This window comes from Zingiber officinale, chromosome 10B (assembly GCF_018446385.1).
Source record: "Zingiber officinale cultivar Zhangliang chromosome 10B, Zo_v1.1, whole genome shotgun sequence".
In the NCBI taxonomy this organism is placed as follows: Eukaryota; Viridiplantae; Streptophyta; class Magnoliopsida; order Zingiberales; family Zingiberaceae; genus Zingiber; species Zingiber officinale.
The window spans coordinates 78,797,103-78,869,191 of NC_056005.1; the positions used below are offsets into that span (position 1 = coordinate 78,797,103).

The following is a 72,089-nucleotide window of genomic DNA, read 5'->3' on the forward strand; positions in this document are numbered from 1 at the left end:
GGGTTAGGGTTTTTATTGTACATCTTGTAAGCTTTTACTTATCTTGTATTTCCCTTTCTTCTTCTTGTATTGAGAGTGTTGTAGGGCTTCTCTGCCTTTGGTAGTTACCATAAAGGAGTGTTATTCATAGAGAAGGGTGCGTGAGTAGGTGTGGATCCTTGGACTAGTCACCTCTTGTGAGGTGGATACCGAGTAAACCATCCTTGTTAGCGTTGTGTGAGTTCGTTTCTTATTCATTTCCGCTGCACATCGTAGAAGAAACAAGCAACGCCGACCACGAGCACGCGATGAGCTATTCACCCCCCCCCCCCTCTAGCTACATTTCGGTCCCAACAAATTCATCGCAGAATCTAATAGTATTTTATTGGTACATTATGATAGTTTTGCGATGAAAATAATTTCGTTGGAAACTTTATCTCAAATATGCGATGAATTTAAAATTTGTCGTTGATTCTGCGACAAATTTTCATATTCGTCGTAGAATCTACGATAAATTTTAAAATTCGTCACAGAATCTAGTAGTATTTTTTTAGTACATTATTATAGTTTTGCGATGAAAATAATTTTGTCACAAATTTTATTGCAAATCTGCGATAAATTTTCAGATTCATCATAGATTCTACAATGAATCTGAATATTCATTGCATAATCTAGCATTATTTTTTCAATGCATTATAATAGATTTGCAATGAAAATGTTTTCATCACAAAATTTGTTGTAAAACATAATAAAACTATCCAGAATTATATAATTTTTGTATTTAACCTGGTTAATACAAAAATATCTATCGAATTACACATCATATCTAATAATAAAACTATACAAAAACAAATCACAATTTATACATCAAATACAAACATCACAAAATATCCATAAAATCCAAACATTTCATACATCAAAATGCATCATCTAATATCCTTACAATCCAAACATATCATACGTCAAAATACAAACATCACAAAAGATCTAATATCCATACAATCCAAGCATCATAAGAAGTTCCAAACTATTCATACATCAACAAACTTCCAAACATCACTAAATCTTTTCCATCTTCTTTCAATATCCTTATTTTCCTACATCAAAATAAAACTACAAACAATATCAATTATTACAAGAAAGAAATTACTATATATGAACACAAAAAAATAATTTTTACTTACTCTAACATTACTATATATGAACACAAAAAACAATTTTATTTTAGATATAAAATGAATCATCTATACCTTAAACTCGCTCCACCATAACCCTTTCGTTGATAATGGAGTGTTTGAATAAGACATTGAATCCCCCATCCAATGATTATTCATGATTCGATTAATTTCGTGAATAATACGTACCAAATTTTTGAACCTATGGTGAATGATGAATATTAAATACAATAGTAACAAGAAAGTCTAAAAATATAAGATAAGGGTAACCATATTTTTAAGATCCCGAAACTAACAATTATAATTAACCATGTCTTGTAACTACCACAATCCAATCTAGTCCAATGGTTAAAATATAATTATTTAATATATTAAACACATGAAGAGTATCATTGCTAATTAAAGATTGTTCAAATTTTTTTCATAAATGAGAGAATGAATAATGATCATACACTAATCTAAAAGTCTAGTTGATAAAAAAAGGTACCACATCAAACCACTCTTAGAGTTTTTCATTATTCAAATGCTTAGTTGAAAATAGCACATCAAAATATTTTTAGAGCTTATCATAAAATGAGAGGATGATTAAAGATAAAATAAAATAATCTCATGATATAGTCGAAAATAAAGTAACTCAATTATACTATTAGAGCATGGAATAGAATGAAGTACCTAATTGATGCATATCAAAACTCAATTATTAAAATTAAATAAACTTGATAAAAGTTGACAATTGAAGTGATCAAACCAAGTTTTAATCCTACTTTACAATAATACTTATAAAATATAGGATAAAAAATAAAAATATTAATTTTATACTTACGAATCTCCGCAGGGGACTACAAATTCTCGAACATATTGGACCTCAGAAAATGAGTATCTAGTATGAACTCAATTTGCCAAATGATGCAGTGAAGGTACTGGCGAAGGCGAAGGCGAATGTGATGTTCCTACATGTACTGGCGAAGGCGAATGTGATGGTCCTATCTATACTATCGTAGGGGAATGTGATGGTCCTACCTATATTGACGAAGGTGAATGTGATGATCCTACAGCCTGATCAAGGATGGGCATAGGTACACTATTAGGTGTTGTCTGGCCATCACTACAAGTAAATCTACAATCAACAACAGTTAAAAGACAATGGTTTTGATGGAAAACTGTTGTTTTAGAGCCTTTAACAATGATTTTAACAAAAATCGTTGTCTTTTTTCGCTTTTTTTTTTAACAAAGACAACAGTTTTTGAAAAACCATTGTCCTTTATAGTTGTTTAGAGGGGATACGATAATCGATTTTTAAAATTGTTGTGTTTAACTATTGTTACAAGGGCTATGATAATAGTTTTTCCGACCATTATCTTTTTCGCTTTTTTAGGTTTCAAGACAATAGATATTTTGGTTAAAATATTAATTTTCTTAAACCTAAATATTTCACAAAGTCCCGATCGCCAAAAAACTCTCCCTTCCTTCATCAAAGACCCTCCTTCTTCGTCAAAGACTCGTCTCCATCACCCCCGACGCTTCTCCGACAACTCAACGGTGAGGCGTTCGACTCTCGCAACTTGATGGTGAGGCGTTCGAACCTTCACTACGACTCCTCTCACGTTCTTCGACTTCTTGGCCCCAGCGCTGACGAAACTCCTCTCACGGTCAGACTGATCTACCTTCGTCTTCCTTCACTTCACCCTGATTGTGCTCCTCACTGTGGCGTGCTTCGCTCCTCTAACTCTAAGCCCCTCCGCATCTCTTCTCCCTTGTCATCGCTACTCACCATCTCCATCAAGAAAGCAATTACTCGCCTCCAGCGAATTCCGCTACTAGAAGATGTATGTGTTAGGACCTTCGGATAGCGGCTAGAGAGGGGGGTGTGAATAGCCGGCCTCAAATTATCGTTTCTTCCTACAAATTAGGTTAGCGCAGCGGAAATACAATGTAGAAACGAAAGTAGAGAAGATCAAACCTCAAACACGATGATGTAACGAGATTCGGAGATGATACTCCTACTCCTCGGCGTGTCCGTAAGGTGGACGAAGCCTATCAATCCGTCGGTGGATGAGACCCCGGATAACCGGCTAATGTGAACTCCTTCTGGGTGGAGAAACCTCGCCACAATCTCTCTTGCAACAGCAAGAATGGAGTACAACCAATAGAGAAAGAAAACAAGAACAATATTAATGTAAAAACACTTTGCTTGCCTTCTCGTCGACTGGAGTTCGATGAAGCAGCAACTTCACGATGTCAACAGCAGCTGATCACCCAGTCGATGGAAGCTCACACGAAGCTTCGAGAATAGGGAGCTCAGCAAGCTCAAATCGCAGTAGTGAGGAAGAAGCAGCAGCACTGTAGCAGCTCGAAGTGATTTATATCTGCACCTGCGAAGAAGACAAAGAAGACACAGAGAGAAATCTAGCCGTTGTGTCTCAACGGCTAGACCTGGACCGATCAGGCTATGGCCTGATCGGTCCAGGACATCCCTGATCGGTCTATGGACCGATCAGGCCCTAGTCTGATCGGTCCCCAGACCGATCCCACCTCTTCTGTGAAGGGTTGCCGATCCCTGATCGGTCTGTGGACCGATCAGGCCCTAGGCTGATCGGTCCCCAGACCGGTCAGCCACATCTCTCTGTGAGGCTTTAAAGCATGATCGGTCTGTGGACCGATCAAGCAACGATCAGTAGCTTACTGATCGTTTTCTGATCGGTCTGTGGACCGATCAGATAACCTACAGCGAACCACTGTTTGGTTACTGATCAGTCACAAGACCGATCAGATAAACCTGAGTATCACTGGATCGGTCTACTGACCGATCCAATGCCCATGTGGATTTAGAGCTTCTCATCCCTAAATCCTAAGGCCTTCCTGGTCTTGAGAACGAGCTACCGAGCCCTCTCTGACCTAGTCTGGAGAACGAGCTACCGAGCCCTCTCCGACTTCCACGTCCGGTCCAGAGAACGAGCTACCGAGCCCTCTCCGACTTCGTCCGGTCCAGAGAACGAGCTACCGAGCCCTCTCTGACCTAGTCCGGAGAACGAGCTACCGAGCCCTCTCCGACTTCGTCCGGTCCAGAGAACGAGCTACCGAGCCCTCTCTGACCTAGTCTGGAGAACGAGCTACCGAGCCGTCTCCGACTTCCACATCCAGTCCAGAGAACGATCTCCCGAGACCTCTCTGACCTAGTCCGGAGAACGAGCTGCCGAGCCCTCTCCGACTTCCCATGCCAAGCTTCCATACTTGGACTTCTCCCGTGCCAAGTCTCCATACTTGGACTTTTCCCGTGCCAAGCTCCCTTCTTGGACTTTTCCGTGCCAAGTCTCCATACTTGGACTTTTCCCGTGCCAAGTCTCCATACTTGGACTTTTCACCAGATGTCTGGTCAACCTTGACCTATCTGGATTTCCCTTGCCTGGCTTCACTCACCAGGACTTTCCAACTGCCTGGCTTCACTCACCAGGACTTTCCAACTGCCACTCCCAGGACTTTCCCTTGCCTGCTTCACTCACCAGGACTTTCCGAATCAGGTTGACTCACCTCGGGTCAACCAGGTCAACCTTGACCAAAGATTACACCCACAATCTCCCAAGTTTGTATTCTGTCAAACATCAGAATACAACTTTTCTACTCTCGTCAAACATCAGAATAGAGCTTTTCTATTCTCGTCAAACATCAAAATACAACTTGAGTCAGGTCAACTCGAGTCAGGTCAACCAGGTCAACCTTGACCTAAGGTTGCACCAACAATCTCCCCCTTTTTGATGTGTGACAAAACCATAAACAATTTAGGTTAACCTGATAACCTAACTTAGGTTTCCCAATATTCTTCCTTGAACATTCTCCCCAAACTCTAATGTTCTTCCTTGAACATTCTTTGGATATTCTCCCATTCTCCCCCTTTTTGACACACATCAAAAAGAGTGAATCAAGGTCAAGAGTTTATTCCTAATGAAAGTCTCATACCTTTCATTGAAACCCTTAATTTCCACCTTGATACTAAAGTCAACAATCAACTTAGTGATACTCCCATATCACTCAAGTCTTTAGAGTAAAAACTCCCCCTAAAAGTCAACTCTCCCTTGACTAATAAGTAAATCTCCCCCTAAAGGTCAACTCCCCCTTGACCATTACACCAACAATGTCTTGGAGAGTTTCAAACCTTTAGAAATCCAAAACACAAACTGTGTTTTAACATTCAGCTGAAATTTCAGGCAACACGGTCGAAAATCAGCATTTTGGCACGCCCGATCGGTCACCAGACCGATCAGGAGCTCCCTGGATCGATCCAGTGACCGATCCAGCATCCCCTGGACCGATCAGGGAACCTCCTGATCGGTCACACATCTGATTTCTGAATTTCTTCCTCCCGATATTCAGAAACCCCTACAAAATTACAGAAAATTCTAAAAAATTATAAAATTTTGAGGATACATTCCTCGTAACATATACTATCATGGAAAAATAGTTTTCTATGAAAATAACTTCCATTTTCAAATCTTGATACAAAGTTCGAAAAGTTTTGAAATAGCTCAAAGTTTCAAAAACTTTGTATCAACTTGCTCAATGATGAATGCTATCACTAGAAAAGCTTCATCAAGGTTTTTCAAATTAATTTTGAAATGTTTTTAAACCATTTAATTTAGGACCACAATCTTAGGGCTAAGTGTACATGACTTGTACACAAGCTTTCCCTATGATCCTCCATTTAGAATTAGGCTCATCTAGGTACAAGAACTATGCACCTTGATCCTAACTCATGATCCTAATATCTCACACACATCTAAGGTGTATCAAACACATCTAAGTCAATTTTGATGTGAGATATGGTTTAGGTCATCTTAATCTAAGTTCTCATGCATTTTCTAAACAACAATTTGATCTCTATATCAAATTGAGTTTTTATCCTTAAATCAATTTAATTGATCATTAATGCAAGAGATGATGACATGGCATACAATAATATCATAAGTGAAAACATGTGTCAATGTCATGATGTCATGTCATAAAGTATGAAACTTAAATAAAGCATGACATATAACTAACCTAAGCATTATCATGACATTTCAAATGATAGTAAAATAAATATGATGTCATGACATGACATATGGCAAACAATATATGGCAAATAACATATAAAGGTATAGAAAATACCTAATTCTAGCTTTAGTTGTCATTTTTGATAATTTTGATCATTTTGCCATAAATTCTATATTCCTAAGTGTAATAGACCTAAAAACATATACTCAAGAATTTTAGATCACTATGTGCCAATTAGATTGACCCTAGAAAACTCCTCAAATGTGGTTGGCACATCCTAATCACCTTAAGAATAATTTTTAATTTCATTTTCAAGGCTTGATTACACCTTGAAAATTTCTAAAGTGCCACCTTTTGTCATGAATAGATTAACTACCTATTCAATTAAGGTTGGCACACTCTAATCCATCTAGCGTGATGGAATCATGCTCTTAGGAACCCAATACCTATTTGAGCTCATTGGGTTCACTAAATATTCACTAGGGATGACTTCCCTAGCAACCCTCCTAATGACCCTCTTAGGCTTTAAAGCCTTGGCCATTTGGGACTCATCAAGATCAACTCTAGGGGTGACTCCCCTTGTGACCTTGGTGATGGTCTTCCTAGCCCTAGGTCTTGTTCCATAATCGAATGGAACATTATGATAAGTGGGCTTGACCACTTGAGTCTTAGGTTTGTGACCCAACCCTCTTATGTTCTTGGGCTTTGATTTTTTACCCTTAGACCCTTGAGTTGACTTCTCTATATTCTTAAGGGCCTTTTCTAAATTGTCAAGTCTTGACCTCAAGACTTGATTTTCCTTTTCTAATACCTCAAGTTTTAATTTGTCATTTATCTTTGAGGTATTCCTAGGCATATGTCTAGTTGTTTTGGGATTTCTACCTAGGTTCTCCTTAGCCTTAGATGAGTTAATTCTAGGGTTAGCATTTCTAGAATTGTCCTTACCTAGGCTAACATGTTTGGCACCTAAGCACATGTATTGATTTCTATTGTTATCATGCCTATCTTTATTGACAATTGCAACAAAACTACTATTAACATGTGTCTTATTCAAATTGCAAGAATGTGCCTTAAAGGTTACCTTAGGGTTTGCCTTAGCTCCCCCTATCGATGTGCTCGGTCTCTTGTCCTTGTGAGGTTGCCTCCCCCTCGGACACTGGCTCCTATAGTGTCTCCTTTGCTTGCATTGGAAACACACCACGTGCTCCTTGCCCTTGCGTATCGGGACTCCGGCTTCCTTGACCTTTGGCGCCGGTGGAGTCTTCCTAATCCTCTTTGGACATTTACTCTTGTAATGCCCAAATTCCCTACACTCAAAGCACATTATATGTAATTTACTTGAAAGTAAATTGCTTGAGTTACCTAGGGTTGAGGATGGTTGTATGCTTTCTTCTTCATCCCTTCCGGAAGTAGAGGCTTCTTCTTTTTGCTCCAATCTTGAAGAAGAACTCTCCTCCTTCTCTTCCTTAGATGTTGAGTAGCCCTCAACTTCTAATTCCTTTCCTCCATGATGTGAGCTACTTGGCTCACTTGACTCCTCTTCATGACTTGAAGTGGAGCTCTCCTCATGGAACTTAGCCAAGTTGTTCCACAACTCCTTCGCATCGTTGTATCCACCTATCTTACACAAGATATCATTAGGTAATGAAAATTCAAGGATTTTCGTTACCTCGTCGTTGATTGTGGATTGGTGGATTTGTTCTTTCGTCCACTTCTTTTTCTTGAGAGGTTCTCCCTTTCTATCCACCGGAGGAATAAAACCTACTTGTACATAATTCCAATTTGCTAGGTTAGTCATAAGAAAATACTTCATTCTTACCTTCCAATACGCGAAGTCGTAGCACTCGTAGAAGGGTGGAATCGTGATGTCTTCTCCGAGTCGATCCATTCTCTAGCTTGTGCTCCCCCGGGTGTTAATCCGACGAAGAGCAACCTTGCTCTGATACCACTTGTTAGGACCTTCGGATAGCGACTAGAGAGGGGGGGTGTGAATAGCCGACCTCAAATTATCGTTTCTTCCTACAAATTAGGTTAGCACAGCGGAAATACAATGTAGAAACGAAAGTAGAGAAGATCAAACCTCAAACACGATGATGTAACGAGATTCGGAGATGATACTCCTACTCCTCGGCGTGTCCGTAAGGTGGACGAAGCCTATCAATCCGTCGGTGGATGAGACCCCGGATAACCGGCTAATGTGAACTCCTTCTGGGTGGAGAAACCTCGCCACAATCTCTCTTGCAATAGCAAGAATGGAGTACAACCAATAGAGAAAGAAAACAAGAACAATATTAATGTAAAAACACTTTGCTTGCCTTCTCGTCGACTGGAGTTCGATGAAGCAGCAACTTCACGATGTCAACAGCAGCTGATCACCTAGTCGATGGAAGCTCACACGAAGCTTCGAGAATAGGGAGCTCAGCAAGCTCAAATCGCAGTAGTGAGGAAGAAGCAGCAGCACTGTAGCAGCTCGAAGTGATTTATATCTGCACCTGCGAAGAAGACAAAGAAGACACAGAGAGAAATCTAGCCGTTGTGTCTCAACGGCTAGACCTGGACCGATCAGGCTATGGCCTGATCGTTCCAGGACATCCCTGATCGGTCTATGGACCGATCAGGCCCTAGTCTGATCGGTCCCCAGACCGATCCCACCTCTTCTGTGAAGGGTTGCCGATCCCTGATCGGTCTGTGGACCGATCAGGCCCTAGGCTGATCGGTCCCCAGACCGGTCAGCCACATCTCTCTGTGAGGCTTTAAAGCCTGATCGGTCTATGGACCGATCAGGCAACGATCAGTAGCTTACTGATCGTTTTCTGATCGTTTTTTGATCGGTCTATGGACCGATCAGATAACCTACAGCGAACCACTGTTTGGTTACTGATCGGTCACCAGACCGATCAGATAAACCTGAGTATCACTGGATCGGTCTACTGACCGATCCAATGCCCATGTGGATTTAGAGCTTCTCATCCCTAAATCCTAAGGCCTTCATGGTCTTGAGAACGAGCTACCGAGCCCTCTCTGACCTAGTCTGGAGAACGAGCTACCGAGCCCTCTCCGACTTCCACGTCCGGTCCAGAGAACGAGCTACCGAGCCCTCTCTGACCTAGTCTGGAGAACGAGCTACCGAGCCCTCTTCGACTTCCACATCCAGTCCAGAGAACGAGCTCCCGAGCCCTCTCCGACTTCCCATGCCAAGCTTCCATACTTGGACTTCTCCCGTGCCAAGTCTCCATACTTGGACTTTTCCCGTGCCAAGCTCCCTGCTTGGACTTGTCCGTGCCAAGTCTCCATACTTGGACTTTTCCCGTGCCAAGTCTCCATACTTGGACTTTTCACCAGATGTCTGGTCAACCTTGACCTATCTGGATTTCCCTTGCCTGGCTTCACTCACCAAGACTTTCCAACTGCCTGGCTTCACTCACCAGGACTTTCCAACTGCCACTCCCAGGACTTTCCCTTGCCTGGCTTCACTCACCAGGACTTTCCGAATCAGGTCGACTCACCTCGGGTCAACCAGGTCAACCTTGACCAAAGATTACACCCACAATCTCCCAAGTTTGTATTCTGTCAAACATCATAATACAACTTTTCTACTCTCGTCAAACATCAGAATAGAGCTTTTCTATTCTCATCAAACATCAAAATACAACTCGAGTCAGGTCAACTCGAGTCAAGTCAATCAGGTCAACCTTGACTTAAGGTTGCACCAACAGTATGTTCTAGGTACCTCTGCATAAATTGATCTTTCGCAAGATTAATAATAATTCTAACTCAATATAACCTAATTAGCCTTTTGTATAATTTCTAAATCAACAAATTTCAATAAAATTGTTGTGTTCAACTCTAATCATGCATCCATCTGAAGAGTATATGGAATGTTCAGAAATATGAATGTCTTTCATTTAAGCAGCTACTCTTGTAAGAATATAAATGTTTTTTTAACGTTGATAAGCATGTAAATCTTAATGAAGCAACATATATTTTAGGAATTAATCCTTTCAATATTTTAAGTGCAAAAAAAGTTGTAGCTTATTTAATTTGCTCCATGTTTTTCTAACTTCTGCTTGATTACTTTTGCATTGATTCTGCTATTGCCAACACTCTAGTGGCTTAGAAAAGTCTACTCTCGAGAAATCCTAAAATCATTTATGGTCATTTAATTTCTTTTTAATGGCTCGATGATTTGAACAAGCTAAGTTTATGGATGGAGATAAGTTTTCTCAAGATGAATTGGAAAACATGAAGCTGATGATACAAACTAATATATACAAGTATCTAAGTATTTTACTGGAAGGTAGAGAACACTTTGAAGAGGAGGCTTTGGCTAGGATTGGAAAGACAGTATCTGATGAAGAACATTCTACTAAAGGTACCTTGGATTTTTATGTTTCAGATTTTCTTTGGTAAATTATGTCTTCAAAATGCTTACATTTTTAACTCATTATACATTCCTTCAAACACTGTGTACTCCACAAGTTCGCATTGATGCTTAAGATTATGTTGAACTTTCTCCTTGTTACTCTTTGATTTGTTGAGGTATGATGTGTATTTTTATTATTAATAATTGTTATTTATGGATACAAATATTTGATTTACATTGCATTTCTTTTGATACTTTTGAATCACAACTAGTTGACTGTAATAATCATCTAGTTCCTTGTTCTAGGACATTTTCCAATTGAGCTTGCTGGATTATGGATGCCTCAGATTCTTGCCATCTCTAGTTGCTGCATCAGTTTTCTTTGTTTCTAGATACACCATTGATGCAAAAAGTCATCCTTGGGTGAGAGAACTACTTGAGATAGATCTATGTCATAACTATATTGTGTCAAGAGCTAAACTCTCTTTAATTTGCAAAGCAAGAAATTTACTAAGTGCACTGACTATAATAGAGTTGACCTAAAGGATTGCATCTAACCTCAAAGGTGTGACTGGCAAGTACTTCGACGATTGAAATGAGGAGGATACTTGTCACGTCCCGAGGGTATACTTGTCCGCCAAATCAGACGGTACCCCTTAGTGACAATCCATGAAATAATCGATATCAAATCAATTCAAGCCAACATAAAATATCAATATAAAATAATAACACCAAGTCACAAATGACAATGCGTGTATGTATGCATGTACATGTGAAACACCCAAAAATCTAGAATAGAAAGAACTATTACTATAAGCAATAGAAATAATAAAACGAAGCAACTCAATATAAATTCAACTCGAGTGGGACTGGCAGCCAGAACCTCTAAGCGACACACGTCCTCTATCTACTCACCTAGATGATCAAAGAAAACAACGGGTAGTGAATATAAAATACTCAGTGGGTAGAAGAAAATAGTACATGAATAATTACTATCAAGAGATCAAAGGATGCAATCTCAGGTGAAGTACTTACTATAACAGTAAGAGTCAATATGATCAACCACTAATGGAGCATAAGTAACTATATACTCATCTACTAACTTATCCAACTAGGTGTGTCCAATAAATCGGGAGTACATACGGTACATCCCAACTTGCATGAACAAATACATGACCGACATACAACAAGTATATAATGAGCACTGATTGTAGGAGAACGCTCTACCACAGATAGTCTCGTGGGCAGTCACGGTAAACAAGTAGTCACTGTCTGCAGGCGAACTCGCTACCACGAATGATCTCGTGGGCAGACAGGATGAGTAAATAGTCACTATTTGTCGATGAACTCGCTACCACGAATGGTCTTTTGGGCAGATAGGGTATATATGTAGTTATCTAGTTATGGACTACACACGAACTCACTACCACAAATGGCCTCGTGGGCAGTCATATATATCATAATCACTGACAACTCTCTCAACCACGAATAAGAGACAATAGTCGACAGGATATACTAACTAAGGGTCTAGTAGGATACTCAAAACACTACCCTATGGTATTATCTTACTGATGTATAGGCATGAGCCTATATAGCAAGTAAGTATCTACTAGAATACTCAGTATCCTACATTACAGTATATCCTATTAATATGTGGGCAGAAAATAGACAATCAAGTCCTCAAATTTACTAGTCATCTAGTGTTAATTTCACAACTAATTATTTGGTATCACCCCACGTATAATAAACAATGGGGTCAAGATCAAGTAATTCTAGGGGTTGATCCAAAAGGAAAAACCTAGTGGAATACACTACACCTCTGCTGGAGAGTGATTTCCATCAAGTATAGGTCAGTATAATCTCACTAACATATATGCTCTCACACTACATATATGCTCTCGCCTCGACTGGCGGCTCGTATGGCCAGTCGTAAGCAGAAGGAAAGGCAACTTGATAAGAAGAGGGAATTGGTATGTGGATTTTAGCTTTTCTATGTCGTCCCCATCAAACCTAGACTCGAAGGAAGTATACCAGAGTCCAGGGACGGGCACCGAAGGCTGTGAGGAACTAGCCATCGAAAGCAAGGAAATTGGGAAGAAGTAACGAACGGATTCGACGAAGGAAAAGAAGAAGGAGCTTACTGAGAATGGTTGCTGGAGAAGAAGAGGAAAAGAAAAGTCGTAGACGCCGCTCGAAGACGAAAAAGCAAGGAATGATGACGACGATAAAGTGAAGTAATTTTATAAACCTTGCAGCTGATCACCTTGAGCCGTCTAATTAAGGGTTGCGAAAAACTAGGAGAAGATCCAACCATAGCATTTGAAAAGGTGCTTGTCACATCACCAGCGGTTATCCACCTGTCACATCAAGCGTGCAACGGCAGAAAGTAGGACACGTGTCGACAGGTTATAGCGAGGCATTAATAAGCCTTAATTAAAAGGCATGGGTGGCGTGCTCAGCCATAATGACTAGAGATTTGTACGATCTTCTAGAAATTGAGATGGCATCATCCCTTGTCGTTGGACACCCAGCCAAGAAAGCACTAAGTATTGGTGTCAACCACTACTATCGGCACAGATATTCAATTATGGTATAGCCAAACGGCCGATCCAACACCAAACTTATGAAGTATCATCTGAGAGGCAGTTACACATCCCCAACAAAGGAATGACCGGTCGGGCCTCTGACTAGTTAGCAGGCCATAGATAGTGTCCAATCGGAGGAGGTCACACGATACGCTACTTGTCCATTTAGTCGAATTTGTCGCTTCCTTTGACTAGACTTGAGGGGAAAGCTTGTAATGCGGTGATAAAGGGGGCCCACCATGTGTGTAGATGACGGGATTGCCATTTCGGGCGTGAACATACTATTTAGACTCGTCGTCGCAGGGAAGAGCAGTCGAACAGAGGAATACTCAGCCGAGCAGAGGAGTACTCTGCCGAGCAAATATCTTGCTCACCCAATAGGCGGGAACGTTGACGTGTATTTGGATATACTTTTGGGAGATGGCGTCATCGACACGTGGCATGGTCTACAGACGGATTGTACAATGAACAAATCGGAGGGTGTGCCCACTGAAGGAGGATTGGTGGCCGGCTTGAAGGGGGGTTGGATAGCTAGCCCACCCCCAAATTGATTTCTTCTCTACAAGAAGGTTAGTACGTAGTGGAATACACTAAAACAAAACAATGAAAGCAATCAAGGGAAAATACAAACGCTAACAAGCTCGATGTAACGTGGTTCGGAGATTGCTTGCTCCTACTCCATGACGTGTCCTTGAGGTGGACGAGCCCTTGATCCTTCAGTGGATCAGTCCCCGGCAATCTCCGGCTAGAGCTTCTCCTTTTCTGTAGAGCAAACCTCTCACAAAGAATCTCTCCCTCTTTACAAGATGAAGTTTAGGTTTAGGAGGAAGAGAGTGAACTTTGGAAGCTTTGGGCAGAGACTAGAAGTTATTCAATATGTATGAGTAACTTTCTTCATGCCCCAAAGCTCCCCTTAAATAAGAGAAGAGAGTTGATCAAGATATCAACTCAAACCCCGACACCAGTCGACTGGTCCAAGCACCAGTCGACTGATGTGTCGTTAGAGCCAGCCAACGGCTCTCTGCAGAAACCCAATTTCTGCCAATGGCTATGTACTAGTCAACTGGTCCTGACTAGTCGACTGGTCCCCGTAGTCGACAAGCATAGAATCATTCTGTGCATTCTGTGAAATAGGATCAGTCGACTGGTCCCAGTACATTCTCACACACTCATACTCGGAATCGCCTTTGAAGTCTTCTTCCTCGGCCTTCATCCCTCATATGCACCCGAGCCCACGGCTCTTCTCCGTGTCATCCTTCACGTTGCCTTAAAGTTCACTTCCCTCGGCTCCACTCCATTGCTCCTCGTCTAGCGGTCCCTCGGATATCTTCCACACCATCCTTCACTGACTCAAGGATCCGAGCCCTTGAATGAGCTTCCCACACTTGGCCGCACCAAGTTCCTCATGTGTTTCACCAAGTCCTGCAAGATTCAAACACATATCAAACACATATGAAAGCCTAACTTAAACTCTTGACACACACATCAAAACCTAGGTCGATTGCACCAACAATCTCCCCCTTTTTGATGTGTGGCAATATGTTTAAGTTAGGAACAAATAATAAGTTTGAAAATTACAAGCAATATGTAAACATGAAGCATCAAACCCAAGCTCCCCCTTAACATATGCTCTCAACCTTAATTTTCAAGTTTCGCACACAAATAGATTTCTAACTTAAACCTACCCATTTCTCCCCCTTTGACACCATCAAAAAGATTGTACCAAGCAATCATACACTATATGACATCAATTCCAATCAAATATTGACAAAAAAAATTAATTTCAAATACCATCAGAATCCTAGAAGGCTGGTACCAGTCGACTGGTACCTGACACAGTCGACTGGTACACTCTGAACCTGAATTTCAACCTTTTTCTATCAACTTCAAAAATTCATAAGAAATTCTAGAAAATTCAAGAAATCTTGAAATTTGGACAACACATTTCTTGAGATATTCTTTAACTAGGAAAAATATGTTTTCATGAAAAGTCAAAGTATTTTGAAATATTGACCAAATCTCAAAAACCTTGAAAACATGTAATTATGTATCAATTTACAACCTAGTTTTGCAATCATATGTTTCAATATAGTTGTACCATAGTAAATAAAACATAGAATTGTTTTCAAAACATTTGAAATGTCCAACTATGATCTATGGGCAAGATGTCCATTAATTAAACATTTACTTTCCCCATAGTTGGCCTATGATCACTAAAAATTGATACATCACATAACTCATCAAAATGCCATAAGCATAAGTGAATTATTAGTATCATCCTATTATCTCACATTTATGGTTGGAAAATCATGCAAGTTATTGTGAGATAAAAGTAACCTCTACTTAGCCCTTTTTATCATGAATCTCTATCAAGGCTAAGTGCTCCCCATTAAGGTCTCAAGTCAACCATTTTTTAAGGATTTGAATTATGATTTCAATGGTTGACTAACCCAAAATCCTCTAACCCTTAAGGATTGACTTTGGTACCCAATAGAAATTCTTCCTAATTGGGTTAACTAAATATTCCTTGAGGATCCATTTTCTATCTATAGTTTTGATTTTTGATTGCCCCTAGCAAGTAGACAATGATATGTCTTTTCATTGTTGGGTTCATTGTATCCTAACCCATTTTTCTTAAAACTTGTCCTTTGGCTCCCAATAATCATATTTAGGGTTTTAGAGAGCCAATTTCAAATTTTCTAAGGGCATCAGTAAGGTATTCTACCTTTTCCCTTAAGACCTTATTTTCTTCTAATAAACATAAATCATTTGAATTTAAAGAAGCATGCATATCATTGTTCTTAGAACACATGGATTCTAATTTTTCTTCAAGCATGCGAATATCATGTTTCAAAGATTTGTTCTTTCTTTTTGCCTTAAACAAATCATCATTTGTACTTTTAATAACTTAATTAAAACATAGGGAGGAAGATTATGTACTTCACTTACCGAGAAGTCCGAATTCGAAGTTTGACCTCCCTCTTCACTTGAGCTCCCCTCTTCATCTTCACTTGAGCTCTTTCCCTCTTCATTTTCGGATGAGGTGGAGGCTATATCATCAATTCCCATTATAGCAAAATTGATTACATGGTGCTCTTCTTCTTCCGATGATGATGGAGGATCATCCCATGTCACTTTTAGGTTTTGAGCCTTCTTCCCCTTTTCTTTTGTCTTCTTCTCCTCCCTCTTCTTCCCTTCCTTCTTCTTTAAGAGAGGACAATCATCTCTTATGTGTCCCTCTCCTTGGCAATTGTAGCAAATTACCCTCCTTGTTCTACTTTTGCTTCTTGAGCTTTTCCTAGCATGAGATTTGTTAGTAGAAAACTTTTTAAATGCCCTTCTCATTTTTCTTACCATATACGCCTCTTGATCACTATCCATTGAGGCGCTTGATTCTTCAGAATTGGAGGATGGTGGGGATGAAGACTTCTTCTTCTTACCCTTTCCCTTTTTTGCACAAGCGCTACTCCTTTTGATCTATGAGCTTCTTCATCTAATCTTTCAACTCTTGTTTCATGGAGCTCCATTGTTGAGAAGAGTTCATCTAGAGAGGATTTCTCTAGATCCTTTCATATGTAGTATGAATCTACAATGGAGCTCCAAGTTGTGGTTCTTGGGAAAGCATTTAGGGCTTTCATCATCATGTCTCGATTTGAAAGTGTCTCACCTACACTTGTTAGTCCATTAATAATTTCCTTAATTCTAGAATGTAAAATTGATACCTTTTCTCCTTTCTCAAGCTTGATATTGTTGAGTTGAGTTCGAAGGAGGTCTCTTCTTGCCAATTTTGCTTCCGATGTCCCTTCATGAAGCTCCACTAGCTTTTCCCATAACTCCTTGGCGCTTGAGTAGATTCCAACCCTTGTTACTTCTTGTTAGGGATGAACATTTAGTAGATGATGGATTGCCTTGGAATTTGCTAGATGCTCTTATTTTTGCCTTTTGGTCCATCTTATTATGTCGATTGTCTCATTGTGTTTATCCTTGGGCTCTTCAAAACCACTTCTTATGATTAGCATAATGTCAAAATTGGTATTGAAAAATATCTCCATTCTCTTCTTCCACTAAGAGAAGTCGCCTTCGAATTTGGGTGGATGAATGTTTGAGCCGGCCATTTTGATGAATGCTCTTCTCGATGATTAGTCCGTTGAAGGGCAACCTTGCTCTGATACCAACTGAAGGAGGATCTGTAGCCAGTTTGAAGAGGGGTTGGATAGCTAGGTCACCCCCAAATCGATTTCTTCTCTACAAGAAGGTTAGTACGCAACGGAATACACTAAAACAAAACGATGAAAGCAATCAAGGAAAAATACAAACGCTAACAAGCTCGATGTAACATGGTTCGGAGATTGCTTGCTCCTACCCCACGACGTGTCCTTGAGGTGGACGAGCCATTGATCCTTCAGTGGATCAGTCCCCGGAAATCTCCGTCTAGAGCTTCTCCTTCTCTGTGGAGCAAACCTCTCACAAAGAATCTCTCCCTCTTTACAAGATGAAGTTTAGGTTTAGGAGGAAGAGAGTGAACTTTGGAAGCTTTGGGCAGAGACTAGAAGTTATTCAATGTGCATGAGTAACCTTCTTCATGCCCCAAAGCTCCCCTTAAATAAGAGGAGAGAGTTGATCAAGATATCAACTCAAACCCCGACACCAATCGACTGGTCCAAGCACCAGTCGACTGATGTGCCGTTAGAGCCAGCCAACGGCTCTCTGCAGAAACCCAATTTCTGCCAATGGCTATGTACCAGTCGACTGGTCCCATGACCAGTCGACTGGTCCCCGTAGTCGACAAGCACAGAATCATTCTATGCATTCTGTGAAATAGGATCAGTTGACTGGTCCCATGACCAGTCGACTGGTCCTAGTACATTCTCACACACTCATCCTCGGAGTCACCTTTGAAGTCTTCTTCCTCGGCCTTCGTCCCTCATATGCACCCGAGCCCGCGACTCTTCTCCGTGTCATCCTTCACGTTGCCTTAAAGTCCATTTCCCTCAGCTCCACTCCATTGCTCCTCGTCCGGCGGTCCCTCGGATGTCTACCACACCATCCTTCACCGACTCAAGGATCCGAGCCCTTGGATGAGCTTCCCACACTTGGCCGCACCAAATTCCTCATGTGTTTCACCAAGTCCTGCAAGACTCAAACACATATCAAACACATATGAAAGCCTAACTTAAACTCTTGACACACACATCAAAACCTAGGTCGATTGCACCAACACCCATGACCAATTGGAGAATGTGTACCTATGACCACGTGTCCAAAACCAATTGGGGAGTGTGTCCGCAATCAATGGGAGAATGTGTCATGCCTCAAAAAATACACACGTCACCCACCGGGACATTATATAAAGGGAGTTTGTATATCGACGGAGATACGCATACTTCACTTTTTGTGCTTGTGTTACTGTTGTTCCATCTTCTTCTTCATACCGGTGATTGACTTGAGCATCAAAGGGCCAACATCGGGGACCCCTTCTCTGGCCCGACACTGACATTTCTCATGCTTGCATATCGGAGCGAGGTCTACATCCAGTCAATGTAGCAGCCACATTCCCAGCTTTTCATCTCCACGATTTTCAAATATGATCAGGCATGAAACAGTTCTTATGATTTCCTTTAAATCCTCTGATTTTATAAATTTCCTTAACTATTAATTTTATCTAGCCGGTGATTTTTTTACCATAAATGTTTTCGAAAAATATTAATCACTTTCATAAAATCCATGATCTCAATATATTAGCTAAAATTAATATTTGAGAGCATCTATATGATCAAGAGATTTATAGGAACCCATATGAATTGGTTTATCTCATTCTGACCTCTAGGTACCTCAACCGTCTTTAGATATTTCAAAATAAGTGTGACATGTTAAATAACAACTTCTTATAGAAATTTAACTAAGTTTTACGTGCACGTAATTTATTTAGCAATTTAAGGAAAAATATAGTTGGTCAAATTAATTTTGAAGGGTATTTTTATGATCAATGGGTTTATAAGAACTCATACGAACTTATTTCATGTCATTCCAAACCCTCTAGATACGTCAACTGGCTTCAGAAAGTTTATTTTTATAAAATAAAATTTTAATTTTTGCGATGAATCATAAATTCGTCGCAAAATTTGCGACGAATCTATTATTAGTCATAGAATTTGTGTCAAATCTATTTTTCGCCGCAAAAATGAATTTTGTGACGAATAATATTTTATTGGTAATTTACAACAAAAAATATTTTTGTCACAAAATTTATTGCTAAACTATGATAATTTTGTTTTTTGTCGTAAATATGCAATGAATATTTTTTGTCGCAAATATTTGTCACCAAATTATAATTTTTTGTAGAGATATGAATGGAAGTAAATCATGAGATCAACTTATGCTGACCACCAAATTGACTAAGTGGTGGGGGGAATTTTTTTTGTGATTAGTCATGATATACATAAAAAAAAAAAATCCATACTCTGCCTCTAGAATGTATAATTTGTATTATATATTAAGAGGGGTAGTAGTTTATGTAAAATGTGCATTTTCTCAAGAAACATACACTAATCTTGAAATGAATCGGAGTCAACTCGGGATGTTAATGGCCACCACCATTGGCAAAATGATTTTGGCATCACTATCTTTGTCGACATCATCATTACTATCATCATCACCACGAAATGAAGAAAGAAAGAAAGGAAAACCCTATCATGGATCAATTTCTAGTTGCGTTGCATAATTTTCTCTAATGGAAAGACCATCCTGGAAGTAGATCAATTTTGTTTTTCATCTTCGAACAGTACCTTTCTAACGAATTCTGGTAACTACCAACGATGAGATTGCGATCCTCACCTCCTTAACGAACTCCCATCAACTCTGGTAACTAACTCTCCCAGCAAAATTTACTCATTGGTGGAGGCCGCGACTTGCAGTAACAGAGGACATGAGCTTGCGACAGCTGCCATGACCAAAAATTCCATTGCTTTTCCTCCACGTCCACGGTCCGCGTTTTTTCTTGTTGGTTTTCATAAATTAATTGTCTTTTCAGGAGGTTTAATGTGGTCCATTGTCAAAGGTTTTCCTAGCTATGAAATGGATAAAATTTGAATCAAATTTCATATTTTACATCTCCACTCCTGTTTATTATATTTATTTTTATCTCTATCCTCATCCCCATTCCATTCCCATCAAATTTTCAATTTTCATCTTTTAGGACATCGGATATCCCTTCAAATATCTATTCCCATACTCATATCCTACTAAAAGTTAAAATATTCTCAATATTCTCTATACTAATAATTTTTTTATTTCATCTAATTATTATCATTTAATAAAAATATATTAAAATTAATATCATATTATATATATATATATATATATATATATATATATATATATATATATATTAAATATCGCAGGGTCACAGGCACTTCCGCTTTAGGCAGTAAAACTGCTGAAGGAAGAAGCAGCAGACGCAGCAGCCGGAGAGCGAACGATGAAAGCAAATGCCAGGAAGGACGGAAATGGAGGAGCAGGAAACGGCGGAGCTTCACCGCAGGTTACTCTCCTCCCCTGCTTCGATGTGAAGGCCTTCGTCGCCGTTCTCGTCGTCCTCACCCTCGTAATGGCCATGTGGCAGCTGCATCCCTACGAATCTCTGCTCAGCTCTCGCTCCGTCGCCTGCCCTCTCCCGGCCGCCGCCGCGGCCACCGCCCGCCTCCACAAATCGGCGATCTCCTTGCCTCTCGATCCCTCTTCCAACTCCACCGCCTTCGCGGGTCCGCCCCCAAAATCCAATCTTTTGGATCTGCCTCTGCGAGCTCCGCCGAGGGATCCCGACAAGCGCATTTTCCAGGCGTACGGCAGTGCCGCCGCCCTCTTCGTCCTCATGGGCGCTTACCGCGGCGGTCCCACCACCTTCGCCGTCGTCGGCCTGGCCTCTAAGCCCACCCATGTCTACGACACCCCCTGGTTCAAATGCGAGTGGGTGCCCAACGCGAACGCCTCCGCCGCCTCCCCGCCGCAGCCCATCCGCGCGAAGGCATACAAAATGCTCCCCGATTGGGGCTACGGCCGCGTCTACACCGTCGTCGTCGTCAACTGCACCTTCCCCTTCAACCCCAACTCCGACAACGCCGGCGGAAAGCTCCTCCTCCACGCCTACTACTCCGCAAAGTCCCGGCGGTACGAGAAGCTGGTGGCTTTGGAGGAGTCGCCGGGCTCCTACGATGAGGCCTTCTTCCGGCCGCCGTTCAAGTACGAGTACCTCTACTGCGGCTCCTCCCTCTACGGCAACTTGAGCGCCAGCCGCATCAGGGAGTGGATGGCCTACCACACCCACTTCTTCGGCCCCAGCTCCCACTTCGTCTTCCACGACGCCGGTGGCGTCTCCCCGGAGGTGCGTGCGGTGCTGCAACCGTGGGTGACAGCCGGCCGTGCGACGATTCAGGACATCCGTGCGCAGGCGGAGTACGACGGCTACTACTACAACCAGTTCCTGGTGGTGAACGATTGCTTGCACCGGTACCGGCACGCCGCCAATTGGACCTTCTTCTTCGACGTGGACGAGTACATTCACCTGCCGGATGGAAGGCCGCTCGAAGCCGTGCTGCACAACCTCTCCGACTACACTCAGTTCACCATCGAACAGAATCCCATGTCGAGCAAGCTCTGTGTGCTCGACCAAAGTAAAAACTACTCCCAGTGAGTCCTCCAAACTTCATGTTATCGATTGATTTGTGAAGAGAAGTAGGATTTTTATCATTTTGTGGCATTCAGGGAGTGGGGATTCGAGAAGCTAGTCTTCCGGAACTCGATCACCGGAATCAGGAGAGACCGGAAATACGCCATTCGAGCGAAGAATGCATATGCCACCGGCGTCCACATGTCGGAGAATGTCATCGGCAAGACCACCCACGACACAGAGGACATGATCCGGTACTACCACTACCACAATTCCATCAACACAATAGGCGAACCATGTCGGGAATTTGTTCCGATGCCACCGCCGGGGAACGTGACATGGTTCGAGAAGATCCCGTATGTTTACGACGGCAACATGAAGCGTCTCGCCGGGACCATCAAGGACTTTGAGAAGCAAACCATTAATGCAACCATTTGACAGTATAACCATGTACAGGACATGTCATTCTTTGGGGGTATCAGTATCACAATCTTCTTCTTTAAGCTTCTTCTTCCATCATGGAAGGGGAGAAAAGAATCCTGTTGTGATCTTTTCCTCCCCCTCACATCATCTTTCTTTCAGTTAAATCTTTGGTCAGATTGATAAGTTCTTTCTTCTTATGTTAATTGTTAAGTTGGTACTCAGATGATAGAATTGCATTACGAGAGCAAAGTTCAAGTCTCTTGAAATTCATTTTATTAGAGAATAAGTTCATCCTACTTAGAAGACAAGGTCTTGGGGTGGGGCATTTGGGATAAGCTTTATCAACTTTTGCATCACTAGAATAAAGATTTGCCTGTTTTGACCACTTTGGCAAAGAGGTGACGAACAGCAAAGCGAAACCCTAAGCCCGACAAACGAATCCTGTGCTCTGGTGCTAAATTGTTGGTATTTTTCATTCTCAGGTTGGTCTGTGGTGGCATGTGAGCACGGTGGCTGCAATGATTGGAGACAAATGATGAACAATTGGGACCATCCAATTCAAGAATCCCTTGATGGAGGTTTCTTAATCATAAATTCTAAAATAAGTTCTAGCAATTATATGAATTAGAAAAGAAAAATATGTACATGATCTAGTTAACGTCGAAATTTTACAACGGAAATTAAAACAAACAATAAGACAATAGACCCGAATGCAGCGAATTTGTCACCATCTCAACGTTGCCATGAAATTCTAATCCTGAGAAGAAGAAAAAACAAAAGGCAGATCTTCCGTAAGGATTGAGATGAGAGCGTCGTACTCTCCTCATCAATGGAAAGCAGAGAGATCTCGAATTACCTAATTCTATGGTGTTCATACCCTATATATATCGTAGGCGTGATTCTATTATTAGTTTGGGTCAAATGAGTTCTATACATATAAACTCATTCCAATACCACATAAAATTAACATCAATTAAATCACTTAATGAGTTTGTCCGTAATGATATAAATGCATGTGTTACAAAATAACATGTAAATCCACCGAATAACAAGATTCGATAGAATATCTCCACCACCTTTTTTTTTTTTTTTTGTGACACCATGTTTGGAATTATATTACCAAAGAATTGAATGAGATGATTAGTTTTAGGGAACAAAATATAATAAACTTATAAGAAGGTTTTGAGTAATGATTAGTGAAATGAGGACAAAAAAAAAAATACAAATTGCAGTATTTGAGATCAAAGAAAATAGTTAGTCTAGTTTGACGACAATTTGATAAAGAGTTCTTTAAGTTTATGAAAAGATATAAAACATGGATATGTTTAGCTCATCGTATAGTTCATACAAGTTTCATTAACAAAAAAGGATAACATTGATTCAGACTCTTAACTACGAGAAGTAAACACAGCTCTGAAAACATACAGTCAGTTTTTCTCAATATACCTTTCGCATATAGACATAGCATATGAAGCGGGGAAAGCTAGTCGAGCTGGAGAAGAAGAGCACGCGTTGTTGTCGCTGACATTTCATCGGCACAAACACGTGCCCTGCTTCTCCAGCTCGGCAGCAGCTTGCCCGGTCCCCTTCGTTCCCTTTCGATAAGATTATGTTGCAGGGTGACACTGCATTTATATGATCAAAACATTGAGTCTGAATTTATAGGCTACCTAAAAGGATATGGTCGACAAGAATAGCAATGGAGCATGGATATCTACCTTACTAACCACCTCCACTGACTGTTTGATCAATGGCAGACCACCCACCATGGTTTTCTACAAATGTCAGATTAAGGAAAATCCTTTCTAATTCAATCACTAACTATAAGATTTGTCGAATAATTATTTACAAAAGCTAATGACAAGAGATCGTGGATAGTCAATTAAGAACTGACCGAACAAAATCTAAGGCAATGGTATCATATCTCTTTTTTTTTCACCATGTGATCTGGCTTTTGTAAATGCCCATCAAGCATACTATCCTCTCTAAGAGTCCCGAAATGCCCTTTCGGTTCAAAATTTGGTTGTTCGATCGACCTCCTACTTGTGGCTCTTGTGTGATTTGAAATTGTGTTTCAAAGAGTATGTGATGTGTAAATTTATGATAGTTGTCGTTAGGATCTATTAAGGCACTCCTACAAAGGTTTCACTAAATCATACCTATCACGCAAGAGGTAATGAGGTAAATCTTCTACCATAACATCTGAAATGCTTATCAGATGAAATTTACTCTCAATGCGATAATGAAATTTATGCAAACTAAAGAATAGATACCAAAAGCTTGAGTTGAAGCATTCAACCTTATCCAAATCTATGAGATATTTGAACCTTACTAGCACAATAATAGAGGACTAAAAGAATATATATTCAAGAAACCTCTTGGAGCTCAAAACTCTCCAAGAATGTATTCTAATCGATTGATCAAACAAAAGTAGTTTTTCACAACCAACACTAATTGAGCAATTGATTGTAATTCTCTCTAATCAATTAATTTTTTTCTAGAAAACCAAACAATTTTTAAAACCAACAAGCCGAAAAAAAGTACTACGAATAAAACACAGATTTGAAAGCAATTCTTATAATAGACTTTTGCAAAATAAAAGAAAAGGAAAAAGCGCAAAAACCATCTAATTTTTTCCAAACAAGGATTGCAAAAGGGTTTTTTTTGTCCCAACTACGAATACATATTGGGAATTTGCTAAAATAAATAACAACAGAAGTTAATCGAGCACAGTTTAAGCAACCAGATTGCTATTAAGTTAGCACAAGTAACACAGATTCATCAAAAGTAAAAATAAGTTTTAACTTTGAAGTTTAAACTACTTCACGCACGTACAATAACACCAAACACAAATAGTTAGTTCTGAATCATGGAAACCTGGTTCAAAGATTCGTTTTGTAGGAAGATAACATGAAGACGACTATCTAAGTATCTGTACAGAGTCCAAATCTGGAAAATATTTACAAGTCATTTACCGGCTGCAAGCGAGCAGTGAGAAGCTCAAGAGGTGCTTGGTGAAATGAGTAAGTAGGCAGATAAAATATTACAATTTTCCAAGAAACAAGCAACAGGTTTCAAAGTCAAATATGACCCACGATTACATAATGCACAATGTAGGAACAAACACAGACAAGATATGGAATATGTATTTTTCAAAATGGAACGTTTATAGAATATATTAACTTCTATAAGAAACATTGTATAAAAAACCTGAATTGTTTGATTTCCATCAGAAAAAACAGCAAACTTGCCTGAGATCCCTTAAAATGCTAAGAAAAGCCTGAGGACATGAACAATGTCAAGGAGTGAATAATATCTCAACATTAACAAGAACTATAGAACGAAATGAATCACCTCCCAAAGATTGTATGTCATGCTTGACGCAAACACTAGGATGTGAGCTTTTGTTTGTATGTATAGCCTAGTGAATAAGCAAAACAAGTGAGAAATTCCAGATAAGATTGTGCCTGCAAAACAAGGCATATATGTTTTTTAATCATTCGACCATTTCAAAAACATAAAGAAAGAAATTGATTGGTAGTTCACCAGACTCAAGGTACAGATGAAATTGTTTCTTTGATCATTTCATTTCTTCCACGAGACTTGCATGGCAGATCTGTCAGTGGTGCTTTCTGCATCCCAACTCCCTTCAGGCTCCTTTCTCTTTGAACCTACAGTCCAAAGATCATACATTCTGGCCTGATCCTCCATAAATGCCCGAGAAGTGGCAACTGAAAGCTGTCTTGATGCTGAAAGCAGTTTTTCATCTTTTCCTATCATATCTCCACACCCTGGACCAGTATTCAAATCAAAGTCTTGACTATTCACAGTACTAGTGCCGCCTTCTGGAAAGCTTATCATGTAGGAACTTGGATAATTAGATGAAACAGCGCCAGCAGGACCAGTGAGCAATGAAGAATAAGCAAGGAAGCAAGAACGACTTCCATAAGAAGCATCAACATAACGTGTTGAACCACCAGATAAAGACACTGGAGCTAGTGTAAAAGTGGGAGGAAAGGATGAGTTTGGATAAGGAAATGGTGTAGCTGGAGAAACCAGCATTGCTGGAGATGATGTACCACAATAAATATCACCGCGAAGGTTAACACCATTTAATGACCTCGGAATCATCAGAGATTCTGCAGTTGCAGCTACTGGATTTGATTTATCTCCTCTATCAGGCAGAAGAGATGGCACAGCAACAACTGGATAAGGGTTAGGACGGAACCAAGACAAAGTATAACCAGATTCGGAATTTGTTCTATGACCTGTAACAGGAGACAAATTTGGCACAACAGTTGAATTGTTTGCTTGTTGGTTCCTTGCTACTGCTTCTACACTAAGCCCATCAATGTCTGGTCTGTCATTCAGATCAAAGTTCCTCAGAACATTTGTTTTCTCAGCAGGGAGTCCTCCAGATGCAGGTTGCATAGCCAACAGTGGCACCTCTAATCTACTGCTGGTGCTAGCCAAGGACTGGCCATTTTCCAGACCCTCATCAACTCTATTTAAATGAAGATCAACTTCAGGAGCAGTCCTTGTGAGTGAATCATCATCAGTAGTAGTCCTCATCATTTGAATAGAACTCTGAGAAGCCATGCCTGCAAGAACTTCCTCATCAGGTATGTTAAGATCGATATCTAGCAGAGGACGGCTCTTCTTTCCAACACCATCAGATGGGATCATATCACGAATTTTAGATATTTTCTGTGGCTCTGTTGGTCGGAATGCGCTAGTAGCTGCTGAACCTTTCCATCCAGGTTCACCTTTGGTCATCAACAAAATTTGAGGAGGAACAAAATACCTTTTGGTTGGTGCAGCCACAGTAACTTCAGCAGGCAAATCAGTTGATATGTGACTTGTAAAGGGAGACAGAGTAGGCAAGTCAATTGCAGATGAACATATTGTAGAAGAGATATCTTTCTGGTCTTGATTCCCTTCAACTATAGGAATAACTTCATTCAAATCGAGCTCAAGTCTAATGGCAACAAGTGGTTGCTTGTGACTTGTAAAGGGAGACAGAGTAGGCAAGTCAATTGCAGATGAACATATTGTAGAAGAGATATCTTTCTGGTCTTGATTCCCTTCAACTATAGGAATAACTTCATTCAAATCGAGCTCAAGTCTAATGGCAACAAGTGGTTCAGCAACAATACTTGATGAGGAGCAGTCTACTGATGATACAATATCATCCTCCCTAGCTTCTGCATCAAATCCAGATTCCTTAAAGGACTTTAAAGAGTTCTCAGTTTCCTTAATGTTAGAAGTAGATGGCACTTCAGCAGCAGCCAAAGAAATAACAGCTGATACTGCAGGTTCATCAGTGCTAGGAGGAGGCATACTGTTGTCCTCGTTTGCTTCATGGGACAACTCCAAGAGGTTGATTTGTGTGTGATCAGAATGCAAAATCTTGGAGTCATCAAGTGCAACGGCAGAAGAAATATTATCAGCAGGAAATGAAACAATGGAATCAGCATTTACAGCTGCAGCATCTGGGGTTGAAGGTTTATGTAGGCTTTCAGTTGAGATAGAAGCACTTAATACTTCCTCCACCACGTAGCTTGACATATCATCCTGAACAAGAGGTGCTTCTAATTTCCTATCAGAATTAGTGGCATCTGTATCACACTTACCATCTACATTACCATCAGAAGTGCACCTAATGTCATCTTCCATCTTCTTATAATCATCATGAAAAGATATGTTTTCATCAATCAGTGTGCCCGTGAAGTTAGGTTTACTACATGTACAAATGTCAGAAAGTTGCACCTCAGTAGTTTGCTTATCTTCAATTGAAGTTCCAACCCCATTTCCCTGCTCCACTTCTACTGGTACAGACGCAGCTTTACCTACTCTTTCTTCCACAGGTTGTACCTCTATATTTGTAGAATTACACTTATCAAACAAACTCATACAGGTGATAGTATATTGTGTTGTTTGATGACCATTTAATTTGTTGTCCTGCAGTTGAGAAACATTAGCACTGTTAGTTGTAGGCCTGGTATCTTCAGTTTGTGATAGATCTTTCACAAATGTATTGCCAACTTTCTTCCCTTGCATCTCAGAATTGGCATTAACAGGTTCATCATATTGGATATTCTTCTGAACCATGTCATCATCACAAGATAAACTAAATGCATCATTGCTAGTGCATTGTTCCTCCACTGCAGGTGCAGTTCCAACTGAATTGATCTGTGACATTATGTCAAACTGGGAAATTTCCCCTGTATCCACATTAGCTAGTAGATTCATCCCGGTATCATCTCCAACTGCCGAAGGAGTGGTAGGTTCAGAATATTTGGCACAGCCTTCTTCCAAGGCATGCATAGAACTATAAGAATTTTTTGTCCCTGGTTCAGTTGAGCAGGCTCCATTTTCATTCCCAGATGTCAAATAGGCGCTTCTAGCAGGATCTGCAAAATTTACAGTTACCTCAACATTTCTTCTATGTTCTTCATCAGAACCCATTGGTGAGCTAACTTCTCCATTTCCAAATAATCCGTCTTTAACCTCATTTCCTTGACATAACACTGTATTATCATCCCTTATGATATGAGAGAAAGGAACATCACTCTTCCTTTTCATTCTACCATCATCCCGATCTTGTTTGTCTGGCATACCAGAAGGCAACTGGTTGCTTCCCATTACCAATGGATCCTCAACTGAGATTCCACTGTCATTCTTTCCCAGGCTTTGGCCAGGGTTTGGCAGCCTAACAACCAACCTATTGATATTTCCATGACCAATAGGGACATCGAGTGGCTTTTGACATGTCAGTCCACCTTGTAATGCATTTTCTGCTGCCACAACCTTGTTGGCCGACTCAAACCTACCAGAATGAGTTTCCTTTGGATCTCCAGATATGTTAGTTACAGGAAGCCCATTGCTTGACCTTTGATTATGGTTGATAAGGCTACCTAACTTGGTGGTATTCATCAATGCAGTGGCTGAACTCTTTGTTTCTTCCTTCTGTGAAGAAGACGTAAATTTTTCTTGATCACTAGAACAAGATCGATCATTGCTATGAGACTGATAGGAACCACTGCTGTTTTCCTCTTTAATTGCTACACGTGGCAACACTAACCCCCCACTGCTCGCAACTGTTTTGCATTCTAGATCCTTTGAACTAACTACAACAGGTGCAGGTACAATTTTCTTAGTATAATCTAAGGTCCCAGGCTTACCAGTCAGAAGCTTACTTGCTGAGGACAGGGTGTTGGGCATTTTAGCAGTTCCATAAGTTGATTCAGTACGCTTATGTCGTGTTTGACTGACATCAGAATGACCTGGCTTGTCTGGCAATGAAACTGGCTGGCTGAATCCAACAGATCTTCTGTCATTTATCTTTGACATCTCTGTGTCAACTCGTTTCTTCCAAGTATCAACAAGACCTCTAGCTCTCTTCTGGATCTCCAAGTTCTTAAAACTGCGCAAATTGTTCACAGACTTGCCGATGTTACAACTTTGCAGAGTATTCAGACTTATAGGCAACTTTTCAAGCGCACGAAGTAGAGACAATAAAAAATCCTCAACTAAACTTTCACTTTCGCAAGGACTACTACCTTTATCATTCTTTCCTTTGTGAACCTCCTGGAGCCAATCATCCAGTACTGTCACTCCCTTGAGTTGCACAAACTTATGAAGGGAGTCAGATTTCTCCATGGCTGCAATGGCATCAGCAAGCATTATCCGACCAGCCAAATCTATTTTTCTCTCTTTGTTACATAGTTGCATTAAACTGACCAAATTCCCAACCCCTTCAATGCTTACAATCCCACCTTTGTCTGCCATTTTATTAATTTCTGCCTTAATGTTCTCAGACTTTATAGTGTCAATAAATCTTCCATCATTTAGTTTAGAAGAATGCTGTCGCTTAATTGGCTCAATTCCCTGCTCTTGCTTCACAGGTTCTATGCCTTTGCCACCTTTGATTGGCTCCATGCTTTGATCATTCCTCGATCTCTTCATTCCCTTGGACTGAGGAGTGGAGATGCCACTGCTTTGTACACTATCTGAACCAGATTTTAACTGTTGGTTGCTTGTTGTATTGTTAAGAGATTTCGGTGAATGCCCACCTGATTGAACTGCTATATGCATTTCCAGCCGAGTCTTGTTCAAAAGTTGATCAACTTCTTCCTGATGTTCCTGAGGAAGAACAGTTAATGATCAATAAATGCATAGAGAATAATCAGGACAAGAAACTGGTGTCTTATTGTACCATAGAATATAGAGGCAGAATGGTGAAAAAACTCACATTGGTATAATCCTGATCAGTCAACCACCATAAATGTTTGTTAGCAATGTCATATACTCTCCTACACACGAATGCTGGTATTCCCAGTGGAAGTTCAACACTATTAGGTAAAAACGCAACTTTACACAGATGAAGCAACGAGGCAGCAGGAATCACATCCTTGTGGAAAGAGTAAAATACTTCATTTGGAGCAGCATCAAGCAAATTGCCTTTTGCAAGCTTAAGATCAGTTGGTCGATAAAGCCAGTTGACGCCCAACTTGGGAGAATCTTCTGTACATTTTATTAAACGTCGAATTATTCCAATGAAAGGTGGAGCATTTCTTGCCTGAAAAAGAGCACATTCACCAACATGTATTTTTCGTCCATCCTGTAGTTAAAAAAAAAAAAAAAAAAAAGGCTGATATAAGAAGATGGGGGGTACTATGGAAAACCAAACATCATACAAAAGCTTCAGATGTGCATTAAAGCAAGGTTGCAATTTGCAAAGGTTATCCTAAATATACAAGCCCCCAACATGGAGTTTGTATATGTTGATCTGAGGAAAAAATAGCTAGGTAAAGTCCCCTATAAATTTGTTTTCCAACAAACGGGCAGCTTTAAAACAGAATTGCCTCTCTCATTTGTTTAATACAGAGAAAAGGCTACTGTGCCACAGATAGTCATTTAACAAGTAGAGGTCCAATTTGTCGTGAACCTACTACTTATTGCCAAAGGGTTTATAATATATGAGGCCATGTGTTAGATCTTTGTAATTCTGAAGTGAAACTTCATAATTGGGATTTGTATAAAAGAAAATGGCAAATTTAGCTCAATCTTATCAGCAGGAATATTTCATGGTATCAACTAGCTAGTATTCCAGTTTTACACACAAAAATGATGGTAGAAAAATGATGGTAGATGAACAAGAAGGCCTATGATGGTGATTGACTAAGGCATAGTAACAAGGTGAGGTAGGAATTGGACTCATCCTCTCTGATACCCTGTGAAGAACAATAAAAGATTTGATTCTGTATATAATCAGGCAAGGATTTACTTTTCTTTAATCTCAATTTTGGTGCTGGTCTTTGTTCCATTTTGGAACAATAATGCAACATAGTCAACCAATACCAACAGACAATATGTGGTGGGGCACCAATTTACCCATGCCAGCCTACATTTTGTAGGAAACAATTTTTATACGTACATTCATAAACATAATTAATTGACTCTTCCATCAATCACATATTCAACTCTCTGAAAAAAAATTAATCTAATCAGAACTTGCATTTATATTTTATTTCAATAAGGCTATAACATTGACTTTTATGGACTCAGATTCCTATTTACCCTACCAAATTATAACAACCATTCAGCAACTTATAATTTTGCCTACCTCACCCCACTTTCCATTCAAAACTATCTTGTCTAAGGTACATAGAGATTGCAAAAATGTATATTCGCTGGTTTTTTTATAGCTCAATGATGTGCGTCTTCATTTACCTAGAAAACAAATATAAGAGAATTAAGTTACAATTCAAGAGGAGGATTTGAAACTTGAAAATTGTGAGATTTCATATGTTTTCTTAGTCAACACATCTCTGAAAGATATGCAAGTAAAATATGAAGTCAATTCTCAGATATTCAATATTGTTTCACTTATAATTTTGTTTAAAAACTTTGTTGGTTTTTCTATCTTTATTATGCAAGTTTAGGCATGACGATAGAACATGATTATTTTAGAACTTCTGTTTTTTGTATTAAATTTTGTCTACATTCAACTATCTATTGCCTGTGTCGAGCAATGTCTTGCTCATATCATTCTTTGGATAGCCCATATCACCTTGTATGAAACAACATTAGAAAAACTTCAAGTATCTGCCATGCCACTCTCATACTAATCTCGATATACTACAAACTTAGTACATTTGACCCTTATCACCTTGATACAATTTGAGATTTAAATATATGCAATCAGCACAACTTACGTATATTTCTCATATAAAGATAATTGTGTCCCCTCGAGACGGTGTGGTGGTTAAGGCACGTGGTATTACCACATTAGGTCATGGGTCGAAACTCAGCACATCCAAGCATGTCTTCCTCCATGCCTTGGCCACTGCACTAACGATTAGTAGTCACCCGTAATTTACTTCCTCCGTGTTGGCCAAGGTACGGGTTAGTGGGGGCGCTGGGCGCTAGCAAATCGCCTTTTACCACATCATATAAAGATTATTGTGACAAGTTTTGCTCCTCAAAAAATGTTATCCAAATTAATAAAAAGGAAGCAAAATAAAATTATCAACATATATTCATTTTCAAGCTGTGTTTTTCCATGGTTGTCAAAATCTATATCAAGATAGATTGTCATAAAAAGTAAATATCGACCATATCACACTAGTAGGACCTGTCAAATTGAAACTATTATGAAAAAATTAAAGAAATGATATAAAAAAAGACAAATGATGTTCAATCATAATAAGGATATATATCATGTCTCATGTTATAGCATTACTGATAACAAAATATAAATAATGAACAGTAATAAGTAATTAGATTAGTCATAATATCATATTAGTGTTATTATAGGTTAAGGATATCAGATTATTTTGTTATTAATTGATAAAATAACCTTCTAGAGATATTAAACAATATCATATTAATAATTTGTATACCTTTTTTAGATTCTTACTACATAATAAATCATATTTTAGTAACCAAAAAGTAAATAAATATTGCAAAAACATTTATTGAAAAAGTTATTAAATAATACAAGATACTAATAAATTATTTACTAAACTATATTATTAACTAATTCAATATTATTGGGTTTAGTTGAAAATGGGGTTTTGAATTAGTATTGATAGAGAAATGCACTATTTTCACTATTGATCAGTATTGGAGATGTTAAATTCTGAATTTTATCTATAATTTTTCACATCTTAAAATTTATTTATTTTTTAAATTTTTGAACCATAAAATAAATCAAACCAAACAGTTTAAAATAAATTTTGGATGTCAAGTAGAAATAAAATTAGGTTTGGATTAAATCCATCGAGTAGACATGGTGATTAGAGTTATATGGGTTCGAACTAGAGTCAATTTAGTTTTGATTTGGCCATCTTATGGTAAAACCAAATTTTAAGTGGGTAAAACCAGTCACTCAGATTGGAATGAATTAGATAATTTTTTTTAAGAGATAGAAATAATTTTCACTCAACTCTCTTTCTCTCTCGTGATTTTTTTTCCTCCCACATGACTTTCTCTCTCACTACACATGACGAAGTTCTCTTCTATTCACTGGTCCATCCACCTGACACCACCTCTTCCTCCATCCTCTTCTTTCTCCTCTTCTCTCAGCACCAGAGCTATCCACCTCCAGTCGCTCCTTCCCTCCACATGTCACCAGTAACATCCTCTCCTCTCCTCTCTCCCATTCCCTCCCAAGCAATAATGGTCGTTATTGCTGCAACCGCCTTAGTCGCAGCTCAAGAGAGGGGGCAATGCAGCCTCTCTCTTAGTTCCTGGGCCCACAGTTGGCTGATGTTGAGCCAAGGGAGAGAGCCACTGATCAGCTACTGTTGAATGCGATTGTTGTTCGTACGCTAGCCAATTTAAAGGTAAGAATTGGTAAATAATTGTAAATTGATATTGGAAAATGATCCAACGGATAACTATCAGTTCCCTTGATTCGCGCATGAATACCGGAAGTAATCTTCTAAATCCTGTTAATTCCACAGAATATCAAGAGATATATAACCAAACTCAACATTTGGGAAGAAACAACGCAACCGCAAATTCTTATTGATCAAAAACTAAAACCTAAAACCAACTAAACAATGATTTAAATAGAATCAAGACCCTAACATTGCGTAGATGAAAATACCCTCAAAATCCTAACTCGATAAAATAATAAAAAAAAAAAAACTAAAATTGCTCTTCTGTTCCTGTATCATTCTCCCAAGATAGAGAAAATTCACCCTCAAATTGTTGGTCATATCATCATCAGAAGAATCACCATGGAAAGTAATCAAATGTTTTACGTTAAAAACACGAATATGACTAAGTCACTTTAGATGATAAACATTAGGGTTTATCTTCTCATCAATCTCGATAGGATCAATCTTTTGGGCTAACAATTTGGTGTACTCCTCAACTTCGATCAAGTCTTGGTTGCTTCTAGGGCTCCCCGGACTTTCTCCTTTAACACTTTATATTCCAACTTCACATCTCTGTTGTCGAGATCAATTTCAAGTGCCTTCTTAATGTCAGACTCTGCAAAGTCCAAGTCGGCGAGTTGAATGTAAGCTTGTGCTCTTCTATATAGAGCCTTCACGTTTCTGCTCTCGATCTCTAGCACCTTGGTGCAAAGCTTTACTGCCTCTTTGTAGTCTTTGAGCTTCATCTTGTAAGCTGTTGCATGCGGCCTTGAGTGCTTTAGATTGTTTCTATTCCTCCTCTGATAAATTGTTGTCGTAATCTACGAACTTTAATGTCTTTTCATATCTCTTCGAAGCTCTAGCATCTTTCCCAAATTTGAATAGTGCATTTCCTTCCTCTTTCTTCTTCGCGGCTGCGTAGTTTCTTCCCAAACGTCGAGTTTGGTTGTCTATCTCCTAGAGTCCTAGTATTCTACGAAATCAACAGGGTTTAAAAGATTACTTCTGGTATTTGTACATGAATTAATGGAACTGATAGTGATATGTTGCATCAATTGGTATCAGAGCTAAGTTGATCTGAGGAATCATATCACCGAGAAGACAACAACGCGTCGACAACACTTTTGATCATGATATGGCGCAGTGGTTTCAAGAGATGATGACAGTCGGTTTGACCGGGTTATGAAGAGGATGGCGGCGATGTTGAGAACCTTGAATAGGGGAAGTCTTGTCCAATGCAATAACAATCACCGAACAAACGTGAAGGAAGAAGACGTTTTTGACAAGGAGGCTCCCAATAGCCATCATAGAGCATCTAATAAATTTGCTCGCGACTTCGGTCTCCGACCGCAAGATAAGTCCATCCCATGTCCGCTTCCAAGACAATCAATAGCTCAGGGAATGAGAATCGACGTGATAAAAAATGGTCATCGAGGTGGGGTCCTGCGGACAAAGAGAAGAGAACCTGGAAAGAGAAAAGAATGAATGTTGAGAAAGAAGATTTTCATAGTGAAAAACAATCATTTACTTCTTTCCTCTGTTTGTTATATGGTCAACTTATTGTGACGTTAATGAGGAGGACACCAAAGGTAGTGGCGAGAAGACGATGAATCCAATGATGAAGATTGAGAGGAGCAGCAAATTAGGGATTAGGGCTTTTGTAGGGCTCGATCCAACCCTCGATGAAGACGTGGAGGAGCATATCAACGTGCCCGGCAAGAATGACCTCAAGTTGTTCAAGACTGTCGTCACGGTTTGAAAGAATGACCCTGAGATCCTCTGCAAAGAAGCAAAGATCTATTCATCCGATGGGGAGGAGGATGAAGTTGACAACGATGAGAGAGTGAAGTGGAGGGCTGTCAAAACAACCTACGTATAGTCCCACAAATCGTCCATGGATGGGGACTTCGACATACTAATGCCCTCCAACGAGGACATGATGGACAAAGGCATGATGGATCTCCTGTTGACGGCCCTATCCTCAAGGTCGGGGAGGAGAAGGAGATCGAGAAAGAGCGGCTTAAGAAGAAGCTTGTCAAGGAGGGGGAAGGTTGGGGCATACCCAAGGTAGGAGACAAGGTTGAAGTGCACTACATTGGGGCGTTGCTCGATGGGACTAAGTTTGATTCCAGCTTCGATCAGGATACACCCTTCAAATTCAAGCTCGGTCAAGGTCAAGTAATAAAGGGATGGGATCAAGGAATTAAGACCATGAAGAAGGGTGAAAATGCCATCTTCACCATCCCTCCTGATTTGGCCTATGGTGAATCTAGTTCTCCCCCGACTATCCCACCTAATGCTACTATGCAATTTGATGTTGAGCTACTATCTTGGTCTAGCATTAAGGGCATTATTAAAGATAAGAGGGATAATCAAGAAAATCTTGAAGGAGTGAAATTTGAGAACCCAAAAGATTTAGATGAAGTACTTTTGAACTATGAAGCAAGGCTTGAAGATGGAACTGTGGTTTCAAAGTCTGAAGAAGCTGAGTTCACAGTTAAAGACGGTTACTTCATTCCTTCATTTTCTAAAGCTGTGAAGACCATGAAGAAAGCTGAAAAACTTCTCCACACGGTAAAACTGCAATATGCATTTGCTGAGAAGGGTAGGCCTGCTGCTGCCAATGAGGGTGTGGTGCCACCAAATGCCACCCTTCAGGTTGAGCTTGAATTAGTCTCGTGGAAGGCTGTTACCGAAATAGGAAATGATAAGAAGATTACTGAGAAAGATTCTCAAAGAAGGAGAAGGTTATGAACGACCAAATGATGGAGCAGTAGTCAAAGTGAAATTTTTCAGTCAGTTACAAGATAGGGCAGTCTTTGTGAAGAAGGGGCATGACGACCAGGAACCTTTTGAGTTCAAGATTGATGAAGAACAAGTGATCAAGGGTCTCGCGACCAATGACCTCCCAGTCGGGCTCCAGACTCTCGCCCCAGCACGAGTTATAAGTGAGCATACTCTCACGACCAACAACCTCCCGATCGGGCTCCAGACTCTCGCCCCAATGCGAGTTATAAGTGAGCATGCTCTCACGCCTCCAGACTCTCGCCTCAGTGCGAGTTATAAGTGAGCATGCTCTCATGCCTCCAGACTCTCGTCCCAGCGCGAATTATAAGTGAGCATGCTCTCACGCCTCTAGACTCTCGCCCCAGCGCGTTATAAGCGAGCATGCTCTCGCGACCAACGACCTCCCGGTCGGGCTCCAGACTCTCGCCCTAGCGCGAGTTATAAGCGAGCATGCACTCGCGACCAATGACCTCCCGGAAGGGCTCCAGACTCTCGTCCCAACGCGAGTTATAAGGGAACATGCTCTCGCGACCAACAGCCTCCCGGTCGGGCTCCAGACTCTCTCCCCAGTGTGTCATAAGTGAGTATGCTCTCACGACCAACGGCTTCCCGATCTGACTCTCACAATCAACTACTAGTCGGGCGGGTTCCTCCCTAGTCAGGGACTCACCTCACTCGCCGCTCTGCCCGACACTCATCACACTCGCTCCACTCGCCGCTCTACCCGACACTCATCGTTCGTGACTCACTTGCCGCTCTACCCGATACTCACCATTCGTGTCTCAATCACCGCTCTACCCGGCACTCACCGCTCTTGCCTCACTTGTCGCTTTGCCCGGAACTCGTCCCTCGCGTCTCACTCATCGCTTTGCCCAGCATTGGCTGCTCGGTCGATACCTGCTTTCCTCCTTGCTTGGCATTCGCATAACCGCCTGATTGTTCTGCTCCCGTTCGCATTCCATCCACAGGCTCTGCTCACGGTCGTGCCCGATCCACAAGCTCTGCCCTCGATCGCTTTCACTCTCTCGAGATCCGCGCCCGACTCAACTCACAGAGCCTTTGCTCCCATTCGTGCTCGATCCACGAGCTCTGCTCCCATTCTAATTTGGTCTCAGGCTCCGTATCTATCCAGCTTCGCGCCCACTCGGCATTCTTTCAATCACCCGGTCAGCCTTCTCTTAGTCGACCAATCAGTATCGTTTGGTTGTTCGCTTTGCACTAGTCGACATTTTTTCGGTCATGCCCTCGGAACCCCTCGCTTGTGTCGTTCCACCAGCTCGGGTTTCTCCCTATTGCCCAACTGCCAATGTTCGATTGTCGTCGCGATTTATTGTCGCTCGATCGATATTTTTCTTGATTGCGCTCACGGCTTTACTCATCCATCATTCTCTCTATTGCCCGGTCGCGATTTAATGTCGCTCGGTCAATATTTTTCTCGGTTACGCTCACGGCTTTGCTCGTCCATCATTCTCTCTATTGCCCGATCACCCCGGTCGCAATTTACTGTCGCTCGGTCGGCATTTTTCTCGGTTGCACTCACGACTTTGCTCGTCCATCATTCTCTCTATTACTCGATCACGATTTATTGTCGCTCAGTCGATATTTTTCTCGGTTGCATTCACGACTTTGTTCGTCCATCATTCTCTTTATTGCCTGATCGTGATTTACTGTCGCTCGGTCGACATTTTTCTCGGTCGCGCTCACGGCTTTGTTTGTCCATCATTCTCTCTATGGCCCGGTTGCGATTTATTGTCGCTTGGTCGACATTTTCTAAATTGTGCACTCGGCTTCGCTCATTCTCATTCCACCCGATCGGCATTATCTCTGTTGCCTGGTCGGCATTTTTTCGGTCGCACGTTCGACACCGCTTGCCCATCGTCTTTCGACCCGTTCAACATTCTCCCTATAGCATAGTCGACATTTTCTCGGTCGCACGCTCGACGCCGCTTGCCCTTCGTCTTTCCACTCGCTCGACATTATTTTTTGTTGCTTGGTCGGCGCCCGTTTTACATCTTGCTTAGCACTCACATAATCGCCCAATCGCTCTCTTAGCATCGCCCGACCGTCTGCTCTATATCGCTCGATCTTCCGCTCAACATCCAATCGATCGCTTGCTCGGTATCGCTCGGGCTCTCACTTGGCATTCGACCGATTGCTTGCTCGACACGACGATCTGACTCTGCATTCAGGAGGCATTTCGTTCTTCGTTTGGTTGCGTCTAGTCAGTCGAACTCGCACTTCCTTCGACTAGACTTGAAGGGGAGGCTTGTGATACGGATATAGTTTAAGGGCATTGGGGAAATTAAGAGGAGAGGGAGGGGTATTTTTGTCCTTACACTATTTAGGGCTTTAGTATGGAAAACGAGGCAGGGGTTGGGGGCTAGGGCGTTTAACCTTCTTCGCCGCCGCCACAGTAGAGAGGACGCCACCTCCGTCAACACCATCTCCCTCGTCGCCGGCAAGGCACCACCCTTCTCTTCTACTCTCCCACTCCTACAGCCGGCAAGCGCTTCCGATCACCATCTCTTCTCCTCCTTCGACACTAACGCCGCCTTCCCTTCTCCCTCTTCACGCCACCGCCGTCGCGGTTGCCGCTTTCTCCCTTGTCGCCAAGCGGCACCGCTGCCTCTTCGCGCCCTGGCCGCCACACAGATGCACGCGAGGACGCCGCTGCCTCTTCCTTTCTCTTCTCCAGGCCGACGTCACTGAGGTCGCCACAGCCGTCGCGTTGCCGCCCTCCTCACCGACGCCTCCTTCTCCCCTCTCAGCCCCAACACCGGAGTCGCCTTCTTCCTTCAATCCATAGCCAACAGAAGAAGGAAGGTCTTCTTCTTTGAAGGGGTCGCTGCCTTTCGGAGGAGAAAGAGCTTTGGGTTCTTCCGCTGCCGGGAAAACCCGCACAACATTGCACCGACACCGTCTCGGCCTCACCCACAACATCAGCCTTGCCGCCTCCTACCTCTTCCCTCTCCCTTGGCACACCGGTGCCCACAACTGTCGGTCGCCGCCCTTCGGACCGCCGAACAGCCAAGCGCTAAACCCTAAACCCTCACCAGCGGTCTCCTCCAGGACGCCACAACACTGCCTCTCTTATCGCCTCATTGTAGGCCACCTCCGGACCGTCCACATTGTCGTGTCCCTTCGATGTGGGTCGGACCTCCGGGCCCTCGCCGCCAGTGGATTCCGATCTAATCGTGCTCCGTCTTTGCTGCGTTCCGGCCGTCAAGCCGAGGCTACATTCCGATCCTTGCATCGTTGTCTTATTTGGGTGTGCCCATTGTGTCTCGACTTGCGTGCCGATTTCATATCCCAGCCTGCATGCCGATTTCATATCCTGGCAAGCGTGGCATGGCGAGGTTCTGACCTGCATATCGTCTTCCAGATCTAGGTCATGTTCGACTAGGTGTCGTTATATCCAGCTCTTCATCCGGCTTATTCATCTACGCTTCCGGGTCACGACAACTCGAGCAGCGTCCCATCCGAGGGCGCCCCCAGGGCCAGGGTACGCTCTCTATTCATGTTCTATACGCATTTCATTATTATAAGTCTTAGTCTGTTACTTATATATTCGTTGGATCTGCCTCGAGCCTCAGGGTACCAGGGACTGAGGCAGCCCGGTCACTAGCTGCAGGTAGCGTTGACCAGAGGACTTTTGACGACTTGGTCAGCACAGAAGTCATCTCAGCATACCCCCCTCCGGGACGTCGCAATTTGGTCAACATTCCATCCACCTCACCTGGTTGTCCGTCTGACTCAGATTCCGGACAGAATCAATACCTTTACACCTTTGACCAAGCATATAGCCAAATGTCAAAATGCCTTAGTTTAACTAGACCAAGTTGAAGCACAATTGCACCAACATTACTATATTATTTTGATGAGTTTGACAAAGGGTTTAACTTAGTTTTGATGGTATGACTTATATGTATATGAAGCTTGCAAGAGCTTAGTTGGCTTGATGGCTCAAGGTCTGCAAAAGATCAGAAAGACGGTATGAGACATCAGAGAGATCGTAGGATGTAGAGCATCAAGGTGGCAATGATGATGACAATCGGAAGGAGGTGAACTATGTAAAGGAGTGAAGGATGATAAATTATATGAGATGAGAACTCATTGCATTAGAGGGACTTAATAACCTAATAGGAGATGACTTAGATGGCAAAGCCAAACTACTAAGATAATCTCTTAAATGAATTATGAGAGTCGAATGATTGTACTTTGAGGTTTAAGTAGTGTCTTACTTAGGCCTAAGACTTGATCAAGAAACGACGTGGGTTTCAGGGTTGTAGTCGATGCTTCGATCAACTGGAAATTGACTCCAATCGACTAATGTGCTAAGTCAGCAAGCAAGTTAACTAAGACTTAATTAGTTGCAAACAAAATCTAGGCAGTCAACTGATATGGTTTCAGTCAACTAGGCAATTGACTAATTTATTGTTAGAATTAAAAAAAAAAGATCGTTTAAAAGAACTTATCCATAGGTGCCATTGATGAGGCTTTAATTCATGTGGGATGGATTTAAGATAGATAATCAGTCAATTTGAGACAGTGGCTGACAATTACGGCTGTGATTCACATTTCAATCAACTTAGATTCATTAGAAGAAGTTTATCCAAGCATGAATTGAAGATTGTAAATAAAGGTGGAAGAGGAGTTCAAAATAAGAAGAAAGTCATGATTCTCGGACCATTCCACAGCTCCACAAAGCATTCTTTTATTTTCCCATTGTCATATATGCTTAGGACTGAAGGTTTGTACCTCAAAGTCCTAAATTTGTTTTTATATATTCAGATGCTTTGTCGTTGCTTATTTACACTTCTTTTGTGAACATTTTTATATGAGATTTCTCCACCTCTGGTAAAAAGAAAATATAGTGGGCATTTTAAGGGGTGACTCACCTTAAGTGTTCATAGGGCGTGGCGTAGAAACTAGAGGTTTTGAACCATGTAAATTATTTGTTAGTGCTTGTATTTTTCTCTTGTTGTGTTTATCTTATTTATATCCGCTGCATTTATCATTGTATTTGGCTTTGCAAGAGAAAGGATTTCTTTGTTATGCCTAGTCATGAAACCTATAGAGAGAATGAGTGTTACTGAAAAGAACAAGTTTCTCGATTGCAAACTAGGAGTCCAGGCTTGAATCACAAATTATTCAGTTATAGAAAACTAAGAAAACCAAACTTCCTTGACAATATATTAGCAGGAGCCTAAAGTACAAAGATCATTCATTCTGTAGCATAAAATGGAAATTTGCATAAAAGATGATGTGGATTTTACCTGAAACAAAACAATTTCAATTTGAAAGGCAATCTTCGTGGACAAAAGCTCCTGAAATATTCTTTCTGAAGGCTTCCAGACAATAACAACAACAAGCTACGAGTCCCAACAATCTCGGATCAGCTATATGGAACTTATTTTAAAATTGGATTAATGTAGATTAAATTGCTAGCTTTGCATCGCATCTGGGTCATTTGAAGACTGTCAATTTCTCCTACATTCTACGGGGCATGATAAATTATACTCGCTACAAACTTTGCTGGGCAAGATCACCACTCGAATAAGACCAAACATCTTACGAGGAAGTACGAAAACATCCGAGCAACACATAGTAACCAATTCCTAAAATAATCTAAATATACAGAAGCAAGTCCATAACCCGGGAAAGGAGGTACCTTCAGGAACGAATCGGAGTGCGTCTCCGACGCCGACAACGATGTCCGAGGCGAAGGACCATGAGATGCTTCTTCTTCTTCTTCTTCTTCTTCTTCTTCTTCTTCTTCTAAACTACCAGGCGAGGAGACGGACTCTAATGAACCTCGATACTTTCTTCTCACCTTCCCGCCCATGCATAGCGTTGCATCTTGCCCGATTGGGTTCCCATCGATCCCACGAACCATCAATTTCCAATGACTTCCAAATTCCGAATGAACGAGAAGCGCAACGGGCGGAGTCGGCGGTGACCCCCTAGCTACGGCAACCGCGGCCCCGGTGGACGACGGCAAGCGAGAGAGGGATTGGATGGCAGCAAGCAGAGAGGGATCGGTAAGAGGAATGGTAAGTGGACCGAGAGAGGGATCTTCTTCGCTGCTCTTGGGCGAACGGAAGGAGAGGAGGGACTTTTGTACACTTCTAGGGACGCGTGGCATGGGTTGGATATCAGTTAATTTTTCTTTTAATTGACCTCCGTTTACGCCGTTTAAGCCCGACTAATACTGAGATTGATTCCCCGGGCAGCCATAGATACATCAGTCATCTCGAGTTTAATATTTAGTTGTGGTATAGGAAGCATTTTTTTCCCCTCGTTGATAGTGGATCAGATAATATTGGTTGTCAGATTTTTATGTATATTTTTTATCGAGATTAATCAAATTAAAGACTTAAATATCTCATGTCAACTAAAAATATTGATTGTTTTGATATTTTTCTACCGTTCAGATATATCAATAATAAGTGTTTATAGCGGAAATAGATTAAATTCTTACCCGCATGTAAAGTAAAATAAAAAAAAAACTCCCCGCAACGTGTTCGAGATATCATCATTTAAAATTAAAGATATCATCATATAAAATTTTAAGATCAAAACTCAACACGTATTACTCTTATCTATTAGTCTAGGGATGAGTTAAGGAAATATTAAAGACGAATGAATCATCTTTTACCCTATGTTGGAATCAATATATTTAGAAATTTAGTTTTTTAAATCTTGATTATTTTAATTTATTATTCAATTTTAAATTTAAAAAGTAATTAAATCAATTAAACATCAAACGATATTGCTATATCGTGAACACTGATATTCCTAGATCGATATTTAAAAAAATAAATAAATAAATAAATCTCGAGTCCTTCCTCGGCGGTCCAATATACGTAAAAGATTAATCATTCAATATGTTTGATTTTTATGATAAAATTCAAAATAAATTTAAATTTACCTTAATTAAAAATTCTAATAAAAAATAAAATAAATAAATTATAAGAAGAAAAAAATAGATACAAATTTGTTTTAAAAATATTGGGGAAAAAATATATAAAGTAATATCGCTCACCCTAAGTAGTTCAGTATTATCAATCTAATAGTAAGATATAAACAGATAAATCACAGGAGACATTTTACCATACCATAATGACCCTTTGCATGGAAGAGGTTAGACACCCAATAAAGTATTTTGCACCTTGATCTGCTCGCAAACGTCGACTGATGATTCACGAGTGAGCTAGCTAGATAGCCAACATAATTGTCAATAGCTGAATAACAAGAACGACGACGGTGTGATCTCAAACCTATGTAGAAGAAAATCAACAACCAAAAAAGAAGGTTAGGATGACGGTCAGGGAGATCCCCGATGTAACTACTCCGACACTCAAGTTAGAGAAGGAAGATGAAGATTAAGGTTTTGATATATAGAACCACGTATGTATATGCGTATCTAAGAAGTTGTGAGGCACAATGCTGATACAAACCAATTTTACTTGTTTCGGAGTTTTTGTCGACTTCTACTCCAAGGCCCGCACGTGAGAGTGCTTTCGTTGGGCAATCACTAATGAATCGTAATAAGTACAAGAATTTATGAAAATACCGACAACAATAAAATAAAGACTACTTAATCACTTAGTTGTCGGAGAGGCTTCGCAGCGTAGCAAGAGCATCTTGGAAGTATAGCATGCACGAGAGCAGTCATAGTAGAAGTTGTTGTTATTTGCTCCAGGTGGTGGCCTCCCTATATAGGAAGCTCCGGGCGCCCGGATCCCTTCCAAGCGCCTAGAGCGTGACGTCGACCCAACCAATCAGCCCGCTCCATATTGCGTCGGGATATAATTTGCATTCTGAGTGCCCGGATCCCTTCCGAGCGCCCGGACCACCATTTTCCAGCAACTCAATTTTCTACAAGAAAATGAGACAAATACAAATTATACTACCCTGCAAAACAAAGTGTTAGTGCAATAAAAAGGTAGTAATTAGATTTTGTCTCACCGAGACCAGAATCTAGTCATGATCACAACTTAGATTCTCTAAATGGTTTTAAGTTGGATCGATGTTTACTGTTCCCTCGAACGGGAAACGCGCCCTCACCAAGTCACTCCCCTCCAGTGACTTATCTTAACTTACCTACCAGATATCCGGTCAGTCCGTCGACTTATCTGGACTTCGTGCCAGCTATCAGGTCATCCCGTCGACCTAGCTAGACTTCATGCCAGCTATCAGGTCAGTCTATCGACCTAGCTAAACTTCATGCCAGACATCCGGTCAGCCTGTTGACCTATCTGGACTTCGTGCAAGCTATCTGGTTAGCCCGTCGACCTAGTTGAACTTCGTGCTAGATATCCGGTCAGCCCATCGACCTATCTGAACTTCTCCTGTACACTAAGTCAAAGTCGTAAATCACAACGAAACTAACTTAACCTACTTTGTCATTCATCAAAACCTGAGTTAGACCGTTAGTGCTAACCACACCAACAATCTCCCCCTTTTTGATGTAATGACAACCTAGGTAAAGTTAGTAAAAATATGCAAAAATAATTGTTACCAAAGAAATGATTTTTGATTTGCTTTTTAATTAGTTTGGTATTTGTTAGTCTAGTTTTTGCTAACTTAAGCCACATAACTCTCCCCCTTTGGCATTCATCAAAAATAATAAACAAAAACAGGTTTAAGAAAAATGGCTAAGGAAAGACAAAAATTTAATAGAAATTTCTCAAGATACTTTCAAGAATTCAAATAAAGTTTTATAAGAAAAGTAGTTTTCAAAATTTACAAAATGCACTATCTTTTCAAAAAATATAAAATTTGAAAATGCTAGAAAGAGTTAGACAATTAAAGGTATATATATATATATATATATATATATAAATTGAAAGTGAATTTTGAAAACCTTTAAAATACTTTTCAAACCATTTGAAAAACACTTTCAAAAATTGAATTTTGAAAAAAGGATCATTTCAAAAATATCTTTTTAAAAATATAAGGCTTTCAAAAATAAGATGATAAAAGTAGATTTTGAAAACAAGGGATTCTTTGAAATATATTTTGAAAATGAATTTTTTTTGAAAAGATATAAGAGAAGTTTTCAAAAATCGAATGGTAAAACTTTAAGTAAGATTTTGAAATCTTAAAGGTTTTAAAGTTGTCTTTGGGACTTATCATTTTAATAATTTTTGAAATAAAGTTTTGCAAAATATTTTCAATAATAATTCTCCCCCTGAGCCTGACACTACTTTTAAAATAACATAGCTAGAAAGTGGCATTAACTGTCTAACTATTAGTTACTTACTAACTATCAAAAGATAGTAGCTTTCACTTAGTTAGTCAGGTTAAGTTAATGTATTCAGTTAATATTTGACTAAGCTGAATAACTTAACCTAATTAATATTAGTTTAGTATTTAACGCTCAAACTTATGTTGATGCACTGATATAAGTATCTTAAGTCCAGGCAATCTGCCTATACATCTCACCCCTTTCTAAGTTTAGCAATTCACAAACAAGGTAGTCCTAGTGTGTTGGTGAGATGCTCAAGTTCTAAACCTATAGGAGCATGCTTTCTAAGGGTTTGATCTAGACTAAAGCTAAAATTGATATTTTTTTTAAATTCTAAAAATAGGGAATTTTGAAAAATATAAAAAGTTTTACCCTAGAAGTTAAGAAAAATAGTTTTGAAAATAATTTTATAATTTAAAAATCTTAGTCTATTAATCATTTCATGACAAGTCAATATCTAGGATGAAACATAAAGAAGTTAATATATAAATCAAGGCAAAATACATGTAGATAGTGGCAATTTGATCTATCGGGATGATAAGGAGGGTGGTTCGGAACCCAAAGAGTGGAACATCTCTATCAGCTCAGAATGACGAGTCCGATCATCCTCTCGAGAGTTGGATATGCCCCGTCGAAGATCGGAGACATCTTGCCGTATGTCTCATCCAAGCTCGGAAATCTCCTGTCGTATGCCCTGCCAAAAAATGGAGACCAATCATAGTTGTCTCAAGGCCGGTAACTCGGTCAGCTAGGGTGCGAGGAGCGGGATGTGGTGCTCGAGCTGGAGGCGGTGCTGGAGCAGGATGATCGCCGAAAGTGCATCCATGAACTCATCTACCTCTGCCTCCTCCCCATCAGCATCTGGCTAGTCGCCCAAGTCAGGCTGGTGTTGGGCCCCCCTCTGCCAGGACAAGATACCCTCATCATCTATATGAATGCCTCCTAAAGAAAATTTCCTAGACCCTACCATATCAAACTCAGTCAGGGCTCTGGCATCACCTCTAGTGACATCAATCTCTAAGGATGCAAGGTATGCGGTCAAGATGTGGCAGTAGGGCATATGAACTTGTCTGCTCGTGATGAGTCCATCTGAGTAAATAATGGCATGAAAAATATGTAGACTAATATCTATGTCTAATCTATGGCATAGGGCATATAGTAAGAATGAGTGAAAAGGACGCATCATCGCGACGTCGTGAGTGGTCAGTGGCAAAATGCAAGAGACCAAAATCCAAAGAAGCTATTGTCACATGGTTGTCAGGGATTTCTATTATCATTGATTAATGTTGATGACAGCAGTAGTTCTAAGTTCTTAGACGTCCTAGTGGTCCAAGAGTATCTAGATGTGTTTCCAAACGAGTTACCGGGCTTGCCTCCACGAAGGCAAGTGGAGTTTGCTATTGAGTTGATTCCGGGAACTGCGCCAACATTGAAAGCTCCTTATCGTATGGCACTGAAAGAGTTGGACGAATTAAAGGTTCAACTCTAGGAGTTATTGGATAGGGGATTTATTCGCCCTATTGTATCTCCGTGGGGTTCTTCGGTATTATTCGTCAAGAAAAAATATGGTACTTTGAGGTTGTACATCGATTATGGGCAGCTGAATGCAGTAACTGTCAGAAATAAGTATCCTTTACCATGGATCGAGGATTTGTTTGATCAGCTCAGAGATACATCACTATATTCTAAGATTGATCTGCGATCCAGATACCATCAACTGAGAGTCAAAGAATCTGATATTCAGAAGACAACATTCCGTACTAGATATAGACATTATGAATTTTTGGTAATGCCAATTGGGCTTATCAATGCTCTAGCGGTGTTTATGGATTTGATGAACCACATTTTTCTGGAGTATCTAGATCAGTTCGTTGTCGTCTTTATCAATGACATATTGATCTATTCGCGTTCTGAGGAGGAGCATGCATAACATCTTCACATAGTCTTGGAGACTCTTCAATGACATCGTCTATACGCGAAGTTCAATAAGTGTGCTTTTTGGCTACCCTCAGTTGGTTTCTAGGACATGTAGTGTTTAGCCAAGGTATTTCAGTAAACCCTCAGAAGATCGAGTTTGTCACCAGCTAGGTGTTAGAGTGTATACTAAAAGCCTAGCTTTTTGTAAACAATTATTTTGAAATAAAAAATCACATTGGTCAAATATCTACATTTATATGCTAGTTGGTTTCTAAGACATGTAGTGTTTAGCCGAGGTATTTCAGTAAACCCTCAGAAGATCGAGTCTGTCACCAGCTAGGTGTTAGAGTGTATACTAAAAGCCTAGCTTTTTGTAAATATTTATTTTGAAATAAAAAATCACATTGGTCAAATATTTACATTTATATGCTGTAGTTGTTCAATTAATTTATATTATAGATAACATTGTGTGTGGTGTCACACACAGAAGATCATGTTTTTAGTTCCTTATAAATTATAAACAGTAGCTCACGATTAAGATGGATAGGAACAAACCATTGGAATAGTCGTAGTGTAATTTGGTATTAGTTTATCTTGACTATAAAATTACACTAGTACACTCTGAGTGTATTGAGCAGGATCATTTAAGGTAAGTTCTTTTTATATTGACTGCATAAAAGATTAAGACCTTTGTTATTATGGAAGTGTGTGCTCTTAATTATGATATAATAACAAACACATATACTCAATATTCATTTCTTTAATTTATAAAAGGGTGTGATTTAGTTCGATAAATTAATAGGCCCGATAAGTTGGGGAATGATATTATTTATATAGTGTGTTGTTGATTATAGAATGAAACTGTGTCCTAGTAATCTAGGTTGATGATGCTCCCTTGAGAAGCTCATAAGGATTGTCATGTAAACCCTGCAGGTGGACTTAGTTCGACATGATGATAAGGTTGAGTGGTACTACTCTTGGAGCTAGATATTGTTGGTGCGGTTAGCATTAACGGTCTAACTCAGGTTTTGATGAATGACAAATCAGGTTAAGTTAGGTTTGTTGTGATCTAACACTCTGACCGAGTGTGCAGATGAAGTCCAGACAGGTCGACGGGCTGATCGGATGTCTGGCACGAAGTCCAAGCGGGTCGACGAGCTGACCAGATGCTTGGCGAGAAGTCCAGCTAGGTCGACGGGCTGACCGGATAGCTGGCGAGAAGTCCAAGCGGGTCGACGGGCTGACCGGACGCTTGGCGAGAAGTCCAGACGGGTCGAAGGGCTGACCGGACGTCTGGCAGGTAAGTAAGGTAAGTCACTGGAGGGAAGTGACTGTGAGGACACGTTCCCGGGAAGGGAACATTAGACGTCGATCCGGCTTAGATCCATTTCGGATATCTAAGTCGAGATCGTGACTAGATTCCGGTCTCAGAAAGATGGAATCTAAGTCATACTCTTTTTGCTTATCTATATAACTGTGCTAACAAACTATTTTGCAGGGCATACTTATTATTTGCCTCCAGACTAACGTTTGTCTTGCAGGATGGATTCTGCGGGAAAACAAGGTTCGGGCGCTTGGAAGGGATCCGGGCGCCCGGGAGGTGAATTTTATCCAAACTCGCACGTCGCCACGTGGAGCTGTTGGTTGGACCTGCCACGTCTCACCAGGGTGCCCGGAAAGGATCCGGGGTGCCCCGAGCCTCATATAAAAGGAGGGTCAGAGGGGAGCTTCAAAACACAACTGAAAAAGAGAGATCACTGCTTGCTCTGCTACTCTGCGCTTCTGCGACACTAACAAAGCTCCGACAACGCGCTCTTTCTTCTTTGGTTAATTTTCTTGTCGGTATCGCTTTAATTTTCATTAGCATCTCAGCACTTAGTTTGTAATAGTTTTTCGAACTACTAGTGATTGCCCATCGAAAGCACCCTTGTGTGTGAGCTTTGGAGTAGGAGTCGACACAGGCTCCGAACCAAGTAAAACTGGTTTGTGTTAGCGTTGTCTTTTTATTTCCACTGCGCGTAACTCTTTTCGAGCAAACTTTTATAATCGATATTCAACCCCCCCTCTATCGAACGTCTACGATCCAACAAGTGGTATCAGAGCAGGTACCGCTCTGATTTGGTGCAACCACCAATCAGACAAGGGGGGGGGATTTTTTTTCTTTTTCTTTCGCTTTCAGTTTTACGTTTAATTCCAAACTGATACTATTATCTTTTTGGAAAGTTTTCTCGTCGCAATTTAATCTAAGTTGGTTCAACACCAATTTAGTTCCTTTATTATCTGTTAATTCTTCCCGCATTACTAATCCAAGACCAAGTCTTGGGAATTTGCCTGCCTGTTTGTTTAATTGTGTGCAGGAATTAAAATGTCTCAGCTTGAAGGCTTCAGCACAGTACGACCTCCCCTTTTCAACGGGGACGACTTTCTGTACTGGAAAAAGAGAATGGAAGTGTATCTCAAGATGGACTTCGACCAGTGGATGAGCTTCACTAGGCCCTACAAAATACCCGTAGACAGTTCTGGGAATCTACTAGATCTAAAAGATTGGACATCAGACCTAAAGAAGAATGCGTCAACAGAAAACAAGGCAATCAACGCCCTACAGTGTGGATTGACCAGAGAAGAACTAAACCGGGTCGGACCACATAAGAACGCCAAAGAACTGTGGGACAAACTGATCGAGCTGCACGAAGGAACGAGCGACCCTAAGGTAACAAAACGAGACTTATTATTAAATAAAATATTTAATATAAAAATGCAGGAAGGAGAAACTGCAAGTCAACTTCACGCGAGGATCAAGGACATCCTCAATGGGCTCCACGCCATCGGCCACCAAATGGAGAACCGGGACTTGATAAGGTATGCATTAAACGCATTTCCACGTAATAGCTTGTGGGCATCTATCGTAGATGCCTATAAAATTTCTAAGAATTTATCGAAACTTAAATTAGACGAGTTGTTTTGTGAATTAGAACTACACGAACAAACTAACATCGGGGCCGAGAAAGGAATTGCTTTGTTTTCAGGTCCCTCCAAAGAAAAGAAGAACAAGCCTGAGCCTGAAGCAGATTCTGACCAGGATTCTGAAGATGAAGAGCACCTGGTGATATTGGTAAGGAAAATGTTCACCAGGAGAAAGAGAGGCTTCAGCAAGAAAGACCTTCAGAAAATCAACTCCCTCGAATCAAGGAGCGTGGCGTGCTTCGGATGCAACAAAAAGGGCCACTACAAGAACGAGTGCCCGAAACTGAAGAACGACAAACCGAAGCTGATCAAAAAGAAGGCACTCAAAGCGACGTGGGACGACACTTCCTCGGATGAATCGGAAGCCGAAGAACAAAAAAACCAGAGTTACCTCGCGCTGATGGCCCGCGAAGAAGAATCAGAGGATGAATCGGAAGACAGGTCTGAACCCGAATCAAGCCACGAGTCCGTACTCGTTTCCGAAGGTTCCGAAGAGGTATACCGAAATCTAAACAGAAAATTTTTTAAAATTATTTCTTGCTTAAATAATAAATTAGTAAAAATAGAAAAAGAAAATAAGTCACTCCTCAAGGAAAATCAAGACCTCAAGGAACAAATCAAAAACTCAAGTCCAACTCAAGATCTAACACTTGAGGAGGAGAATCTATTACTAAAAATAGAAATGAATAATTTAAAAGAAATATTAGAAAAATTCACAACGAGGTCAAAGAACTTAGATTTAATTTTAAACAATCAAAAAGCAAGTTACAACAAAACTGGACTTGGTTACAAATCAAGTTCAACTAAAACTTTTAAATCATTAATAACCCAACATAAACCAACAAAACAAGCTTGGGTTCCGAAAGCGTGTTTAAACACGCAAGTAGGACCTTTTAATCAATACTACATCCCTAAAGATAAAATATATTATATAAAGTCAAATAAATCAAGTAAACCAGAATACAAACCTGAACCAAAAGGGTTAAAATCTAAACATATTAAAACTCAACAAAATGTAAACTATCATCAAGTGAAATTTAATTATAAAAGAAATGGACATAAATTGAGAACAAAGTTAAATTAAATGATAATCAATTCAGGGGGAGGCTCCAGAGTAGTTGGCACCTCCAAAACTAACCTACCCGGCAGGGTAACCCCAACCAACCTACCCGACAGGGTAATTAGGACTAGTTAAAGAGTGTTCAAGTTTAATTTGAAAAATGGTACTGGTGAAGTTTTGGATGATAGTACGTTAGGGAAGCTTAGTCTATGCATGTCTATGAAGATATGGCTTCGACCTGGTGCATCTGGCTAAGTGGAACTGACCGAAGCTACCCTTAATGAATTCTAACCAGTTAGACCAAGGTTTTGTACTAAGTCCAGTGGATAGGATTATTTGGAAAACCTCGAAGGCATGGTTACTTTAATGATGTCCGAGTGACTCACCATAGCCCAGAAGTTTATCCAGAGAACGCCTATTTGTTGAACCCAAAGCTAAACCTGAATCTAACACAAGTTAAAAACAAACCCTAAAGTTGAACTTAATTCATCTCACAAAATTATAGGATTCCCTGATTGACAACATAGATCGGGTGATATGACTAAGAAATTAAAATTAAATTGAAATTAAAATTAAATAAATTAAAATTAAATTAAATAAAATTAAACCAAATAAAATTAAAATTAAATTGAAATTAAATTAAATTAAATTAAAATTAAATTGAAATTAAATTAAATTAAACTAAATTAAAACTAAATTAATTTTTTTTAACTTAAAAATTTTTCTTAAAAATTAAACTTAAATTTTTTACTTAAAAATTTATTTTAAAAATTAAAATTATTTTTTTTAACTTAAAAATTTATTTTAAAAGTTAAAATTAAATTTTTTTTTAACTTAAAAATTTATTTTAAAATTAAACTTAAATTTATTTTAAAAATTAAAATTAATATTTTTTTAGCTTAAAAATTTATTTTAAAAATTAAAATTAAATTTATTTTAAAAATTAAACTTAATTTTTATTAACTTAAAAATTAAACTTATTTTTTTAACTTAAAAATTTATTTTAAAAATTAAACTTAATTTTTTTTAGTTAAAAATTTATTAATTTTTTTTAACTTAAAAATTTATTTTAAAAATTAAAATTATTTTTTTTCTTTCTTTTAGTAAAATTTAAACTTAAATTTTTTTAACTTAAAAATTTATTTAAAAAATTAAACTTAATTTTTTTTTCTTAAAAATTTATTTTAAAAATTAAAATTATTTTTTTAACTTAAAAATTTATTTTAAAAATTAAACTTACTTTTTTTAAAAAAATTATTTTAAAAATTAAAATTAATTTTTTTTCTTAAAAATTTATTTTAAAAATTAACTTAATTTTTTTAACTAAAAAATTTTTCTTAAAAATTAAACTTAAATTTTTTTAACTTAAAAATTTATTTCAAAAATTAAACTTAATTTTTTTTCTTAAAAATTTATTTTAAAAATTAAAATTAATTTTTTTAACTTAAAAATTTATTTTAAAAATTAAACTTAATTTTTTAAAAAATTTATTTTAAAAATTAAAATTAATTTTTCTTAAAGATTTATTTTAAAAATTAAAATTAATTTTTTTAACTTTATAATTTATTTTAAAATTTAAACTTAATTTTTTTAAAATTTTATTTTAAAAATTAAAATTAATTTTTTTAGCTTAAAAATTTATTTTAAAAATTAAAATTAATTTTTTTAACTTAAAAATTTATTTTAAAAATTAAACTTAATTTTTTTTTAAAAAATTTATTTTAAAAATAAAAAATATTTTTTTTTATTTTCTAAAAAATTTATTTTAAAAATTAAATTTTTTTTTTTTAACTTAAAATTTTATTTTAAAAATTAAAAATAATTTTTTTCTTAAAAATTTATTTTAAAAAATAAAATTAATTGTTTTTAGCTTAAAAACTTATTTTAAAAATTAAACTTAAATTCTTTTAAACAAAAAATTTATTTTAAAAATTAAAATTAATTTTTTTTCTTAAAAATTTATTTTAAAAATTAAAATTATTTTTCTTTAACTTAAAAATTTTATTTTAAAAATTAAATTTTTTTTTTTAACTTAAAATTTATTTTAAAAATTAAAATTAATTTTTTTATCTTATGAATTTATTTTAAAAATTAAACTTAAATTTTTTTTTACTTAAAAATTTATGTTAAAAAATTAAAACTTAATTTTTTTTAAATTAAAAATTTATTTTAAAAATTAAAACTTATTTTTTTTTTAACTTAAAAATTTATGTTAAAAAATTAAAACTTTTTTTTTATTTTAAATTAAATTAAAATTAAAATAAATTAAAATAAATTAAATTAAATTAAAATAAGATTAAATTAAATTAAATTAAATTAAAGTAAAATTAAATTAAATTAAAATTAAATTAAATTAAAACTAAAATTAAATTAAATTTAATTTAATTTAAATTAAATTAAATTAAATTAAATTTAAAATTAAAGTAAATTAAAATTAAAATTAAATTAAATTAAAATTAAATTAAATTTAAATTAAAACTAAAATTAAAATTAAAATTAAAATTAAAATTAAAATTAAATGAAATTAAATTAAAATTAAATTAAATTATAATTAAATTAAATTAAAATTAAACTAAATTAAAATTAAACTAAATTAAAATTAAATTAAATTAAATTAAAATTAAAATTAAATTAAATTAAATTAAAATTAAAATTAAAATTAAAATTAAATTAAATTAAATTAAATTAAATTAAAATTGTAACGATTCAAACTTTCTCATTTTGAGCCCAAAAAAAAGTAATTCAAAAATATTTAGAAATACCTTTAAAATATTCTAGAGATTTTTAAAAATTTTTAGAGTATTTTTATGCTATTTTTGGAGTTCATTTGATATTTTTACCAAGAGGAAGAAGTTTAAAAAAAAATAATAATAAATATATATGTTGAAGCCGGGTTTTGAACCCATGACCTCGGACCCGAACCAGGTTTTAACCTGACGCAGCCGACCAGCCGAGCTACGCTCGTTTTGTTAACCCAATATGGAGATAATTATGTTTAAAGCATAGTTATAATTATAACTCGAGTATAAGAAAAGAAATTAGGTTTTTATTTTCCGGAAAACCTAAAATTTCTCTCAAAATTCCCTTCTCCTCCCGCGACGGCGCCGTGTTCCTTCTCCAAGCGATTCCTCTCGAGCGAAGGTGCAGCCAAGGCTAGGGCTCCTCCTCTCGGGCGACGGCAGCGAAGAAGCAAGGTCACCTTGTTGAGGAGGACGCGCGGACACGAAGGGAACGCCGAGATCGCGAGCTTCTCCGAAACCCTAGAGTCCTTTTCCTGCTGTGAGTTCAAGAAACCGAGGTAAGTTGCTACTCACCTGCGGTAAGAGTTGCTCCGATATTTGCTTTGGTGTTTTCTTGTTTTTCTTGAGTTTTACCGTGACTTTCTCCCTTATTGCAGTTGTAAAGATTGAGTTAGCCATAGAACCCTAGTTTTTCAGATTTAAAGCTTTGTATTATGCTTAAGTCTTGTTGAGGGATTCAAATTTACAAGTGGGGTTCTGTTTACGTTTTTCATGGCTTTCACATGGCTAAGAACGAGTTTGAATTTGATTTATTTCATGTTGTTGAGGCTGGGAGATTTCTGCATGATACCTGTTTGATCAAGTGCCTGATCGAGAGGTTATTCGGAGGATTGAATGGTGTTTTGAGTTCAGTGGAGTTTTGAAGTTTAAGGTTGATTTGCTTTCTTGGGGTTCCGATTGATTTTGTGTTCCTAAACTGTTATGGGATACGGGTTAAGTATAGAAGTTGAGTTGATCTTTCTGGAGTGGCATAAATTTTGATTGAATTTGTTTTCTCTTGTTGCAATAAGGATTCGGACAGATTATGGCAGAGTGAATCCTTGATATCTCCGTATCACTAAATAGCTTAAGTTTTCCAAAGGTTTAGGATCAAATCTGTTTGGTTTATCTCTTTTGTTATTGTACAATTTTGAAGTGTAAGTTTACTTGATGACCAAGGAATTCAATGAGCTTGTCTTGTTATGTGGAAGATTCAATTAGATCTCTAGTAGCTTAATCTAGTTTCTTTTATTTTAGTTTTAGTGCATGAGTGCTTGATTGCTTCTCTTTGGTTTCCGAGCATGATGCTTAGATTGTACCGATTTTGGTTTTTTTGATTGGTAACCAGTTAGATTGATTTGTGAAGCCTATTCTGCTTAGGAGATGTGGAAATATGGAACAATTAGAAATATAGTCTACACTCTATTATGCATGAACATATTTCATATTCACTAAGTACCTTATGCCATATATGAATGTAGATAGAGAAAAGTCCGGACAGCATGCTTGATATTCTATACCATTTGATAGTTGTAGACTTTTAAGGTGAAGTAGTATCTAATTACTGGAATTATTTTGTTATTATACCGTGAGTTAATCTTGTGTAGTATTGGATTCATTGGAGTGAGTTTTTAAAGGAAGATAAGAAGGGGTTTTAATGGATTTGGCATATAGTTGGGTTTAATTACTGATTTAAAGTTATTCAAGTTTGATTCTTTAAGTTTCAATTCAGCAAGTTGACTTCTTGAGGTTCAATTCAGCAAGATTAATTCCTTGCATTCAGTTCTAGTGTTGTAGCATTTGTGCATTTCTTGTACATTGTAAGTGTTTGTAGAAGCATGAAGATTAATTCCATAAGCAAGAACAACCTTATAGTTAGCGTGACAGATGGGGGTTCTTTGGTAAATTAATGAGTATGAATAGCTTTAGGTCAGCATTTAGTTTAGTTCTTTTGCAAAGGTTATAAAGCATGGACAACCGACCTTCTCTTTTAGCTTTGCAGTTTTATTTCCTTTGCAAATCAGTGAGCTTGAATGGTCTATTTTAATGTATGCAAATCTTAGTTTTCCTTGTTATTGGACAACATGTATAGTTAGATGCAATTCCTTATGTTCACAGCAAGTCTTAACGAATGGAACTTGTTTTATGCAACTCTAGAATCTATATGTACATATAGTATTCTACTTAATCCTTTTAGGGATTCATGAGAAGTTATAAGTAAAGTAAAGACCAAGGTCTGAAGAAGAGAAAGATAAATATTTTAAAGTATAAGAAGTATAAGTTTTATAGAGTTTTAAGTTCTAACCAGTTAGACTCTTTTGTTATCAATTGTTTAACATGCTATTAGATTCTTTGTTAGTGATCCTTTAACCTGCAGTTATAGTTTTAAGTTTAGCATGTTAGTTTCAGATTTCATGAAAACATTTCAGACTCTTTTATTCCAAGTATATATAGTTAGATCTTTCTTTAAGTTTTTAGTTTTCCTTTGTTTTGCTATTAGGCAATGAACATAGAATGACTTGGATTAAGTATTGGTTTATTAGGCTAATTGGAGGTTGATCTGGCAGTGATTTTGGTTTATTTTAGATGAAGTAGGTGGTGTCATCTCTTTAGTGTAAAGTGAGAGATGTTGAATGACTTTAGCTTGTGCGGTGATAGACCAAGTAGAGAGGAGCAGGATTATTTTAGAGGATCACCTAGACTATTGAATGGATTTAATAGAATCTGAACTTATGATGTTTAAGCAAATGTTTTTTTTTCAATATGCACTTAAGTTATTTGGATTGAATATTCATAGTTTACAATTCCAGTTAGATCATTTCTTCATATTGGTTGAAGTAGGAACGGACTTAAAAAGTAAAGAAAATTGGAGTAAGTATCCTTCTGATCATAAATAGATCATGTTGATGATGAAACAGAAAGTTTAGAAAGCAGTGGTTGATATTAGATGAGTGGGGAAACTGAGATAATTGGAATCAATTTGGAAGTTTTAATGTAGTTTATATCTCCTCTTGGTGCAGTTTTAAAAGATTATAGTGAAGTTTGATTAAGTCTTTAGAGTGCAGATTTTTATTAAGAAGAGCAGTGCAGATTTCTCTAAGTAATAGAAGTGCAGTTTTCCTTTTCTAGCTTCTCCTTAGCTATTTGTAAGTATGAGCAGACTTCTTTTCTATTGCTATTAGACATGCAGATTTTCTTTGCTATCAGTTTAACATGAGCAGTATTGATTCCTATTTTTAGTCCTTTACTACTAGATACACATGAGCAGTTTCCTTTAGTTTTCATTTGCTATTTTAACAAGCACGAACAACCATGTATTCTAGTGGAAAAATAAGAATCCTATTAAATACTTTTAGAAGTATTAACAAGTAAAAGAAAGAAAAAGAAAAGAAAGATAAAGGCCAAGGCCTTAAGTAGATCCCAAAGTCAAGACTTTAGGGATTTTTGGCACACAAGGTGCCTATTAAAATGCCAAGGCATTTAAAGAAGTAAACAAGATAATAAGTATTTTACTTTTAAGAAGAGGCTAGTACCCGACTTCACAAGGATGTCGTTAAACAAATCCAGGTGTCCAATTCCAAGGTCTTGGCCATGGTAGACCAAGGTATGCTTTTTTAGGATTGGTGGATCGCTACCCCAACCTATTAGGGAACGCGCATAAGATGGTACTATGCCTGGGCCCAAGAAGAAGTTGATTATTATTTTGAAGTATTATAAGTATAAGTTTTTGAACAAGTAAAATGAGTTTTACATAAACATAAAGTATTAAAGATTAAGTTAGAACAAATGAAATAAAGTTTCATATAGTTCTAAAAATCAGTAAGTTTAGATCTTTATTCTACCATGTTTATCTAGTAGATGAGTAGTTTTCATGTTTACCTATTAGAAGAGCAGCATGATTAACTATTAGAATTACATTAGTAGATTCCTTAGCTTTTCCTTGCTATTAGTTTGACATGAGCAGTTATGTTTATGCTTTATTTCTTTTTAGAGCATATAGTTTCTAGTTCTTTTCGTATACGTGCACATTCATGATTTTGTGAGTTAGATAGCTCTTACTAAGCAAATTTTGCTTATAGACTACACTTCCTCTTACTGCAGATACAGGAAAGGAAAAGATATAGAAAGGAAGGTGACAAGGAGGTGTTCGAAGGATGTGTGATGCTAGGACTATGGAAGCCTTGGGACTAGGAAAGAAGTTTTATTTTAGTTTCTATTGTCTTTTGCTATGTTAGAAGTATTTGAGATAGTACATGATATTTTGATGTGATTAGGACATAGTAGATGAATTGTGATATGGTGTGATGAGTTGTGGTATTGTTTTCTTTATTTTGGATTTATTATACTGCGTGGTTGATTGATATGTGTTCCAGCCTCTTGTGGCTGAGTATATATTGCATGTATTGTTGAATATGGTCACCGGTACAGGGGAGATTCTGCCGAAATTTTTCGGTAGGGTTTCCATGTGATTTTTAATCATACCGGTTAAGTAGAGTTAGTAGTTAAGTAACGGTCATCCTTAGAGAGTAGTAGTAGTAAGAAGGGTGGTTGTTACAAAAATTAATGTAAATTAAATCTAATTTCAAATTAAATTAAATTAAAATTAAATCAAATTTAATTAATGTTAAATTAAAATTAATTTTTTTAAAAAAAATTATTTTAAAAATTAAAATTTGAAAAAAAATTTCTTCTTAAAAATTTATTTTAAAAATTAAAACGTATTTTTTTTAACTTAAAAATTTATTTTAACTTAAAAATTTTATTTTAAAAATTTAAACTTAATTTTTTTTAAAAAATTACTTTGGAAAATTAAAACATATATATATATTTTTAATTTATTCTCAATTTTTTTTAAAATTTATTTTAACAAATTAAAACTCAAATTTAAAAATTTATTTAAAAAAAAAAAATCGGAGTAAAAAACCAGGGGCAGATGCCCCTGGTGTACTGACCCGGGGCGCCCGGAAGGGACTCCGGGCGCCCCGCCCCACTTGACCCCGGGCACCCGGAGTCCCTATATATAGGGGGGCAGGGGCGCCCCCTACCCTTGCACCTTCTCTTCTAAGCTTTCGTTCAAGATTTTTCTAAGTTTTACTACGAAAGCGTTCAAAATTAAAATTTCCCCCATTCTACGGTTAATACGCGATCGCGAATCAACCGAGGTTGTCAGTTCTAAAAATATTTTGGCAATGACTCCTCGATAAAATTCTTGTCTTCTGTTTAAATTTTTAGAATTTTTGTTGCATGTTTTGGTTTCTTTAATTAGTATAATTTTGTTTCACAATTTAGGAAGCGTTCTAAGTCTGGTGCTGGACCCTCTACTCCCAGTGTTGACCCTAGGTTTCCCACTGACGAGCTTAGGATTAAGTTTGAGTCGATCGTCTACATGGCCATTAGGACTAAATGTGTAGATAGAGCGTTCTTTTTACGCTCTTGCGTTCCAGCTATGGAGGCCATAAACCATTATAGGTTGCGGAACCTTGTTGAATGTACTAGTCCAGTAAATATAAGTTTGTGTGCCGAATTCTATAACAATCTAGTAAAAGTAGACGACTTTATCTATACTACTAGGGCAACTGGCACTGATATCACGCTGTCCCCTACTGCCATCCGAGAGTTTTTGGAGTTACGGGAGTCTACCTGTCCCTTTCAGTGCTATCCTCCCAGGGAGCTACCCTTTGGCGACCCCTACTCGCATATCACACTTGATACGATTTATTCGTATTTTTTTGGGGGTGAGCGAGTACTTACAGTGACCCAGTTTAGGTCAGTTACCCTTCGAGTCCAGGACTACGCCTTTTATAGGGTCTTAATCTTTTGCATTCTACCACTGAGCACTCGCGACATCGCGATGATGCGCCCATTCCATTCTTTTCTCCTCTATGCCCTGTGTCATAGGCTAGATATTGACATTAGCCTACATATCTTTTCCACCATCATTTACTCGGCCGGATATGTGACGAATGGGCGAGTTCATATGCCCTATTGTCACATTCTGACAGCATACATGTCCTCTTTGGACATTGATGTCACCAGAGGTGACATCCGCTATATGACCGAGTTTGACGTTATAGGAGCTATGAACTTCTCCCTAGCTAGTATTCATATAGATGGTGAGGGTATCATGACTTGGAAGAGGGGGGCACAGCACCAGCCTGACCCAGATGCACAGCAGGAGGAGGCAGATGAGTTTTTTCTCGCCCTGTTTCCTGACGAGGACGCTCCCGCCCCAGCGCTAGCTCGAGGCCCACGTCCCGCTCCTCACACTCTAGCTGTAATGACCACCCTTCTTACTACTACTCTCTAAGGATGACCGTTACTTAACTACTAACTCTACTTAACCGGTATGATTAAAAATCACATGGAAACCCTACCGAAAAATTTCGACAGAATCTCTCCTGTACCGGTGACCATATTCAACAATACATGCAATATATACTCAACCACAAGCGGCTGGAATACATATCAATCAACCACGCAGTATAATAACTCCAAAATAAAAAAAACAATACCACAACTCATCACACCATATCACAATTCATCTACTATGTCCTAATCACATAAAAATATCATGTACTATCTCAAATACTTTTAACATAGCAAAAGACAATAGAAACTAAAAGAAAACTTCTTTCTTAGTCCCAAGGCTTCCATAGTCCTGGCATCACACATCCTTCGAACACCTCCTTGTCGCCTTCCTTTCTATATCTTTTGCTTTCCTGTATCTGCAGTAAGAGGAAGTGCAGTCTATAAGCAAAATTTGCTTAGTTAGCGCTATCTAACTCACAAAAACACGAATATGCATGTATACAGAAAAACTAGAAACTATATGCTCTAAAAGAAAGTAAAGCATAAACATAACTGCTCATGTCAAACTAAAAGCAAAGAAAAGCTAAAGAAATCTACTCATGTAATTCTAATAGCTAATCATGCTATACAAGGACAAAATTGCATGCTGAAAGATAAAGCTAATCATGCTAAATATCAAATCAGGAAACAAACAAAACTAATACTGCATGCTAGAATTCAAAAGAACTAAACTTACTGATTCTAAGCATAAATGAAGCTTGTTCCATTTGTTTTAAAACTTATACTTTATTATTTTAAAATAATAATCAACTTCTCTTGGGCCCGACATTGTACAAATTTGCGTGCATCCTTAATATGAGTCGAGGTAGCTAACCCGAAACTACTAAGGTACTTCTAGGCGATCTTGTGCCTAGGGGCGATCTAGGAGCCCACCCAATGGACCTTGTGTTCGGTACATGTCATTAAAAAGTAAAATACTTATTTTCTTTTTAACTATAACTTCCTTATACTTGTTATTCTTTAATTCTCTTATAACAAAATGCCTTGGCATTTATTCAAACACTTAGTGTGCTTTTAATCCTAAACTTCTGGAATTTAGGATCAATTTAAGACCTTGGTCTTTTTCTTTCTTTTCTTTATCTTTCTTATACTTTTCTTAAACCCAAAATACTATTAGGGTATTTTTCCATATGCATCTATAAGTGAAATCAACTAGGTAACACACAATCATGCATATTTAAGGAAAATCTAAAGCCTTGTTCTATAATGCTATCCATAAACTATCTATTAGCAAATCTGCTCTACTAAAGGAACTAAATACTTAAAACAAACCTACACTACAATGCTTAACAAAATTTTGTACTGTAATGCAACAGAAATCTGAATTTCAATGTTAACTAAAAATCTGCACATTAATGCTTAATAAAAATCTGCACGAAAATTCTCACATGGCAATTATAAACCTAGAATTTCAGATTCTAGTAACCGGATGAAACCAAATGGAATCCTTGATATTGCCACATCTAAATACTTTAATTCTGAACATCAATTATGCCATTAAACTTATGGTCAGAAAGGAATCCTCAGTATAAAATCTATATTGATCAACATATAAATCCCTTTAATTTATCTTCTAATATCTAAACTAAACTTCTACTCTGAACTTACTACTTGCATATCTAAATTACTCACATACTTCTCACCTGTTAAATTCATTACCTCAATTCAAATCATCTTTAGTTTAATACATGATACTCACCAAAACAACATATTACATATGCTCATCTTCACTCTTCATCCACGCTTCTACATTAAAGATTACACTATCTACTTCATCATAAAATAAACTAAAATTACTGCCGGATCAACCTCCAATTAGCCTAATAAACCAATACTTGATCCAAGTCATTCTATGTTCATTGCCTAATAACAGAACCAAGGGAAACTAAAAGCTTAAAGACAAATCTAACTATATATATATACTTGGAATAAAAGGCAGTTCGGGTTTTGTACAGCAACAAAGAAAACTAACTCGAAACTGAATTTGCACTTGCTTATCCTGCAAATTGAAAGGGCTGTTTTAAGCTTCAAGTAAAGCTGTTCAGGCCGGTAGAAATACAAATAAAGAAAGGCTGTTCTAAGCTCTAAATAGAGCCGTTCATGCTTGCTGTAAACACAAATTCTGCACTATACTACTATACTACTAAATAAAAATCTGCATACCAACTTAGGCTTAATTCTGCATATTAAATTAACAGAAAACTACATACTAAACTTATAAAATTTGCACTTGTAAACTTAACCAAATCTGCACTATAAACTTTAAAGAAAACTAGCTAATACTGGCTAAAGAAGACAAATCTCTATTCGACATAAATAATCTTGATGAAATTATGGCACTGTCACTCAAACCTGAAGATTTCAATACATATAAACTGTACTCAATCATGTCTTAACCTCCTCACTCTATACTTGAACAACCTTAGCATTATCACTAAACAAGGAAACAAGATCTCAAAGCCTGAATATTTTACACCTAAGACCAATTGCTACTTGACTAATTTTAAATCGGATACCTCATAAATCTATGCATTACAATATACAAAGGAAACTATTATCACACGGAAATCAAGCTTAAAATAAATATGTTTTTTGAGTTTAACCAAAAGAAATCTGCAGAACATTTAAATTACACACTTTAGGAACTAAACTAAAACCAAGGTAACCTATGGCTTATTCACCAACAATGTGAACCTTTCCCTTATGCTTTTATATTACTATATACCTAACCTATTTTTTTTAATCTTTGCAAATATTAAACTCTGTCCGAAACTTCTGGAACCACTAGGAGGAAACAAAACACTCACTAACCAGCCAAATCCATTAAGCAAAGATAGCAGTAACACCTCCAACTGAACCTTATCTACTCATGGCATTAAGAAGCACAAAGGAGAAACAAAACTTCATTGTTCCAATTTGAAACCATCCAGTGATTGCAAAACCATAAGAAATCAAAGCTTCACAGTTCAAATCGTAAAACCTCAACAATCACCAAATTAAACTTGCCGAAAACTTAAAACATAACCTCTACAAAACTGATTCACAACTTGAACTTCTATATATTGCTCCACTGAGAAATATAGCAGCCCTAAAGAACCACTGTTAATACACGGCAGAAACAAGAAATCCCAAAATCGTATGCTAAATATAAGGGCTGTCCTGGCTTGACAAAAAGATTAGCAACAAAATAAATACAACTCTTAAGGCATGCTGTGAGATAAAAACAGCTTATCAATTCACCTACAAACAAGCCCTAGGGTTTCATGCAAAGCTTCGGGAACAATGAGAGGAACAAGGAATAGACATCAGAACTATCCTACTGCAGGTGAGTAGCGACTTACATTGGTTTCGTGAACTCACAGCCGGAAGGGAAGGACCCTAGGGTTTCGGAGGCTTGCATGATTGTGGCCTCTCCCTCGTGCTCACGGTTTCCTTCTCGACGAGAGGAGCTCGACGGTGCGAAGACTTCACGGAGAGGGATGCTTGCCAGCCGCCGGAGACGCCGGCTGCTTGCTGCGTTTTCGCCCGAGAGGAGTTGCCGACGCCGTCACGAGAGAAGAAAGGGAATTTCGGGAGAAATTTTAGGTTTAGGGAAAAGAATTTAAATCATATACTTAAGGTTATCTTCGTTTCCAACTATACCTTATATACATTTTATTCCCTTCTTGATTAACAAAATACCCGCAGACCAGTTGGTTGGCTGAGTTTGGTTAAGGTCTGGTTCGGGTCCGAGGTCTTGGGTTCAAAACCCAGCTTTAACACTTTTATTATTTTTTTTTAAACTTCTTTCTCTTGGTAAAAATACCAAACGAACTCCAAAAATTTCGTAAAAATACTCTAAAAATTTCTAAAAATCTCTAAAATTTTTCTATAGCATTTTTAAATATTTTTGAATTATTTTTAAGGCTCAAAATGAAGAAATCTGGGTCGTTACACTAGCCGATCGAGTATCCGGACTAGAGAGAGCTATGTCGAGCCTCCAGCACGAGTCCTCCGAGTTCCATCGAGATATACGACGAGAGTTCTCCAATCTCCGACGAGAGGTGTGACAGGAGGTCTCTAATTTACGACGAGATGTGCGGTAGGAGATCCGGCAGGAGATCTCCGACCTACGACGAGATCTACGAGAGGACGACCGGGCTCGTCACACTAAGATATTAGCACTGCTTCGGTCGATGGGTTCCAGACCACCCCCATCATCGTCTCAGTAGCTGTGATTATTATGCAACACTGTTATGACACTATTATAATTTTTTGTTGTACATTTTGATTTACAGTTCCGATCTGATTGGTTATACTCTAATTTAATAGACTAGGGTTTCAAAATTTAAAATTATTTTCAAATTGACTATTTTAAATTCTAGGTTAAACTTATATTTATTTGTTTTAAAACCTTTTTACTTTTAGAATTTTAAAACAACTTTAGCATTAGACTAGAAAAAATCCATTAGAAATCATATTCCCCCAGGACTAGTATTTGAGCATCTCACCAATACCCTAGGATTACCTTGCTTGTGATTGACAAACTTAGAAAGGGGTGAGATGTATAGGCCAATTGCCTGGACTTAAGATGTTTATGTCAGTGCATCGATATAAGTCTGGGCATTAAATACAAAACCTATATTAATCAAATTAAGTTATTCAGCTTAGTCAACCACTAACTGATCACAATGAACTTAACTTGACTAACCAAGTGAAAGCTGTCATCTTCTGATAGTCAGTAAGTAACTAATTGGTTAGACAACTATTTTAGATGTCAAGTTCAAGGGGAGGATTAATTAGTCTCACATTTATTTCTCCTTTACTATAATTTTTTTTTAAAAAAAATAAATAAATACTTTCTTAATGAATACTTTAAATCTATTTAACTAATCTGACTTATCTTTGTAAAATCTAATAAACTTGGTGTTGAATATATTACTTTTGCAAAATTATCTTTATTTAAAAAGGTGTTTTAAACATAAAAAGTGTTTATATTTCAAGAATTGGATCCAGCTTTAAAGTTTGATTTGAAAATTAAACTACACCTCATTTTGAAAATCTGGATTTTGCAAACTTAAACTCAAAAAATAAATTTTAATTAGTTTTTGAAAACTAAATTTAGATTTAGTTTTAACTCAATTTTGAAAAATCGAGTAAGTTTTTTTTTTTCTGGAAACTTATGTTTAAGTTCTTTTACTTTTCAATACTTGCCTCTATAAAATAAGTTTTTTTTAAACTGATTTTGAAAAATGATTTTAAAAATTTTAAACCTTAAAATTTTGGTCTTAAAAACTCATGTTTGTAAAGAATTCCAAGTTGAAACTTATTTTGAAAATTCAATTTCTTGAAACTTGGATACTTATGTTAGAAAATTAGACTTATACTTAAAAATTAACTTTTAAAAACTTTTTTGCTAATTCATTTAATTTTACAAAAATTACCCTTAAAAATTACTCAAAATATACTAAGTTATGTTGCTAAATTAGTTATTTTTCAAAAATTAGTTATTTTTCAAAAATTAGTTATGTTACAAAAGTTAAATTACTATGTGGTGAAATTTTAAACTCTCCCAAGTTAACTTGACATCATTTCCAACATTTTTTTTATGCATTCTGTATTATTGAATGGTTAATTTGTCTTCCTTATTTGATGAATGCCAAAGGGGGAGGGATAGGTGGTTAAGTTAGAAAAACAAAATAAAATTAAAAATTAACTTAAACCTCATACTAGACAAAATGTTTAAACTCTTTTACTTGCATATTTTTACTAACTTAACCAGGTTGTCATTCCATCAAAAAGGGGGAGATTGTTGGTGCGGTTAGCATTAATGGTCTAACTCAGGTTTTGATGAATGACAAATCAGGTTAAGTTAGGTTTGTTGTGATCTAACACTCTGACCGAGTGTGCAGACGAAGTCCAGACAGGTCAACGGGCTGACTGGATGTTTGGCACGAAGTCCAAGCGGGTCGACGGGCTGACCAGACGCTTGGCGAGAAGTCCAGCTAGGTCGACGGGCTAACCGGATAGCTGGCGAGAAGTCCAAGCGGGTCGACGGGCTGACCGGACGCTTGGCGAGAATTCCAGACAGGTCGAAGGGCTGACCGGACGTCTGGTAGGTAAGTAAGGTAAGTCACTGGAGGGGAGTGACTGTGAGGACGCGTTCCCGGGAAGGGAACATTAGGCGTCGATCTGGCTTAGATCCATTTCGGATATCTAAGTCGAGATCGTGACTAGATTCCGGTCTCGGAAAGACAAAATCTAAGTCATACTCTTTTTGCTTATCTATATAACTGTGCTAACAAACTATTTTGCAGGGCATACTTATTATTTGCCTCCGGACTAACGTTTGTCTTGCAGGATGGATTTTGCAGGAAAACAGGGTCCGGGCGCCTGGAAGGAATCCGGGCGCCCGGAAGGAATCCGGGCGCTCGGAGGTCCGGGCGCCCGGAAGGGATCCGGGCGCCCGGGAGGTAAATTTTATCCAAACTTGCGCGTCGCCACGTGGAGCTTGCTGGTTGGACCTGCCACGTCTCACCAGGGCGCCCGGAAGGGATCCGGGGTGCCCCGAGCCTCATATAAAAGGAGGGTCAGAGGGGAGCTTCAAAACACAACTGAAAGAGAGAGATCTTCTACTACTTGCTCTGCTACTCTGCGCTTCTGCGACGCTAACAAAGCTCCGATAACGCGCTCTTTCTTCTTTGGTCAATTTTCTTGTCAGTATCACTTTAATTTTCATTAGCATCTCAGCACTTAGTTTGTAATAGTTTTTCAAACTGCTAGTGATTGCCCACCGAAAGCACCCTTGTGTGCGGACCTTGGAGTAGGAGTCGACACAGGCTCCGAACCAAGTAAAACTGGTTTATGTTAGCGTTGTCTTTTTATTTCCGTTGCGCGTAACTCTTTTCGAGCGAACTTTTATAATCGATATTCACCCCCCCTCTATCGAACGCTTACGATCCAACAGATATTAATTAAAGTGAATTATCAGTAACTCATTTAATTAGTGGGCATTCATTATCTTAAACATAGGGAGATTAACACACTCATGATAAGAAGGAGTTCATATAATAATATGGGATTGGTACGGTAGTTCAATAATAACTCTTTAGTGGTATGAGCTATTATTGATGAATTCGAGTTGGGTGTTCGGGGCGAGCACGGGAAGCTCAAGTTCATCGGGAGACCAAAACCAATTCCTCCTCTCGGTCCCTGTCATACCCTCTTAGTTATAAAGTCTTATACCCACCTAAACCCACCTTCTTACCCATCCCAAGGTGGCCGACCAAGCCAAGCTTGGAGCCCAAGCAAGGGCCGGCCAAGACAAGGCTTGGATGGGTTGAAGTGTGGCCGACCTAGCTTGAACCCAAGCTTAGGTGGTCGTCCACAATAAAATTAAAAGGATTTTATTTTTTTAAAAATCTTTCCTTATGTGGAAGCCATGATTTAAAAGAGAGTTTTAAAATTAAATCTTTTCTTTTATAGTTTCTACAAAAGATTAAGAGAATGGTTTGATATCTTTCCTTATTTGTAGATTGAAAGGAAGATTTTAATTTTGGAGAAAACTTTTCTTATTGTAATCAGCCACATGTTTTAATAGAAAGATTTTAATTTATAAAAGTTTTCTTTTATAACCAACCATGAAGGGAATTTTTAAAGAGAAATTTTTATTTTAAAAATTTTTGGAAATAAATTAGGAAATTTTAATTTTATGTTTAAAACTTTCCTTGTTGGGAGGATTTGAGGTGGCCGGCCAATAGAAACAAGAAAAGGAAATTTTAATTAAATTTTCCTTTCATTGGCAAGGAAATTAAGGAAGTTTTAATTAAAACTTTCCTTATTTGCCAAGACCAAGGAATATAAAAGAGAGGGTTGAGGTACCTCACCTCACAACAATATATCTTCTATTATTCCTCTCTTCCTTGGTGGTGGTCGGCTCTCTCTTCCTCTTCCTCTCCTATTCTTCTTCCTTGTGTGGCCGGCGACATCTTTATCTCAAAGAGCTTGGTGGTAGCCGGATCTTGTTAAAGGAAGAAGAAGATATAGGAGGCTTTGTTTCTTAGCATCCCTTGGAGCTTGGTTGGTGGCCGAAAGTTCTTCATCTCTTGAAGATTGGTGGTGGCCGAAACTTGCTTGGAGAAGAAGGAAGCTTGGGTGGATTCTCGTCTCGGTAGATCTTCGCCCAGACGACATCCGAGATAAGAAGAGGAATACGACAGAAGATCGTGAGGTCTATAAGCTACAAAAGGTATAACTAGTTATTAGTTTCCGCATCATAACTAGTTCATCTTTTTGTTTAGATCTTAAAATACCAAACACAAGAGGCTAGTGATTCTAGGTTTTCGAATTTATAATTCGAGTTTGTGTTTCTTTTGTTTTTTCAATCTTGTGATTCGATTGTTCTTAATGGTTAAACCTAGGGTTATTATAAGGAGATTAAATATTGAATTTCATTGAAAAGCTTTGTCTAGAAAGTGGTGGATACTACCATAACCAAGAAGGTCTAGTATCTCACCATGTTTAACCTGGAAGTTGATCTCTAAAATTAATATTTAATCAAATTTGTAACATAGGTGGATTTGGATTAATAATGTTAAGCATCGTTTGTGATCCAAGTCTAAACCTCTAAGAACAGATAAGTAGAATTTGGAATCAATAATGTTAAGTTCTGTTTGCGATTCCAAATTTAATTTCTAAAGAACACAATAGGTTGTTAGGAATGGTTCAGGACTTGTACAAAATTTTTGTACAGGGAAACTAGTACGATATTCCGAATAGCAACCTATAATTGGTATCAGAGCTAGGCTTTGGATCTGTGTGTTTGGTTTTTAGTTTAATTATGCACATGTCATACATATTTTAGGCAGGATAATAGTAGGATGTGCAAATAGATTTAACTCTATGGTTGTAGGCATCCTAGATTCAACTATTATGACCCTAATGTGATTGTGTGTGATTGGACCCTCAGACATGTCGAGGGTATTTTATGTGTGTGCATGATTGTATGTATTAAATACAATAGGAGTTGTATTAGTTTTAGGATTTTACATTTTTGTTTCGATCTAGATTACATGTACATTCCTTTGCAGAATATAGGATTGATATATGTAAAGTCTATTTTTGTCGCGGATCGTATCCTTGTGAGGTGTGGTACTATTTGTGGACCAGAGGTGCAGCGAAAAAAGAAGCAGGATAGATGTTGCGACTAGACCCGATTGCGGTGGCTAAAGATTGTTAGAGTGTATACTAAAAGCCTAACTTTTGTATAAACATTTATTTAGAAATAAAGAATCACAGTGGTCAATATCTACATTTATTTGTTAAATTTAATTTGTTCAATTAATTTATATAGTAGACAACATGGTGTGTGGTGTCACACACAGAAGATCATGTTGTCGGTTCTTTATAGATTATAAACAATTGCTCGCGACTAAGATGGAAAGGAACAAACCGTTGAAGTAGTTGTAGTGTAATTAAGTATTAGTTTATCTTAACTAATAAATTACACTGATACACTCCAAGTGTATTGAGTAGGACCATTTTAGGTAAGTTCTTTTTGTGTTGACTTTATAAAAGAACTAGACCTTAGTTATTATGGAAGTGTGTGCTCTTAATCCTAATATAATAACAAGCACATATATTTAATATTTATTTCTTTGACTTATCAAAGGGTGAGGTTTAGCTCGATAAATCAATATGGCCGATAAGTTGGGAAATGATATTACTTATAGTGTGTGTTGTTGATTATAGAAGGAATTTGTGTCCTAGTTATCTAGGTTGAGAATGTCCCCAAGAGGAGCTCATAAAGATTGTCATGTTAAATCCTGCAGGTGGACTTAGTCCGACATGACAATGAAGTTGAGTGGCACTACTCATGGAGCTAGATATTAATTAAGTGAGTTGTCAGTAACTTACTTAATTAGTGGGCATTCATAATCTTAAACACAGGGAGATTAACACACTCATGATAAGAAGGAGCCCATAATGTAATTTGGGATTGGTGCGGTAGTGCGATAATAACCCTCTAGTGGAATGAGTTATTATCGATGAACTTGAGTTGTGTGTTCGGGGCGAACATGGGATACTCAAGCTCATTGGAAGGCCAAAACCAATTTCTCGTCTAGTTCCCTGTCGTAGCCTCATTAAACCCTCAAGTTCATCCAAAGAAAGGTCCATCTTGGTGTCCAAGAAGGGGGTCGGTCTATTGCTTGGTGACCAAGCAATGGCCGGCCACATCTCCTCTCAAGAGGGCCGACCCTATGCTTGGTGTCCAAGCATAGGAAGGGTTGGCCACAATATTTCAAATAGGAGGGGGTGTTTTTGAATTTTTAAAATCTTCTCTTTGTAGAAAACTACGAGTTTTAAAAGAGAGATTTAAAATTTAAAAACTTTCCTTATTTGAATTAGGCCACATGTTTTAAAAGAAAATTTAAAAGTTTTAAAACTTTCCTTTTTTAACCATCCTCATGGTTTTAGGAAAAGGAAGAGAAGTTTTAAAAATATTTGTAAACATGTTAAAAAAGAAAATTTTTAAAAGAGAAGTTTTAAATTTTAAAATATGGTTTTAATTTTTAAAACTTTCCTTTTTAACATCCACTTTATGTAACACCCCTAGAAAGCCTAGATAAGAAAGTAAGGATAATGAGAGTTTGAAGGTAGTGAAAAGAAGGTGTAAATATTCTAAGTTGAATATTAAGATGGGAAGGATTTAGATGATTAAAAACTTTATGAAAGAAAATAAAGTTGAGAATATAAAGTTCTATACATGATTTATAATGCAAGGAATTAATGTAAACAAAAGAAATATGAGATAATATATATATGTATGAAATATTTATGCATAATGAATAATATTGTAATTATGTACAAAA

The 72,089-nt window shown here is 38.2% G+C and overlaps 2 protein-coding genes and 1 pseudogene across 4 annotated transcripts; 2 read left to right on the plus strand and 1 right to left on the minus strand.

The window, feature by feature from the left end:
* Nucleotides 1-20,529: 20,529 nt before the first annotated feature.
* Nucleotides 20,530-22,401, plus strand: LOC122029590 (galactan beta-1,4-galactosyltransferase GALS1-like). Of its 2 annotated transcripts, XM_042588648.1 has the most exons (3): nt 20,530-20,670; nt 20,752-21,815; nt 21,891-22,401. In XM_042588648.1, exons 1-3 carry the CDS (start codon nt 20,608-20,610, stop codon nt 22,231-22,233), a joined length of 1,470 nt encoding a protein of 489 aa, XP_042444582.1. In that variant the 5' UTR covers nt 20,530-20,607; the 3' UTR covers nt 22,234-22,401. The 2 variants fall into 2 exon arrangements, with proteins under 2 accessions (XP_042444582.1, XP_042444581.1); XM_042588647.1 differs by having other exon boundaries at nt 20,530-21,815.
* A 1,112-nt stretch (nt 22,402-23,513) lies between these two features.
* LOC122029589 lies at nt 23,514-43,035 on the minus strand. 2 transcript variants are annotated; one of them, XM_042588646.1, is made up of 7 exons: nt 42,568-43,035; nt 30,473-30,841; nt 27,285-30,363; nt 25,765-27,137; nt 25,573-25,685; nt 23,937-25,498; nt 23,514-23,843 (listed from the first exon to the last, which is right to left on the minus strand). In XM_042588646.1, exons 1-4 carry the CDS (start codon nt 42,790-42,792, stop codon nt 25,804-25,806), a joined length of 5,007 nt encoding a protein of 1,668 aa, XP_042444580.1. In that variant the 5' UTR covers nt 42,793-43,035; the 3' UTR covers nt 23,514-23,843; nt 23,937-25,498; nt 25,573-25,685; nt 25,765-25,803. The 2 variants fall into 2 exon arrangements, with proteins under 2 accessions (XP_042444580.1, XP_042444579.1); XM_042588645.1 differs by having other exon boundaries at nt 25,765-30,363.
* LOC122029467 lies at nt 36,004-39,702 on the plus strand (annotated as a pseudogene).
* Nucleotides 43,036-72,089: the final 29,054 nt, after the last annotated feature.

Bases quoted from the DNA above. Each gene is read 5' to 3' on its own strand.
- LOC122029589 (XM_042588645.1), bottom strand. From the start codon at position 42,792: ATGGTTCGTGGGATCGATGGGAACCCAATCGGGCAAGATGCAACGCTA. The intron at 30,842-42,567 runs GTACCTCCTTTC...TTTTAACTACAG, and splicing joins ACTCCGATTCGTTCCTGAAG to GATGGACGAAAAATACATGT. The intron at 30,364-30,472 runs GTGAGTTTTTTC...GTTCTTCCTCAG, and splicing joins CTGATCAGGATTATACCAAT to GAACATCAGGAAGAAGTTGA.
- LOC122029590 (XM_042588647.1), top strand. From the start codon at position 20,608: ATGAAAGCAAATGCCAGGAAGGACGGAAATGGAGGAGCAGGAAACGGC. The intron at 21,816-21,890 runs GTGAGTCCTCCA...TGTGGCATTCAG, and splicing joins CAAAGTAAAAACTACTCCCA to GGAGTGGGGATTCGAGAAGC.